The sequence below is a fragment of the Vulpes vulpes genome, chromosome 1, assembly GCF_048418805.1.
Source record: "Vulpes vulpes isolate BD-2025 chromosome 1, VulVul3, whole genome shotgun sequence".
Lineage (NCBI taxonomy): Eukaryota > Metazoa > Chordata > Mammalia > Carnivora > Canidae > Vulpes > Vulpes vulpes.
The window spans coordinates 10,411,767-10,478,548 of record NC_132780.1 but is presented as its reverse complement, the minus strand read 5'-3'; the positions used below and the strand labels follow the sequence as shown (position 1 = coordinate 10,478,548).

The window sequence follows — 66,782 nt, the reverse complement described above, 5'->3', positions numbered from 1 at the left end:
GGGCTGGGTTGGGAGGCCCCTGATTGATTTCTGTTTACCGGCTGTCCCCGCGGGCGGAAGAGCGAATCGCGCCCCATCCATCAACAGGCTCGCAGCCTCCCTAATAAAAACATTTTACTCCTAAATGATCTCGAACTAATTAACTCAAAGTGTTAATTAAAGTTTGCGCAGACAGCATTGTCATCGGGGAGGGCGGTGGATCCATCTTCCTGAGAGAGAGACAGGGTTTGGGGGGGCATCTGGGGAGGCAGGGAGAGCTCCCCATCCCCCTCCGGCACTGACTGCCGCCCACTGCCCTCACCACCTGTCCTGGGGCCTCCCCCGCTTCTCCCCAACGGCTCTGCCTCTGCTCCCTGAGTTTTGCTCTGTTGCTCTCTCGACCTGCGGGTGTCTCTTCCATCTCTGTCCCTGTGTCAGTCTCTGTCTCTGAGCTTTTGTGTCTCTCTGTCCCTGTCTCTTGCTCTCTTGCCAGGCGACTGTCCCCCACGTTGATCCGACTTCCCATTAATGTGTAACCTTTATCTTCGTGTCCGTGTGTGCCCTGGGGTTATGCGTGTGAACTTGCATATGTCAGAGGATGCATGTATGGATATGCATGTCTGAGTGTGTGTGTGCACATGTGTGAGTCCGCAGACGTGTGTGTGGACATGTGAATGGTAATGTTTGTGCATGCACAGGGATGCAGGAGCCCAGGGCTGTGTGGTACCTGGACGTGTGTGTGACTAATGCCCATAAGCAGGCTGTGGGACGCTACAGGGAGTCCCCGAGGCAGCGAGGAGCTCAGCAGGTCCCTTGGGACAGGGCCTGGGGCTCCTTCCTGTTTCCCTCCAACACAGGCAGGAAGGAGCAGGTCAGCAGGTATGCTAGGTGGGTGAGTGGCCAGGTGTGAACTCAGCTGTGAACTCCTGCTCACTCGCAAGCGCAGCCCCTCCCTCTGCCTCTGGGTCCATCCCCCCTTCCCCCTCTTCCATAGCCAGCTGCCAGCAGGGCAAGGGAGCTGGGGCCAGGACAGGCCACCAGGCCATGGGCATCCGTGGGGTGGCTGGCTGGGCGGCCCCGGTGTGAGCTCATACATCAGGGCTGACAGGCTCCGAAAGCCCCGGAATTAAAACCTAAATCGAATATTGATCACCCGCTCCGGCCGTGGCGCCCACTACGGCTCCCCCCCAACTCCCCCGCGCTTGCTCCCTGCTCCCCGGCTCTCAAGCGGCACCACTGTCCTGTCTTTCTCTCCGTCTCTTTTGCCTCCTCTCTCCCCTGCTGCTCACCCCAGCCCTACTTCTTCTGGTGACTTGTCTCTGTCCCTAGCAGGTGCCAGAGACAGAGAGAGAAATACCGAGAGACAGAGAGAGATAGTCAGAGACACAGGGATGCACAAAACAGACCCGGATGTGAAACAGTTAAACACAAGCCCCAAGTCAGACCCAGAGCAAGCAGCACATAGACACAAATCCAAGCAGACAGACAGACAGACCCAAGCATGCAGGCACCCACAGATAAGCACAGAGGAAGTCACACACAGTCACACCCTTGAAGTCACACAAACAGACACTCACACACAAATACTGCACGCATCATGCACACAGAGAAAGTTACACTCAGACACAGACGGGCACACAGACCTCCATAGGCCCATGGAGTTACAGCCACACACCCAGGATCACAAAGGTGTGACACGGAGAGACAGGCACAGTCACAAAGCAAGTTACAACAACACAGAGCAGAACAGAAAGCACAGCCGTTCATACAAGGTAGAGAGACACACAGCTCCAAGTGGCAGAAAACACACACACACACTCCCCATCCTCCTGTTCCCATTCATCCTGACACAACAGCCACCTCCCTCTGACTCACCCACCCCAGATGCCACCCCAGTTCTGGCTCTAGAACCTGCACAGAGAGGAGGCTCTCCGACCTCACTCCCCCTGCCCCAAACCAACACTGGGCGGCCCCCTCCATGCCTTAGGGTCCTGGGCTGGTCCCCTGAAGGGAGCTAGAGAGGTGGACTCCGGAGAGGACTGAAAGGGCTCCCCACCAGAGAGGGACAGGGACAGGGCCAAGGTCATGCTGCCTGCTGGAGCTGGTCCAGGGATCTGAGGCCACGGCTCAGACCACCTGTGGGATGGAGGCTGGACAGTGGGAAGAACTTGGCTGGGCCACGAGAGCTGGGGCCCCAGCGGTGGGCGGGGGCACTGCCCCGCCCCCGCCCCCACCCCCACCCCAGGCTTCCCGGCTGGGGCGGGCTGCGGTGGAGGCGGGCGGTGGCGGCTGCCGGGGAGAAGATGAATCTTTCATGAGTGATTTGCGGCCGCCTCTTCTCGTCCCGTGTTGTTTAATGTTTCAATTTGGGCGAAAGCAAAACATTCAATCAGGCGGATTAAGTGCGTAATGCGTCTCATCGCTCAATCTGTCGCCTCCGCCGGGCAGCCCGCCGGGTGGGGGGGGATTAGGAGGGGGTGGCGGGCAAAGACCCTGACCAGGGGAGCCGGGTCCCCAGCTTCACTCCTAAGCTGTGCCTTGGGAGGCCCCTCAGCCTGGAACCCCGCCAGGCCACAGTCTCCCCGAATCCTGGGCTCAGCCTCACCCCTACGTACCGCTTTCTGCTCCATCTCAGGGTGTCCACTTGGCTTTTGGGGCCCTGGCTCTTCTGTACCCCTCTGTCCACCTGCCAGGCTCTCTCTCCGGGTTGTGTCAGCCTGTCTTTCTCCATCCACGTCTAGTGTCCCTCTGTCTCCCCATGAGTGTCTGCCCATCTCTATCTCTGCCCTTTGCTCTGTGCCTGCACCTCCTTATCTCTCCGTCTCCCTGTCTTCCCACTGCCTGCTCCTCAGGGCTCCCTCTTCCTTACATCTCCCCTCTCTAGATCTATCGGCCATCCCCCGCCCCCCGTCACACTGTCCTTCTGTCCACACGGCCCCTGTCTGTCTCTCAAACTGGCTGTCCCCGAGCCTTTACATCAGCACAGCGTCCCTCTGTCTGACACCAGTCTGTCCCCACTCCGCCCGATCCCTAACCTGGCGGTCCCAATGCCCAGTCTCCTCTCTCAACCAGAGCTCAGTCCTCTGCCTGCCCGACCCTTGCCCCTCTGACCGCCTACGTCTCTGTCCCCTGTTCATCTCTGTCCCAGTCTGTGTTCACCTGTCTCTCTGTCTCGCTCCCCTGTGGGTCAGTCCCTCTGCCTTCCCTTGACCTTGTCAGCTCCCTGTCCCCGGCTGCCCAATCTCCACGTCCACTAGGGGGCAGCAGGCACAGGCTTTTCAGGTGGGGAGACTGGCAGGATGGCTGAGGGGCTTCCCAGCCCAGCCCCGTGCCTGGGTGCGGACCTGCCCCTTCAGGAGCACCCATGCCAACCAGCCCCTCCTCCTCAGACTCAGAAGTCGGGGTCCCCAGCCATCTTCTCTCTCAGTAGCAGGGGTCCCACCGTCCAGCTCCCTTCCCTCTCTTCAGGCAGCCTGTGAGCTGGGGTGAGGGGTTGGGGGGGCTGTGCTGGAGATTTTAGCTGGGGGCCTGGCAGGCAGTAACCAGAAGTGTCACCACTGCCTGCTGCGGAGACCCACGGGGCTGCGAGGCCAGGGTCTGACAACGTGTGCAGGCACAGGGACACACACAGGATTCCAGGAAACACGCGGGTAATCAGATTCAGTCCTAGCACGCAAGAGCACACCCCCCCACACCCGAACCACAACCCCAGTCAGACCCCAGGAGCCTGGATCAGACCCCTCGCCCCGGGGAGCTCATGGACACACGACACACACACTCACAGACACACACTCACACTCTGCCTCAACCAATCCCCGCAGTTGGGGACTGTGACTCACACACACACACACACACACACACACACACACACACACCTCATTCAGAGTGACTTGCACACACAGGGCAGGCCCCCACCCCTGCATGTGCCCTCAGCCTCCGGACCTCTCACAGGCCTCTGCCCACCCCTGCTCATCTGGTCCCGACCCCTGTCACTGTCGCCCCGCTGGCTCAGCGGCCCTCCCCCCAGCTCCCTAACTTCCCCTTCTCCGCCTCTCACTTTCTGGGTCTCTCCCCTGCTTCCCCTGCCTTTTTTTGCCATCTTTCCCTTGCTCTGAATTTGTCTTTGTCCACGTCTCTGCGCCTCTGTGGCAAGTCCTAGCATCTGGGCTTGTCTGGGAGACACTGTCTCTCTGTCGTGTAGTCTTGGGCTGCCCCCACCCCAGGCTCTCCCCGACCGTCTCTGCCGCCCCCCAACTCTGGGCTTCACAGCCTGTCAGTGGGTCTCGGCGTCTGTGCCCCGCTCCCGGGCGGCGCGGTCTGTCCTCTCCCCAGGTCTCTGTCTCTGTCTCTCTGTCCATCCGTCTCTCTCCTCCCGGCCCCTCCCGCCCTCCCCCCTCTCCCTCTGTCTCACTCTTCGCCTCTCTCTTTTCTCTCTCAAGTGTTTTCAATTTTATTCTGAGTGGAATTAACTACCCCTGATGTCAAATTGCCGCCGAAATCGATAATAATATCTTTACAAAAGAGGATATTCTTCTCTCGGAGAACGGCCTCTGAAAAATGGAAAATTTAGTCGAAATTGATTCATTACTTGACACTTTATAGAACGGCTGCGTATTGATCGCACCTGTCATGTCCCATCTCCCCTAATCGAAGCTGAAGGCCGGCTCCGATGCCTGCTATTTTTCATAATTCCACCGCAGCCGACAGCTCCACAAACACCGCCGCTCGCCGGCCTCCGCCTCCCCGCGCCGGCCGCCACCGCGCGCCCTCGGCCTGGCCCTGGCCTCGCGGGCTGCCCCGCCTGCCGCCCCGCAGCCGCCGGCCGCTCCCCTGCCGTCCTGCGTCTGTCCGCCGCCCCCCCCCCTCCGTGGCCGCTCCCTCCTGCTGTCTGTGTGTCCCGCTGTCCTCTCCTCCCTCGCCCTAAGTCGGCCAGCCCTTCCCCTGGGACCCCCCCTCCCCCATCTGTCCATCAGTCTTCTCAACACCCAGCTCTGTCCGTCTGTCTGACCACCCCCCCCAGGCCCGCCCTGGCTGGCCGCCTCCTCTGCTCTCCTGTCGGCCTTGTGTGGTGGTCTGTCTGTCCTGCTCCATCCCCTGCCTGCATCCCTCTAGCACCTTCCAGGGGCTGGGGGTGGGGAGGAGTGGGGGAGGGGTGGAGATGCTATCCCGCTGCTCCCGGCCCCCCCACCCCCAAGCAGACCTGCCTCCCCTAGGCTCTGGATTCCCTCCCACTCCCCAACACCTTCCCTAAGGCCTGGCGCAGTTTCAGCATCCTCCCGGGCCCTCCTCCCCGCACCCCTCTCCACTGCCTTTCCTCCCCCTCCCTCTGTCCCTCAGTCTCCCCAGGTCCCTGAGTGACAGGCTCTGCCCTCACTGGGGAACTGGGGGGGGGGGGGGGGAACTCCAGTGCAGGCCCTGCCCTCAGGGAGCCTCCAGCCAGGGGATGTCAGACGGTGCAGGGGAAGTGCTGGGAGCCGGGGTGGGGCGGTGTGGGCCAAAGCTGGAGACCAGAGTCTAATATGTCCAGTGTACACAGCAGGTGGTCTGGTCAGCCCCACCGGGTAGTTAGGAAAACAGATCCTGCCCCCTCCGGCCAGGGTCCGGTTCCACTTCCAACACTGACTAGCTGCACCACAGTGAGCAAGTGACTTCTGTGCCTCGGTTTCCTCGTCGGTGACATGGAGATAATGCTAAGCAGCACCTACCTCGTAGGGTTGTCCTTGACAGAATTAAATGAGTTCATCTCCATGAAGGGTTTGGGCCAGTGCCTGGCCCCAAGCAAAGTCCAGTTCATTGTCACGGCTCTTATAATGGTGACAGGCCCTGTTCAGTCCACCCCACTCCTGAGCTCCTGCAGCTCCAGGAGAGCCGTGCAGGGCGAGGGTTAGGGGGTGGCTTCTTGATGGGGGGGGAGTGGCCCCCTTATACCCAGCCGGGCTTCACCCTCTGTCACCATTAGTGGTATTTGCTGCACCCGGACACCTCTTACAAGGGTGTTATAAGCAATCTAAAGGGAGGCTTTTGCCCCAACAGAGGGGTCCTTACTCCTTGGGGGGGGGTTAAAAAGAGTCTTAATGGATGTTACTGTCCCCAGAGGTGTTCTCTCCTCCATGGGTAATAAATTCAGCCCACTGGGTGTCACAGGCTGGTGAGGGTGCCCTCTCTCTCTCTCTCTTTTCCAGGGGGCATTTAACACCCTAAGGGTGTTCTGTCTCAGTAGGGTGTTAACTACAGTGGCTGCTAGTGCAGCCTCCCTGGGTTGTTAACTACAGCTTAATGGTCCCCCTCCTGTGAGATGCTTCCTTCAGTCGGGTAGGTGTTGGCAATACTGCTAACGAGTGAAGACGCGGGCTTGGTGGGCAGCCCCCTCCCCGGGACGCTCCACGGAAGAACTCTCCCTGCTATGGAGTTCCTACGCGCTTACAGGATGCCACGCTCTGGCATCCTCCTCACGAAGCCTCCCAACCGCCTGGGGCTCAGAGAGGGAACAGATGGTCCAAAGATGCACAGCCCAAAAGGTGTTACAGGGATCAGGAAGGTGTCTCCTGGGCGGGCGTGGATTCTGAGCCATTAGATGGGGTGTGTTCACATGCCCGTGGGCATGGTTGCTCAGCCCATCCGGCCCTGGCCACCAAGGCCATCAGACTTCCCTTTGGGGGTCCTCCGTGACCTCTGATGGGCAATGTAAGCCCCCGACAGGTGTTACCTAAGGTCTGACACCCTGGGGTGCCTTCTTCTCTCCTAGACGCAGGGCTTAGAGATAAAGATGATGCTCTTTGCTGCCTTAGGGGTGTCACTGGCATCCCAGGGATGTTGTATTTTCCAGAAGAGGGTTGCACGCAGTGTAATAAGTGGTGCCTTCCCAGAGGGTGGACTCTTACTGGAGGGCGTAGCATACAAGCGAGTCCTCTGCTCTGTGCAGCTTCTCTCTTCCCAGGTGTTCTTTCCTGCACTTAACAGTCATTAAATACATTCCAGCTGATCTTCCGGGTGTCCTAACCGGGTTCTAGCCTTCTTGAAACACCCGGAGGGTCTCTCTCCCCAATGGCACCACGTGCTGACGAGGAGTCCTGCCTCCCAGCAGGTGTTCCAAAACCTCCAACTTGGCATCCAGAGCCGCACACCATGAAGGTGCTGGGTGGGTGTCACAGACACCCAAGAGGTACAAGTCTAGCTGGTGAGCTATCTTCAAGGATGCTATATACGGTCTAGGGTTGTTCTAGACACGCAGAGGATGGTGGCTGTCCTGAGGGGGTCTCAGTGTGGCCTAATGAAGGGACCGAGACACCCAGTGCAGGAGCTTCCTGGTGGCTCCCTGGAAGAGTGCTGTTCCACGTAGAAACCAGTGAGGGGATTCTCATTTTCTAGCAGAATCCAGTGTTTTTAATGTGATTATTCCGAAGTAGTGTTGCTCGTGGCAAGTGCTTTATTTGGTGCTTGACCCAATGCAGAGCGCTCTCCGCTCTCCGAGTGTCCTGGGGGTCACTTCCCTAGGAGGCAGCTGTCACTATTGCCCTGTTTCGCAGCTGAGCAAACTGAGGCTCCTGCTTACCAACTCATGCTTAGATGCTTAGTAACTTGCCCAAGTGCATCGTGGGCAGTGGCTGGCGGAGCTGGGGCCCAGCCGGAGGTCAGGGGGGTTGGTGCGATCTCGCAGAGCTGCCCTGGCCTGGCAAGCTCCTTTGGGGACTGTCTTTTCAACCCCAGACACTTTCCCTCTGGAGGCAGGTGGCTGCAGGGGCTGCTGTTCCCCCCCACACACACTCCTCCCCCCCAGAAAGTGGCACTGGTGCTTGGGGGGGCAAAGCCTGATCTGAGAATGGGAGAGAAAAGTGGGGGACAGAAGCAGGGAGGGGGAAGAGGTGAGGGGAAGGTACAAGGGAAAGAAGAGAGTGGAGAGTGAGGGTGAGGGTCGGGCTAGGAGGGGACTGAACCTGGGGCTGCTCCCAGAGCCCTGAGGCCAGTGGCCACTTCTTATTTCAGTCGGAGCCCACCTGGCCCTCCCTGTGGCCGCAGGTGTGGGTGAGCTCCTGCCACTCGTGTGCGTGTGAAGGGGAGTGTCCGTGTGCCTGCCCTGGGTTCTGTGATTGTCAGTGTGTCTGTCCGTATGCCCTGGGCTTGTGTGTCACTGAAGGTTTGTGTGTTAGGAGGTGGAGTGTAGCTGTAGGTCACCAGGGTTGTGTGTGTGTGTCCAGTTTGGGGGTCAGTGGATCAGGGTCCTTCTGTTTGTGCTGCTCTGTGTCTGCCTCTGCCTGTGGCTGTGTGTCCCAGGCCCCCTGGGCTATGTGCTCTGCGTGTGTGTTTGCACTGTCTGTGTCACTGTATCCGGGCGTCCCGACGTCCGTGTGTCCGTGTGTCTGCTCTGCGGGCCGGGTGTCGGGTCCAGGTTCGCGGGTCCAGCCGGGCCCTGGCGCGCAGCTGCTCCCTCCGCCTCCCGCCGGTAGGTCGGTGTGTCCGCGCGTCCTCCCGGGGCGGCGAGTGCAGGCGCCGGGAGGTGGGGGGTGGGGGGGTCCCTCCTCCCCGCGCGCCCCGCCCCCACCCCACTCCCTCAGTCCCGGGATCGAACCTTATTTAGAGTCGCGATTCGACATCTGTTTTCAAATTTGATCAGCTCTGAACTTTATTTTCCGAGTTTGAGGAAAATTATATTCCATCGATCGCGCGCCCGCCCCCTCCCCCGCAGCGCCCGCCGCCGCCTCCATATATCTGCGCGCCGAGCCGGCCGGGCGGCCGCGAGGGCGGAGGCGCGCGGCGCGCCGCGGAGGAGCGGAGGGAGGCGGCGGCGGCGGCGGCGGCGGCGGAGGGGGAGGGGGAGGAGGAGGAGGAGGAGGAGGAGGAGGAGGAGGAAGCGCCGAGGCCCCGCAGCCGGCCGCCCGCTCTCCCGCCGCCCCGCGCCCCGCCCCGCCCCGCGCCCGGCCCCGCGCCGCCCGCGCCGCCCGCGCGCCTCTCTCGGCCCCGCGCCCCTCCCGGGCCCGGCCGTCCCTCCGTCCCCAGCGCTCTCCGAGACTCTCGCCCGCGCTCCGGCCCCCGGGCCCCGGCCGCGCCCCCCCGCCCCGGTGCCCGCTCCCCAGGAAGCCGCGGGGGCCATGGCCGCGGGATCCCAACTTTAAACACTTCTCGCCGGCCCCGAGCGGAGGCGCAAACCCCGGAAAGTGAGTGAGCGCGCGGGCCGGTGCAGGGAGGGGGCGGGGCGGGCCGCGGAGCCGGGGGCTGGGGAGGGCGGCCGGGGTCACCCCCCCGCGGAGGCGCTGGGAGGGAGGAGGGGGGAGGTGGCGCTCGGGGCGGGGGGGGGGGCAGGACTCGGACTCGGGCCGAGGAGTGTCCGGGAGCGCCAGGGGTCGGGGGCTGGGAGAGACCCGGGCTGTATGGGAACCGAGGCTGGCGGCACACCTGAGGGTGAGTCTGGACCTCTGGGGCTAGACTCCTGGGGTGGGGGGTGGGGAAGGAGGGGACTTGAGGGCCGGGACCCGAGGGCTTGAAATTTGGGACCTAGGGGTTCAGAGCCAAGAGACTGCATATTTGGGGTTGAGAGCGGACTGGGGCTGGGGTCAGACTAGGGGTGTGAACATTTGGAGCTGTGGTCAGTATGGAGGTTTGGACGGGTTGGGGGGCGCTGGGAGGTCTGGATTTGGAGCCGGAGTTCAAGGCTGAGGGTCTGCATATTTGGGGTCTGGATATTGGGGTAAGGGGGTCCACAGGGCCTGTGGGAAGGACACTGGGCCAATAAATGGGTCTGCACACACTTCGGGGCTGGGAGCGCAGGTCTAGCCCTGACCTTCCAGGGGCTGTGTCCTTCTGGGGACAGGTGGCCCAGTCTGCTGCACACCTTCTCTGTCATTCCACAACCGTCCCAGGGCCGTGCTGGGCCACCTCTGCTGTCTCTTCCCTGGCTGGGTCTCTCCTTACTGTGTCTCTGTCTCTGGGCATCTCTGTGTCCAGAGATGCTGCGTCCAACTCCCAGAATCTCTGTCTCTCTCCGACTCTGTCTCTCGCAGCATCTCTCCCTTCCCCTTCGGGTCCAACTCTTGGACTGTCTCAGAATCTCTGTGCCTCCTTCTCTCCACATCTTTCTCAGCATCTCTCTCTGTCTCTCTGTCTCTGCCTTTCTCTGTCTCTTACTGTCTCGGTGTCTCTGTGTCTCCCAGCATCTCTGTCTCTGTCTCCCCCTCGCTGGTTTCCGCTCAGATTAAGCCGGGGACCTAATTCCAGGCCCAGGATCGAATTTTCTGGCAACAAAGGGAAATAGCGAATCGATCGGTCGCTCCGGAGATTAAGAGACAAGCGGCGCGCGGATCTATCACGGCTAAACGGCCCCCCCGCCCGCTCCCCCTGCCCGGCCGGCCCGCCGAGGCCCAGACGCGCTCCGCATCGCCAAGCAGCCTCAGGAGCCCGGCTGCCCGGCAGGCCTGGCCGGCCTCGCTGCGCCCAGAGCTGACGGCCGAGCTAACTGCGTGCCCTGCCCTGGGCAGGAGCCCCGGGACGGATCCCAGCACCAGAACTGGCCCCTGGGGAGGGGAGGGGAGGGGAGGGGAGGGAAGTGAAGGAAACCGAGGCAGCACCTCACCCTGAAGAGCCACGCTGCACACACCTGTGGCCTCAGGTAATACCTTTCACTCACACCTGCCTATCAGCACACCTGTCACATTAGTGTTTCCCCTTCAGGTTCCCACATCTGGACCTCCAGGCGACATTAGTCTCCTTGTACCTGTCCCCTGCAGGTAACCTGTCCTCTTCGTCTGTCCCTGTAGGTACCGAGTGTTTCCTCTCACCTGCTTTTCCAGGTAACACTTGTCCCTTGAAACCTGCCCCAGAGATGCCCGCGATCTCTCAGGTAACACATGTCCCCTTTTACCTGCACCCCCAGGTAACACCTGTTCTCTGAAATCTGCCCTTCCCACTTGAATCCTTGCATCTGTCTCATTTCCTGCCCTGTTGTCCCTTTCCTACCTGCACCTGCATCACCCCACCTGTCCCCTAAGGCTCTAAACACATTTATTTCTCACACATTCATACTTCTTCACCTCTGTCTCCCCTCCAGCAGTACCTGTTCATCGTATCTTCACATACACTGCACACCTTTCTTTGCACAGAAGCCCTAACACCTGTCACGTGCCTTCTCTTAATCTGTCCTCAGGTGAAGCCTGCTCCCTCCCGCCTCTCCTGTCCGGTACTTCCCCCATACGGTGCTCACCTCGTCCACCCTCATGCCTGTCCTTCCAGAGGAGCTTCCCATGCACGTGCCCACGTATATCCTTTTACACAGATATCTACTCCCACTTGTCTTTCCCACATCTGCCTTTCCCACTTGTCATCTCAGGTAACATCCCAGATGACACATGCACCTACCGCACCTGTCTCCTGACCTCAACACGGCTTGATTGCTCACACATGCAGTGGTCCCTGGGCATCATGGGTCTCCTCCTCCTCCTCTCATGTCCCTCCCTGCCATGAGGGTCCTCCAAACCCTTGTCCTCTGAAAGCCACCTGTCTCTCCTCGCTATCTCCGTCTCTGCTTCTCTCTGTCTCACACAACACACAACAGTACTTCACACACTTCACACCTGTCCTTGGCCACAGGTACCTGCTTTACGTGCATCCCTGTTTCCCCCCACCTGTCCCTCGGGCACTATCTACTTCTCTCCCTTACCCACATCACTAATTCCCCAGGTTTCTTCCTTCCTCCTCCCTTGCTATGCAAAGTGACACATCTCTACACCTCTCCCCTTCCTCACCTGTCTCCCACAGGCGTCACCTGCTCCAGTACCACGTCCACTCATTTCTTTGGCAAACAGGTCCTGAGGCTTCCACACCTGCCTTAATCTCTCTCTGCTTTACATCTTCAAGTGGGTCTCTGCCATACGCCTGGTGTCCCCAGCCTATCCCCAAGGGGAACGCTGCCTCCTGGCCACCCTCCTTCCCCACAGACATGCACCAACATCGGGACCCCTTCTCTCCCCACACCCACCGGCATCCATGTAACTTTTGTCCTTTCATAGCTTTTTAATTTTTCTTTCTTAAAGAGACAGAGAGAGAGAGAGAGAGAGAGAGAGAGAGAGAGAGTGTGTGTGTGTGTGTGTGTGTGTGTGTGTGTGTGTGTGTGTGCATGAGCAGGGGGAGGGGCAGAGGCAGAAGCAGGCTCCCCACTGAGCAGAGAGCCCTATTCAGGGCTTGATCCCAAGACCCTAAGCAGAGGCTTAACTGGCTGAGCCACCCAACTGCCCCTATAGCTTCTTCTTTAAAAAAGAATTTTTTTAAAGTAAGCTCCACTCCCAGTGTGAGGCTTGAACTCAGGACCCCGAGGCCAAGAGTCACAGGCTTTGCTAACTGAGCCCTCCAGGCGCCCCCCTCCATAGCTTGCTCAGATGTTGTATCCATACCCCACACCTCTCAGCCACCTTGTCTCCCCTGTGCTCACCTGTGCTACCTGTCCACCCCCACACCTTTAGAACCGACCCTTCAGATCCCTCACATGCGTCTCCAGCCTGCTCCCCTCTGGAAATACCTGTCCCCCTTTCATAGAGCATGTCACCACCCATCTAAGGGAACAACCTTCTTTTTTTTTAATTTTTATTTATTTATGATAGGAACACAGTGAGAGAGAGAGGCAGAGACACAGGCAGAGGGAGAAGCAGGCTCCATGCAGGGAGCCCAGCACGGGACTCGGGACTCCATCCTGGGTCTCCAGGATCACATCCTGGGCCGAAGGCAGGAGCCAAACTGCTGAGCCACCCAGGGATCCCCAAGGGAACACCTTTCTTGATGAGCATAAGTGCCACCTGTAGCATTTGTTAAACACACAGAACACCTGTTCCCAGCCTTCCCCACACCTGCCACTGCATCTTACTCCCTTAAGCCAGAGGTTCTCAGACTTCAGCGGGCATCAGAAACAGCTGGAGGGCCTACCGGAACACGGAGCTGGGGATGTTGGACACGCACTGGATGGGAACACCCCAGGGATTCTGGGGCAGCAGGTCTGGGGCGGAGCCTGAGACTGAACTTCTCACAAGCTCTAGTGGCTGCTGGTCCCGGATTGCTCCTTGGTAGCACCCGCCTACTCATGACATGTTCCCAGCTATTGTTATTTTTTTTTAATCTAGATTTTATTTTTAAGTAATCTCTACACCCAACATGGGCTCGAACTCACAACCTCGAGATCAAGAGTCACCCTCTCTACCGGCTGAGCAGCCAGGCGCCCCATCCGGGCACTGCCTATTAAGCCTGTCTCTGTGGCAGGCTGTGTTCTGGGTTCTCACTTCACCCCCGCCAGGCCCTTATGAGGCAGGTCCTTACTCTCATCCCCACTGCGCAGAGACAGAAACTGAGCCCGGAGAAATGGAGTAATTTCTTGGAGTTCTCAGAAACTGGTAGATCTTGGAGGCCATCTGTCCTCAGGCATCCAAGTGTCCTTAGCTCCCACACCTGCCTATCAGGTGACCTCCTTCCTCCACGGACACCTCTGTCTACCTTGTTGCTTTGGCAACACTTTTCTCTGCGTCCCCCCAGCTCTCTTGCGCCCCAGCCTCACGTTCACCCCCCAACCCCCACCCCACTCCTGCCCTCGACTCTCCCCAGGGCCCTGTACACCTGGCCTCTCTGACACCAACTCCCCTAACCAAGCTGGCCATCCGTGTCCTCACTCCCACCTGCCCTCCCAGCTGCCTGGAGCCAGCCCAGCGCCTGCCACGGCACGCCTGTCCCCCAGGCACCCCTTGCTCTCCAGAACTAGCCATCCCTATGGTGGTGCTTCCCGGCTCCATCTCTCTGCCCACCCTGCCTGTTTGCTTCCTCTATTCCATTTCTGCCCCTGGCTGCCCACCTCCCCCTGCCTGTCTTGAACCTGAGTCTCTGTCTCTCTGTCTCTCTTTCCCTCCCTCCCTGTCTCTGTGCTGTTTCTCCACCTCTGTCTCTCTCAGTGTCTCTGTGTCTTTATTTCTTTCTAGCGTCTGACTCTCTCTGTTCTGTCTCTGTCTCTCCTCTCAGGCTCTCTCGGTCTCCTCCCTCCTCTTTCCCTGTCCCTTGTTCTCTCCTCTGACAGGGCAAGTTTTTTCGGGGGGCTTGAAGTCATGCTGACCCACATCTGAGTCCAGGTCTCACACCTACCCCTGTGGCACTTTGGCCAAGTTACTTTCCCTGTCTGAGCCTCAGTTTCCACATCTGTGAAATGGGCATCCTGGCAGTTGCTTCCTCCCAGGTAGTGGTGAGGATGGGGTGCTGAGGGAAGCAAGAGGCCTCGGGACAGGCAGGGGCTGGTCTTCCTGCCCTGGCTCTCTTCCTATTCCTGTTGTCTCTTCCCTAGGGCTGCTGCCCCACCTGGCTGTCAGCGGGAGTGTGCGTGGTGAGGGAATGGAGAGAGAGATGGCAGAGGCGTCCGGGCCAGGGCTTGGGCATGGGCCCCGGTGTGGGGCTGGGGACAGGGATCGATCCGCCTCGGCGGCAGTGCGCGGGCCAGGATTGCATCTTGTCACAATAATTTATTGCTCTCATCCCGTCTGATCGATGGAGCTGAATTAGCACCGTGCGATGCCCCTGGAGCCCTGAGCCTCCCCCAGCCCCGCCGGACCCCAGCCGGACCCCGGCCCTTCTCTGGCCCTTGTGCGATCCCCTGCAGCCGAGGCACCCGGCTCCAGCGGCCTGCCTGGCCCCGCGCCTGGCCCCAGGCTCTCAGGCCCTGCCCTGTGTCTCCTGTTTCCCTGTGCCCCCCCACCCTCCATCCCCCCATGCTCAGTGTCTCCTGTTTGCCTTCCTGGGTCCTTGACCCCATTCATCTGCTCATTTTCTCTGACCACTCAGTCACTCCCTTCTCCCTCAGGTTGGTCCCCATTTCCCCATCTGTCTCTGCCCCCCTGTATTCCTGTGTCTCAGTCCTCTCATCTCTGTGTCCCTTGGCTTCTTCCCATCTCCATCCCTGGGTCCTTCCTCCCCCAGCTCTAGGCCCTTCCCTTCCACCTTCATCTCTGTTCCCTCACTCACTATCTCTCTGCCTTGCTCCTTTTCATCTGAATTTCATTTAAACAATATTTCCTGAGCACATACTTGCTGCCAGGTCCCAAGAACAGGACACACATGCCCCTGCCTCTTGGCCATTGCGGTCCAGAGAGGGTCTGTTGGGCTCCTGGGACAAGCTGGCCAGCAGCCCTTCAGCTTCCTGCCCCTCCCCCCACCCCCAATCACAGAAATCTCTGAGACGAGGATTTTGGGGCCAAGAGGTCCCACCCAGCAGTGGGGTGGGGTCCAGGTGCAGGGATGTGACAGGGAAGGGAGCTGGGACTGAGGACCCTTGGGAAGAGGTTGGGGCTCAGGATGAGGCAGGAGGTAGGAAGTGGCCAGGTGGAAGTGATGAGGAGGGGTGGGGTAGGTTTTGGAGTTGGGGTGGCAGCCAGGAGCTGGATCAGCCCCCGACCACAGACCCCACCCCCAGGACGGCAGCTGGGCATCAGGCTGGCCCTGAACCCACACCTGCGCTTCCCTCTCTCGCCTGCCCCGGCCCCACAGCCCCTGCCCTCCGGTCCACTCCTTCGCCTCTGCCCTAATCCCTCAATTTTCCGCATCTCTGCCCCTCCTCTCCTTCCTCCCAGACTGGGGTCTCTCCTTGGAGCAGCTGTCTTCTGACCTCCGGCTCCCTAATTCACTTTGTCCAAGCTGCTTTGACTCGCTCCCCTTTTCCGGGTCTCCCCAGCTCGGCTCCTCCTCCCCCCACCTTCCTCAGGGTCTAGTTCTTTCCCGTCTTGGCAGGACTCTCTGATCTCCCATCTTTTCTCGGTGTCTCTCCTCCGGTCTCTGTCCCCATCTATGTCCTGGTAGGTGTTGCCTCCTGCTTCTCTCTCTGCCCCCCATCTCTCCGTGTCTTCGTCTCCCTGTTCCCCTCCCACCCCCTGCTCTTCCTCCATCTCTGAGGGGTCTCTGAGGGGAGATGGGCAAGGGGATGCAGGCACGGGGTAGGGAGGCAGCCTGAGCTCTGGGTCCACGTCCTCGGTGGCGCCTCCCTCTCCCCTCCCCTCCCCTCCCCCAGTGCTGTTTGGTAGGCGGGGTGCGTGGCACTGCGGCTCCCACCTCCCTGGGGATGCTCCCCCCCCACCCCCCAACTGACACGGTTCCGCGTGCTGGCCACAGCCCCAGGGACGTTCGTGCAGAGACTGGGACTCAGGGAGGGGGGGGGGAGAGAGAGAGAGAGAAAGAGAGAGAGAGCTAGAGCGAGAGAGCACAGGAGGGAGAGACCAACCCAGAGACACATGACAGACAGAGACAGCAGCCAGAGGGAGAGACAGGGAGAGGGTGGGTGTGAGGTCTCCATCCCTGCCCTGGCTGGAAGCCTCCCCAGCACCCCAAACCGGGGTCACAGACACACCTTCTCCAAGCAGGGAAGCTGGTACCTTGTCTGTCTGCCAGTCTGTCCTTCTGTCTCTCTTGCACAGCGCAGCCTCAGCAGAGGTTCCAGGATGTGTGCCCGCATGTGTGCATGTGTGCGCACGTGTGCAAGCTACTGCAACTGTGTCTGTGTGTGTGTGACACTATGTGGGGTGGGGTGGGGGGCTCGGCTGTCTTTTCATGTGATGGGTTTGTGTGGCAGGATGTGTAGGTGTGACCTGTGGCGGTGCGTGCATTCCTGAGCACAGGTGACGACCTGCAGGAGCATGAGCCCACGGGGCTGGGAAATCCATCCAAGCCGTGTCTGTGAGCATGTGCGTGACTGGAGCGTGATGCTCAGCCGTGATCGTCCTGTGTGACTGCCCAAAACTCTGGAGTTGTGCTGTGTCTGGACTCTCCAAGGCGGCTGGCGTGTCTGAGTGACCAGGACAGCGCACACCTCTGAAGGCAAGGAGACGACAAAGCTTAGGCCAAGGGGGGCATGGTGGAATGAGCGAGTGGGTGCCAGACACCAAGGGCTGGGCTGGGGGTGCGGGTGTGAGAAACACAGTGAGGGAGCAGCTGTGGGCTATGGTCACAAAAATCCCCCCAAATCTGGGCATCACAACTGGCGGTGTGAGCCTGTGAGGCAGTGCATTCTGTGTTAAGGGGTTGCTGTGGTGTCTCAGAGCCTGTGGGCTTGTGTCTGTGTCTGGGATCAGACATGGAAGGTGCTCTGTGTGCCCTAAAACGGTGAAGGCTTTGTGTGCCTGTGGTTGTGTATTTATGGGTGACTGTTGGGTGGTACGTGTGTGCCCTCCTTGTGTGAACTGTTGCCCAATGACGCATGAGGTTGTGTGTCTGTGATGTGTGAGTACGGACATGTGTTCGGTGCTGCTGTGTGTGTGGTGTGTATTCTGTGGGCCTGTGTGTTATGGGTGCCCGTGTGGGGACAAGCTAGCTCTCAAATGAACGAGCCTGTTGGGATGACAGCGTGTGCCCTCGAGAGAAGACGTGTGTGTGTACATGTGTGTACACATACATACATACACATGCACTCATACACCCCTGGCACAGAGACACTTCCACCCAGGGTCATGCCGAAGCATCTGGTTGATGCGGGCAGGGGTGGGAGTAGAGGTGACCTTGGGGGTTTGGAGGGGCAAGTCCAGGCAGGAAAGCCTGTGTCACCTCCCTGAACCCAGTCCTCCCCGGGACAGCCACTGGGGTCTCTTGGTACCTCTAGTGGGGCCACCCTTGAGCCCGTGTACACATGGCCGTGGCCATAATCTGTATGGACAGGTGTGTGTGTGAGCATGCGCACTATAGTGTGTGCCAGCAGGCAGCCGGGCTCCATGCACCCAGATGGGACAGGGTGTGTGAATTGTGCCTACTGGGGGGTGTCTAGAGAGCGTGTGCAGGGGTCTGTTGTGTGCTGTGTGCACAGATGTGTCCTATGTGGGTGTGTGACATAGGGAGGGGTGTGTCCCCAGGGTGGGTGCAGACGGAGTGTCAGAGTGCATGTGTGTGTCCAGGCGTGATGTGTGTGCCTGTTGGTGTGCGCCTGTGTGCGGGGGGTGGCGGCAGGAGAAGGGTCTTGGGCCGCGTCTCTCTCCTCTTTAGACAGAGCCCCGGAGAAGATATGAAATTTAAAAAAAAAATCAATTTTCATTCCACTTGTGCAGATTGTGTTAAGGGGAGGGGGTACTGGGTGAGGGATGAAGGGGCTGGTGGGGGGGGTGAGGCCCGAGGCAGCTCCCGAGGCGGCCCGAGCAGCTTAGAGAAATGAAAGCAACTGGTTAAACCCCAGTCCAGGGGGGCCAGGGTGATGGGGGGTGAGGAGACAGAGGCCAGGAGAGACACAGAGAGCCAGAGATACCCAGAGACTGAGAGAGACAGAGATGCCCTAAGACAGAGACAAGAAACACAGATGCTCAGAAACCGAGGTATTTGGAGCTAGAGGCAGACAGAGCCTCAACAACAAAGACCTCAGTGAGAGAGACCCTGCCTCCCAGAGGGCCTGAAGGAGGCCGGAGCCCTGTCCTCGGAGAGCCAGCAGCAGAAGTAGGCCCGGGACCCTGCCCATTTCACGCGTGCAACACATGCTCATGCTCGAGAAGCACACAGATGGCGAGTGGGGAGGGGGACAATCAGACAGCTGGACAGATGGTGGCAGGGGCAGTGTGGGCTTTGGGGTGCTTTACTTTGAATGCCCACCGCACCCCACCATAGCCCCTCACCCAGTTGGCCTTTGGGTCTGAGTGAGCCTGTGCGGACTGGTCCGTGTGTGAGTGTGTGTGTGTGGGGGGGGGGCACGTGTGTTTGTGGTCTCCTGGTGATCTGTCTGTATTGTTGCCACGTGTGCATCTCCGCCTCCATGTGTGTTGGAGCACATGTGCCCCCGGGGTCTCTGGTGCTTGTCTGTGTGACACTGCTTTGGTGTCACTTGTGTGTAACTGGCTTGGCTGTGCTGGTGTGTGTGTCTGGGTGCCTGGGAGTGTTTCCGTTTCTGGGTGGCATTGAGTGAGTGCATGCTTGTATGTCTGTATGTCTGCATTTGATGGTGAGACTCAGTGTGTCATTATGTCATTATGTATCTGTGTTAGTGTGTTTCTGTGTGTGATTTGTGATTGTGTGTCTTTGTTTCTGTGTGGGATTGAATTGGTGAGTCTTAGATGCGTATCTATATAACTGCATATCTGTTTCTCTGTGAGTATCTGTGGCCATTGTGATGTGTGTGTGACAGTCATGGAGCATGTGACTATTTTGACCTGCATGCCCATGTGTTGTGTAGACTTGGTGGTATGTGTGTGGGGTTGCTCGCTGCATGGGTCTGTGTGACGTATGTTGGTTATAGCCTTGTTGCATAGGATTTTGTTGACGCGTGCATCACACAGTTGTGTGATATGTGTTGTGTATGACAGTGGTGTATGTGTCGCTCGGCTGACAGTGTGTGTGATGTCTGTGACAGTGTGGTATGTGGGACTTGACCTGTGCCTGTGTGATGTGTTGTGCATGACACATTTGTGTATTGCTTTGTTGACTTGTGTTGATGTATTGTGACAGTGTGGTGTGTGTGACTCTATGGACCTGGGTCTGTGTGGTGTGTTGTGTGACCGTATGCTGTGTGTGGCTCTGTTGACCCAGGTCTCCGTGGTATGTTGTGTGATGGTGTGGTGTGTGCGTGCCCAGGCTGTGTGTCTGCTTGGCAAGGAGAGGAGAGAGCCAGTGTCTTGCCTGCCCAGCCCCTCTGCACACTGCTGCATGCGCACACACACATGCACACACACATTCAGTGCCATGGCTGCAGGCGGTGGAGATGGGGGGCGGCGGGGGGGGGGGTGGAGGAAGCAAAATAAAATTAAAAATTAAAGCTTGCCCGGAGTCCCCATCCGCACGGCGCGGACCAGCGGGGCGGGGCGGGGGCTGCAGCAGCTCCCCCTCCACCGCTCCCAGGTCTGGGGCCCGCTGTCCGTCTGTCCAGCGTCCTACTGGGCCCCTGCCTGGCCCTGCAGCCCCGGCCCCCGCAGGCCCGCTCCTTCCATCGGTCGATCAGCGATCAATGGGGCCAGGGGGGCGCCAGGGGCAGGGTGAGATCAAAGGGGCCCCAAGAGACGGACACTGGGACGGAAACAGAGACGCAGAGACAGAGATGTGGAGACAGAGATGGAGACAAGAGACTGAGGGGTGCGGAGACAAGGATGTGGGGAGGAGAGACATGGAGACCCAGAGACATAAAAGAGCGGTGTGGAGACAGGGAGATGTGGGGACCCAGGGACGTGGCGCTGTGGACCCCGACAGTCGGGGCAGGGACCCAGTCCCCGTGGGCCCCGCCGGACAGAGGTGGGAACAGGGAAGCGGCAGGCAGAGATGGCGAGACGCAGAGACCGTGTGAGAGATGCGGGGGGAGCGTGGGAGCAGGGCCCGGAGCGCCGATCCCACGGCTCCTCGTTATAACGTGTCCGGAGGAGGCGGCGGGGAGTTGAAAGCGTCGGGAAGAGAAATCAAAACCAACACGGAAATGAGAGGGGCCAATGGGGGTGGGGGCGGGGGCGGAGGCAGGAGGGAGGGGGACCCGGAGAGGCAGAGCGAGCGGGAGGTGGGAGAGAGGTGGCCGGTGAGGTGCGGAGCCGGGAGGGAGAGAGGGAGACTGAGGCGGGACGGGCTGGGGCACAGAGCCCTGGCGGGGCACGGGGGGCAGAGGGGAGAGGGGAGAGGGGAGAGCCGGGGGAAGGGCCGGGGCCAGGGAGGAGAGGGGGCGCGGGGAAGCCAGAGATCGGGGAGACCAGAGGGAGGTGGGGGGCACGGGGGTTGGAGAGAGTGGGTGGAGAAGGGTGCAAGGAGGCGCTGGGTTGGGGGGAGACCAGGAAAGAGGGACAGAAAGATGGAAAAGGGTGGGGAGGCAGAGAAGGGAGAAAAGATGCATGCAGAGAGAGAAAGAGAGACAGGGAAGGAGATCAAGAGAAAGTTGGGGAGATGGACGGGAGGCAGAGGGGACTTGGGGCAGAGGGGCCAGGCGGGGGGCCCCACAAAGGGGCAGAGGAGGTGGCAGGGGGCCTGAGTGCCGGAGGGGACCGTGTGGGAGAGATGCGATGGGCACTGGGTGGGGGGGCCGCCTGGGTGTCCGTGGGGATCGGACGGGTCTGGAGGGAACGGGCCATCTGCCAAGTCTTGTCTGGCATCCGAGGGGTGAGGTGGGGTTTATGGGGAACAGAGCGGCTGTTGGGGATCTTTGGGCAGAGCGGTGTCTGAGATGAATGCTGTGTGCGAAAGCCCGTAATGGGGGTAGGGTGTGCGGGGCGGGGCGGGGGGGGGGGGGGCGTCTGAGCCAGGGGTCTGAGGAGAGCGCTCCCTCTAGGAGGTGGGTCTCGAGGGGTGGGAGTGGTGGCGGGCTGAAGTATCTAAGGGGAAGATGTGTCTGAGGGGTGAGTGTCGAGAAGCAGATGTCTACGGGTATGGGTGGGGGGGTGTCTGAGATAGGGGGGTGCTTGACGGGGAGGGGCTGGCAGAAGGGTAAAGGGTGTGAGAGGCATAGGGATGGGGCATCTGAGGAGAGGGGTATTTGAAGGAGCAGGGGTCTGAGAGGGGAAGCAGATCCAAGGGCAAAGGGGTGTCTGAGGGGTACTGTTTGGGGGAGGTAGATCTTAAGGGAGGGAGTGTCTGAGGGAGGCTGTCTCCAGGGGAGGCATATTCAAGGAAGAAGGGTGTCTGAGGGGGGCTGTCTGTGGGGGTGGCAGATGTAGGGGAAGGAAGGGATGTTTGGGGAGATCTCTCTGAGGGGAAGGAAGACCTAAGAGGAAGTGGTGTCTGAGAGGGCCATGGAGGGGGGCAGACCAAGGGGAAGGGTATCTAGGGGGGCTCTCAGGGAAAGGCAGATCTAGGGGGATGGGGTGTCTGGGGGTGCTGTTTGATGAAGGGAGACAGATCTTGGGTGATGGGTTTGGGGGGTTTAGGGGAGGCAGATCTAGGGGAAAAGGCATCTGGGGGGGCTGTCTCAGGGAGAGGCAGATCTAAGGGGAAGGGGTTTCTGGGGTGCTGTTTGGTGGGGGGAGGCAGATCTAGGAGAAAGTGTCTGAAGAGTGGGGGGGTGGCAGGTGCAAGTGGCAGGGGTCTGAGGGCTGGGCAGCAGGTTGGGGGGGCATCTGTGGGAGCCCTCCTGCAGGGTGCAGCCCCGTAGCCGCTTCTGGCCCACTGCGGGCAGCAGATGAAAGCTGGGGGCTGCCTGGAAGCCGGACAAGCGAGCCCCAGGGTCCGCTGGGCGGGCCGGGGCTGGGGGGGGGGCAAGGTTCAGAGCGAGACAAATGGGGACAGCCAGAGAGAGGGACAGAGCCCCAGAGACGGATGAGAGGTCAGGTGCGAGAGCCGGAGAGGCAGCGGCGGCAGCGGCGGGGCTGGTGCGGGGCGGGCGGGTGGTGAGCCAGCGAGTGGGAGCGAGTGGGAGCAGCGGGAGGGAGGCCGGCCCGTGGGTAGTGATCGAGGCACAGAGCGAGGAGGAGGAGGAGGAGGAGGAGGAGGAGGAGGAGGAGGAGGAGGAGGGAGGAGAGGCTGGGAGGAAGGTGGGCCAGACGTGGATGGAGAGGGAGGCGGGTGGCGGGCCGGGTGGGCCTGGGAGGAGCGCCCACCCCACTGACCCCTGTCTGTCTCTCCTGCCTGTCCCCGCCTGTCCCCGCGTCTGTCCCGGCCTCTCCGCAGGGCTGGCTCCACCATGGACTGTAGCTGCGTCTCCGACCTTCTCTTCGCCCCGCCCGCCCTGCCGGCTCTCTGGACCCCTGGTAACTGGCCCGGACCTCCCGCCCCTTCCCAGCCAGCCGGCTCCTCCTTTCTGCCCCTCTTCCGCCCCGTCTTTCTCTCAGTCCCCTGAATGCAAACCCCCACTGGAAAACTTGACTAAAAACTTTACAGCCAGATGTCCCTGCCACCTGCCTGCTGGGATGGGAGGGTCTTCTGGAGGGTGGAGGTACTGGAGTCTGAAAAGGACTGGATCCAGGGGTCTGAGGTCGTGGGGTCTCATCTGCTCCCTTCCTCCCCCAAATCCTTGGGCAAAAAAGAGGGAAGGAGACTGGAGATGGATAGGAACTGATGGAGCAGGGGCGGGACCAGAGTGGGCACCAGGCCAGGTGCAGGTGGACAAATGGACAGGGACTGCCTGGGCAGGGGACGTGGAGACACGGCCCAGCCAGCCGGAGCCCTGGGAGAGGACGGCCTGCTCAGAAGTGGACACTCAGAGCTGGGGATGTGGACAGTAAGACTGGTTGGATGTGCATTTGAGTCCAAGTCACATGCCCCACAGATGGTGTGTGTGTGTGTGTGTGTGTGTGTGTGTGGTGAGCGTTCACACGTGTCTACATATGCACATGCGTGCGTGCAGACTGGGACTCTGTGCTTGCTTATGTGTGGGGTCTCGATGCGTCCCTGTGTCACACTTGTGTTTCTGGAAGAAGGGGTCACACTGGGAGAGTGTATGTCCGTGCAGCATCTGGCTTTGTGTGAGCTGCCGTGCCTGCTTGCACAGATGCGGGAAGCTACCGGAGTGTCTCTGGGCTGGGCGGGTCGAGTTTCTTTAGAATATTGAGCCTGTTTACATTCTAGGATTGGGAGGAGGTGGTAGTGCCGGGTCACTAAGTCTGTGCCTGCCCAGTGGGGTGGGGAGCCCGCTACTGTTACTTCTGGGTCGGTGTCTGGTCCAGAATGGAGGTCGCGGTGTGCTTTAGGCCTCTGTGTTGGGTGTGTGTGTATGTGTTTGTGTCGGGGTTTCTTGCATCCGTGTGTCACCGAGTGTGACTGAATGTGGGAGGCTTTCACTATGTGTGTCCTCTCTAGTGTCTCAGCAGGTACAATATATTTGAGGACAGGTGGTGGTTTAGGTTGGGTCGTGTATCTGCACGTATATGGCCAGTTGTGTGCTTTTGTGTTTGGGGTCGTCTGAGTGTGTCCGTGATACACTAACTTCCCCACTAGGGTGTGGTCTGGGTGTGGAATGGGCCAGAGCTCGCGAGTTAATGGAGTCCTGTCACCTGGAATATGAAAGACCCAAGACGGGGTTGAGAGAAAAGTTCTCCTTTCGGGGAGGAAGCTTGGAGCTTCCTTGGAGCTTTCGGCAGGGAGGCGTTAGCACCCCCCTTGATACTCCAGGCACCCCAGATGGGACCCTGCTGCTTCTCAGCTCCCACCCAGAGATTCTAAGAATCCAGGGAGGGCAAGGAGCTGCCCTGGGACCACACAGCAAGTAGACACGTGGCTGGTCTCCCAGCTCGGGGTTGTCTTTCTCCCCAGCCTTGGTTCCTTACAGGCTCACCCCGCCTGCTGTTCTCATGCATAGGGCCGGGGTGTCTGAGGGAGAGGGGACAGAGGACGTAGCCCAGAAGTGGGACCCAGGACCTGGGGCCTCCCAGATGGGAGGTAAGATTTAGGGGTGGGCGAGACCCTCCCACTTCCATCCAGCTCTCCTGGTGTGTTTGGCCAATGGGGCACAGGACACCCTCTGAGGGCTCAAAATCCAGAACGAGCTGAGGGTCCTGCAGCGTGGGCGCCTGTGTGTTGTGGGATTGGGAGGCTGTTTCACAGGAATGGTGTTACCCTGTGTGTGCCCGTCAGGCTGACACACATCCTGATGCCACACTCACCGGCTCCATCGCGCCTTATCTGGGCCTTTGCGGTCCTGTGTGTCTCCTGTCATGGCTGTGTTGCTAGGGGGTCCCAGTTTTGAGGGGCCTGGGATGTGTGACGGGGTTTTGGGACAGATGTGTGATGCCGGGTATCTGGCGTGTCTGCCGTGGAGGCACATTGTGCGTGAGGTGTTACGCTCCAGCAGGAGCGCAGCACTCTGGTGCGTCCGTGGTCTGTGGTGTGGCTGGGCGTCCCTTGTACGTGAGTGGACATCTGTGTGACACGTATGCTGGGGATATCTGCTTATGCACAGTGTGCTCAGACTGATGTAGCTTAGACGTGGGGGGGGACACAGGACGTGAAAGGTGTATGGATGTGGACAGGGGCAGAGACATGTGGGCATGGGCCTGGCCTGGTCCATGGAGGGCTTCTGGGCCCATGGAGGGCTTCGGGGAGAGAGTGAGCAGGGGGCAAAGGCCACAGAGGGGAGACAGCAAGTGTCAGGGGTGTCCCAGAGAGGAGAGACCAGCAGCCTCCCAGAAGGGCTATCGATGCAGAGGGGGTGCCCTTCCCCATAAGCTGTCCCCTCCCATTTCCTCCCCACAGTCAAGGCTGCAGGAAACTGGTTCCTCCCACGCTCTATCCGGGGACGCCAAACCCGGGAGAGTTGTGCCAAGGTAGAGGATGAGGCTGGAGGTGCCACCCCAGGGTCCCTGGACGACTGAGTTCTCTGCCACTATTTGGACAGTTTGGGGACTGACACCAGCTAGGGTACAGAGAATAGGAATTGGGTCTCTAAAGATGCTTGGGGTTGGGTAGCTGCTCATCAGAGTCCAGGATTCAGGGGAGGACTGGATGTCTCCTGGTTCCCAAGTCCACGTGGGTCCTGGTGCCCCTGACTTGGCATCCTGACCCGGGGCCACTCCCCTGTCCCCTGTCCCCAGGCTTTGCCTTCCCGGATTGGGCCTACAAGCCGGAGTCGTCCCCTGGCTCGAGGCAGATCCAGCTGTGGCACTTTATCCTGGAGCTGCTGCAGAAGGAGGAGTACCAGGGTGTCATCGCCTGGCAGGGGGACTACGGGGAATTCGTCATCAAAGACCCCGACGAAGTGGCTCGGCTCTGGGGCATCCGCAAGTGCAAGCCCCACATGAATTATGACAAGCTGAGCCGGGCCCTGCGGTGAGGAGGGGCAGGGAGAGGCCGGCCCCCACCTTGCTCCTTCTCCCCTCACCGTCCCTCTGGACCCCGCACCCCGCGGTGCTTGCCCTCAGTCTGCTGGGGCAGAGTCCCTTGGGTCCCAACGCGCAGGGATCTGCGTGGGGCGGCTACTGTGTGATTCCTTGAGTGGAAGGGAAGCAAGGAGGTGGCCAGAAGTCAGGATCCCGGCCCCTGCCGCGCCCCTGCCGCGCCTTGTGACCTTGGTTCAGGGACTCCTGTGTGCCTCGGTTTCCCCAAACTGTTGCATTCTGTGCACTAACAGGAGTCAGGGGCTCCCTCTCCCTCCCTCGGTGCCCCTCCCCAGCATCCCCTCCTGCTCCCTCTCCCCACAGCTACTACTACAACAAGCGGATTCTCCATAAGACCAAAGGGAAGAGGTTCACCTACAAGTTCAACTTCAGCAAAGTCGTACTTGTCAATTACCCGCTGCTGGATGTGGCAGCAGCCACCACGGGCTCCCCACTCTTGCTGACCCCTGGTCCCTTTGCGGGCACGCCTGGGCCAGATGCTCCTCCCCTTACCCCCGAGGTGAGTTAGGACTCTGGGGTCCCAGAACCAGGTGTTTGGTGGTCCCCTCCCCAGCCATCAACCCCCTGGGGACAGGGCAGCCAGTCTGAGTGGTGCTGCCTCCCTCTCCAGACCCTGCAGACCCTGTTCTCTGCCCCTCGCCTGGGAGAGCCAGGGGCCCGGGCACCCCTGTTCACCCCTGAGCCAGACAAGCTGCGTCTGGACAGCCCTTTCCCGTTCCTGGGCTCCGGTAAGGACCTGCAGGTGGGGATGATGGGGCTGGTTGGGGGGGGGTGCACACTGCTGTGTCGGAGGGAAGAGGATGGGAAAAGATGGGGAGAGGCAGGATGCAGGAAGGAGGCCCGGGGCAAGGCTGTGTGTGTGTTTGTGTGCGCGCGCACACGCCTGTGTGTGTTTAAAAGCCACAGGAGGGTTTAGGGAGAGGCAGGGAGGAGGGCTTTCAGGGTGCCAGAGGACTGGGGACACCAGGGCAGAAGTGGGGGAAACCACATAGCGTGGGTGGTGGGCGGATGCTGCGTGGGAGAGATAAGGGGCAGACCTGGGTGGAAGGTGCCGGGACAAGGTACAGGCTGTGCGAATCCATGGGAGGCAGCCCCAGGGTGGAGGTGTGCTGTGCCCAGCCTGACGCACCCCATGCTCCCCAGGTGCCACTGGCTATTCCAAGCCCCCTGGCCTGCTGGGTCCCTACGGCCGCGCCTTCCCGGAGTACCCCTGGAATTTTAATCCGTACCTCACCGGCCCCTTCCCCAAGCTGCCCCCCTCTCTGTACCCCCCACACTTCTACCCCAACCCTCTGGCCAGTTCCCTGGGTCACCTGCCCTCGGCAGGGGCGGGGGCTGGGGGAGGCCCTACAGCCTCGCCCCTATTGGCCGCAGCAGAGGAGGGCCTGGGCCCCGAGCGCCCCTCGGGCCTGGCAGCAGCCCCTCGCCTGGCACTGCCCGGAGCTGGGGGACCAGAGGCTGCGCTGGGCGGGAAGGATGACAGCGACTCGGAGCTGGAGATCACTGACGTCAGCGGCTGCAGCTCTGACAGCGAGGGCGACGAAGGCCTCCCCGTGCCCCCCAAGGCCAAGGCGAGCAAAGGGGGGCTCGGCAGCTGAACCAGTGTGGGGCACCGGGGCGGCCGCCCGCGCAGCCTCTGCCGAGGCCTCTGGCCTGGTCTGCCCTCACCGTCGAGGCCAGGACCAGCCCTCGGCCCCTCCCAGGACCAGGCACGTGGCTGCCCACCTCCTTCCCTAACCCCAGGTTGGGGGGGCTCACCTCCCTCTCCAGAGGGGGAGGGAACGTGATGGCCTCCAGCCTCCTTCCCAGGCTCCAGTTTGAGGGGGGTCCCCGCCTGGCCCCACTCCCAAAGTGCAATACGGCGCCCAGCCTCTCCTGCCCGCCCCCCGTGCTGTGACCTGCGTGTTTGTGCGGCTGTGTCTCCCCTTGTGCCGGCCCCAGTCCTGACACCCTCCCCACACAGGCCCCCTGGGGACAGGGAGCTCAGAGCAATAACCCCGCCCCCAGCCCCCGCCCAGGAGGGCCCCCTCCCCACCAGCTCTCCACCACCCCCAGAGAGTTTACTACAAAAATAAAAGAGTGGAAAGGAGTGTGAGCCATGGGGGAGCCCGGCGTCACGGGTGACAGTGGGGGCTTGGGATGCAGGGGAGGGAGGGAGGGAGGTCACCTGGGGTGTCACTGTCAAAGCACAGGAAGGAAGGAAGGGAGAACCGGAGAAAGGCAGGGGGGATAGACCCAGAAAGGTGATGCCAGAGAGTCACCGAGGATTCCAGAAGCCACTCCAGGGCCCTTACCCCAACCTCACAAACACAGACCTCTCCTTAGATAATATATATTAAAAAATAAACCTCCAATTCAGGGTATAAAAACAGAGCAAAGGCACTTGGGGGTGGGGAATGGAGGGGTGCCCCCCCCAGGCAATACTGAGATGGCCTGGGGAATGGGAGAGGGTCACTGTGGTTCCCCCCTGCCAGAATGAAGCCCTGAGTCCCCCAAGCAGAAGGCAGGAGAGAGAGAAGGCCAAGGCCAATGGGAAGTTGGGGGAGGCAGTGATCCCAGCTGGGCCCCCCCAGGCATGGCCCCCCTGGCAGCCCGGTTCCCTCTCCTCGGACCCTTGGGGTTGGAGATGCTGCGGCAGCTGTGCTGTGCGGTGGCGGCGGGTGGCCCTCAGTCTTGCAAAAGGCCTGGGGGATGTAGGAGAAAGGAGATGGGGAGAGATGAAGAGAAACAGGGAAGGGGGGGGAGGGAGGAGGAGGAGAGGGGGAGGACCAGACAGAGAGGGCACAGAAGAGCCAAAGGAGGAGAGTGACTGGGAGGTGGAACCCTGAGATGCAGAGAGGCTAAGAGGGAGGGAGGGAGCACTCTGGGGCTGTGAAGGGAGCCCCTGAGATGCCCACTCCAGTCCCTCCCCTCCGGGCAGAGCTTAGGGCCTTCTGGTTCTTACCTGCCTGGCCCAAGGAGCCTCATGTACACCCAGGCTGGGGGGTGCTGTTCTCCCCAAGCTGAGACAGGAGGAGTCGCAGGTGACAAAATTCCTCCTCCACCTCCTGGTGGGGGAGTCCTCCATGAAAGGGGTCCGTCTTCCAAATCAGCCCCATCCTCCCCTCTGCCCTGCCCCTCTCTCCCAGGCCACCACCTCCAGCTGTTTCATGGTCTCCTCCAGGCTGAGCAGCTTTTCCCGAATTTCCTGGGTGTGGGTCTGTGTCGGGCTCAGGGGGCCACCCCCAGGGACCCCATCCCCTTCCTGGGGAGGCCCTGCCCCACTGTCTTCCTCCGAGGGAAACAGGAGCTGCTTCAGGGACAGCACTGGCAGGGACAAGGGGACAGAGTGAGAAGCAGGGCTGGAAGGGGGGGTGCTGCAGGGGACCGGGAGAGGAAGGTGGGAGCCAGGTTGAAGGGCTGGGGGATGTGAAGGGGGTACAGAGGAGAGGTGGGGGGGGCATGGAGGATGGAGGGCATCAAGGGAGGGCCAAAGGCTGCAGGAGAAGAGGGGTCAGGGCCACGAGGGTGCAGGCGGGTGCAGACCTGGTTCGCGCAGGGCCGGGGCAGGAGGGGAGTAGCAGCCCCTCGTGGGCAGTGCCAACCTACCTTTCTCAAGGGCCTTGGCAGCAAGCTGGCCCTCAGGGCGGGGCCTGCAGTAGGGCAGGAGGGTGCTGAGGATTCTCTCCGTCTGGCCTGGCAGGTAGGGGAGCGGACAGAGTGCTCAGTTCCTGCCTGGCCTCCTGGGGACACCCTGCCCCCACTCTGCACCCCCTCAAAGGCTCTCACCGTCAGCTGGGGGCATCTCTCGGCCACCACCATTGCCATTCTCTGAGCTGCTGAGCAGGGGTTCTCGGGTGCTGTGGGTAGGAAATACTGGGTGACCCCCCCCAGCCCCAAGAGGCAGCAGCAGGACAGCAGAAGGAGATGGGGTGGGAGGGGGGGATTGTCCAGAGACAGAAACAGAAGTTGAAGCTGGGAGATGGGAGACACGGGGAGCCTGGACAGGGGCCAGATGAGCTGTGGTGGAGTGGCACACACCTGCACACACACCCGTACACAGACACAGGGCCAGAACTCAGGTTCTGGAAACACACACTCCCCTGGCCCCTCAGCCCTCCGATGTCCTCCCTCACCTGCTTGGGCTGGGCCGGGGTTTGGGGCGAGAGGCGGGGGCAGGGACCTTCAAGGATCCAGCAGTTTCAGTGATGAGGGAACACCAGCTGGGGAGACAGGTCAGCCCCCAGGGCAGGCAGTCAGAGTCCCCAGATCCTGTGCCAGGGCCTCCCACCCCTGGCCTGCCCCCAGAGCTCCAGGAGCCTGGGCTTCCTCTTCCACCCGAGTTTAGAACCCAGACCCCCCTCACTTCTTCCGTTCCGACACCGTCTGGGCCACCAGCTCATATATCTGGGCCTCCTGATCCCAGGTAAAAAGGACATAGAAAGCTTTGTGATCTGCAAGGGGAGGGAGAGGGGGCTCAGAGCCAGGGTCACCCCGGTGTGCACTTCCCCTGAGCTGAGGCAGCCCCATGGTGGTGGCCTTAGGCTCCCCCAGCTCACCCCATCCCTCTCATGCATCCTCCAGAGGCTTCCCTCTCACCCTCTCACCCCCTAATCCATCAGTCAGCAGGTTCCCAGTCTGGCTCTCCCTAAAAAAAACCCCAGAGCCACTGGTGTGGCCTCCTGGCAGCATGTCTGCAAGCCCCTCCTCACTGGGCTCCAGCCTCCATCCCTGCTTCCCTAAGGTCAGGGTTGGCTGCTCCTCTGGGCAAACCCCTGGGGGGTTGCCCATCTCCTATCCTAAGATCCACAACCCTCCCGGCCGGGGGGCCGTGCCCAGCTCCAGGGCCCCTCTCACATTTTCCCACTCCTCCGCCTCTGCAGCCGCCTCCCGGTGCCAGTGTGCGTTTGGAAGGGTCATGGGCAGGGGAAGCCCCTGGGGCCACTGGGCAGGGCCTTACCGGTAGCCACCTCGCGGGTTATGGCGGAGGTGAGCCGCAGCACTGGCCGCAGCATGGTCTTGCCGTCGGGTGTGGGTGTCAGCGTCCGGCTGTGGGACTTGAGCAGCAGCCGATCGTCCTGGCGCTGGAGCAGCAGCAGCAGGTCATCCAGCAGCAGCACGTGTACCTCTGCAGATCAAGGCCTGTGCTCAGCAGCCACCCCACCCCCAGCATCCCACCCCCAGGCTCCACTCACTGCCCAGCGCTCACCTACAGCCTTGTCCTTCGTCAGCCGCCACGTCAGCGGACCCTCGTAGATCAGCTTCTTTTTGGTGATGTCCAGGTTCTGGAGGCAGGAAGGAGTCATGGTCGGCACAGGCGAGGGTGGGGCCGGGTGGGGCTGACCGTGGGGGCAGGACTGTAGGCAGGGGTCAGGATGGGCAAGCCGCAGAGAATGAGGGGGTTCAGGGCGAAGGAGTGGCTCTCACTCCCTGGGTGCATTATCAGAGATTCCCTGGGCAGGAGGGTCAGGGCTGGCCGAGGGCAGGAGGAGGCCAGGGAGAGGAGGGGAGGTCAGGGCAGGCAGGGGTCACCTTGAACTCGCTTAGCATGGGGTCGCTGCTCTGCCGCAGGAGGGACAAGTCCAGGCGCTTCTGATAATCCTTGAGCCGCTGGGGCAGGGAAGGGAGAGTCAGGGGACACGCCGAGGGCCGGGCCTGACCCACAGTGACCCTGAGGGGGACACGCCGAGGACCGGGCCTGACCTCCAGAGAAGTGGCCCCAAGGTAGACAAGGGCCCGCCAATCTCCGCATGTGGACGCCCATCAGCCTGGGCCCAGGATTTCGGCAGCACTTACCAGCAGGTCCTCCATGTCACGCACGGCTTGGTTAACATGGTGCAGAATTTCCCGGCAGCACTCAGCTGCCAGTTCCACTTTCTCCCGTTCTGCTGGCTCTTCTGTGGCAAAGGAGAAACCAGCCCTGGTGAAACCCCAACGAGGAAGCTCCTGCTCCCACAGCCACGGTTAGAGATGGGAGAGCCGGGGCCCAGCAGCTCTGGGGGCTGGCACCTGTGTTCTGCCCAATGCTCTGCAGGAGCAGGGGGTACTTGGTCAGACGCTGCATCTCCGTGGGGATCATATCCTTCAGCTGCAGGCGGCGGCACCGTGGGCGGCTCTCGGCCTCCTGGGGGCAGAGCGGTGCTGAGGTGGCCCATACCGGCCCGCCTCTGGGACTGTGACACCAGCCCCTTCCTCCCCTGGGACCCCAGGGCCCAGACCTCCCCCTTACCTGCACAAAGGCACAGAACCGAGGATCCTTGCGCTGCTTGGCTTTGAGCTGCTCTAAGGCAAATGACTGGCGGCTGCAGAAGCGGGAGGAGATTTTCTGGAACCATTTGCCTTCGGCATCATCAAACTACAGCGAGATTCAGGCCAGGGAGGGTGTCTCAGGTGGGATTGGGAAGAGCATGGTCTCACATGGGAATAGCAGCCTAGACAGGAGGACAGGGTGAGGGGCCCAGACCCCTGGGTCTTGATCGGGGAGAGGCTTGACACCTGGCCTTCGGGGGCCTGGATTCCAGGTCCCTGGCTGGGAGGAGGGGACCTGAGGGGGGACAGGGGCTGGGCGTCCTCACCCGGGCCAGCAGTACATCTCCGATCTCCTCAATGAGGCAGCCACTATCCTGCCTCCGCTTCATCAGACGATCGAGGAACAGGGCTGTGGAGAGCGTGAGGGAAGGGGGTGTTCCATCAGGGCCCACGAGGTTGTCTGTAGAACTAACCAGCAGGTGGCAGAGGCTGGGCTGCAAGTGTGCCTGTCAGATCCTTGGGGCCAATGGGCTGTCCCCGCGACCCCCACCCCAGTGCCATGAGCTTGTTGATGTGCCCCCTGGAATGTGAGCTCTGGGGGGTCTGGGGCTGCCCCAGGGCTAAAAAAGAAGCTGCCCATAGCAGGCACTCAAGGAGAAGGTGCTAGGCTCCAGGTTGAGCCGCCAAAAGCCTGGAGGAGGGAGCCCGTGGTGGGGTACATGGTGGGCCATGGCCCTGCACTCACAATGCACCTCGATGAGCTCGTCCAGGCTGGGGAAGATGTTCTGTAGATCCTCCATGGAGAAGAAGTTCCCTTCCAACATGGGCTGGTAGAAGAGGTCATGCAGCACCCGGAGCATGCGCACATGGGCAGCCTCTGTCACCAGTAGCTCTGTGAGGCCACCGAGCAGAAAGCATGGTTGCGGAGGGTGCAAACGATGGGGTGCAGTCTCAGAGGCAGGCTGGGGATGGGGGACAGGGATGGCTCTCTCTGGATGGAATCGTTCAGCCCTGAGATAGCCACTAAGGATTCCTTAACCTATTGCCGGTTTTCCTTGGCTGCAGCCGTCGGCTGGGGTGACCAACAGTCCCTGTGTGCCTGGCACCGAGGTCTTTCTCGGAACATGGGATTTTCAGTGCTCAACTGGGAGAGTCCCAGGCAAAGTGGGATGAGTTGGCTGCACCACCACCAGCAAGCCTGCAAGTGTGTTTAGCGTCCAGCAAGTCTCCCGGCCTTGGTTTCTGGAATAATGATACCCTTTACACACATGTTGATAGCCTTGGATCCAGGGATTTCCCCCCACACACCCAGAGGGAACATGCCTGGGTTTCAGGGGCCCCAGGAGTGCTTGGAGACAAACGCACAATTCTGTGTTACAAATATTTTTCTGATCAGAGAAATGGCTGTGCTGTCTGCTACGGTAGCCCCTAACCACATACAGGCCTTCAGATTTTAATCGAAACGAAATACAAAATTCAGTTGTCAGTCGTAATTGTCACATTTCAAGTGCTCAATGGCCGTTACGCGGCTGGTGGTACCCACGCTGGACAGCGCAGATATTGCATGTTTTCATCATTCCAGAAAATTCTACCAGATAGCACTGTTTTGTTTTGCTCGCATCCTTAGAAGGATCCGACACAAAAAGTATTCACCCACTGCCCTGACAATTCCGAATGAGGGCCCTTCTTACTATTAAACAACTTATAAATAAACTCCCAAACCACAGCTTCCAAAAAAAGTGTCCTACTTTGGCCAAACGGCCTCCACACACACAATTCGAAATCACAGACGAGAATCAAGGCAGAAACAATACTTCCATCATCTACCCGCCCAGAGGCAAGCACTGATAATATATTGATTATCTTCCAAAACTTGTTCCCGTGGGACTCTTTTTGCCCCTGAATGGTTAAGATCACAGTAAGAACAGTTTCACTGGAATGTTCTTACCCGGCCCTACAGCGAGCGTGCTAAACGCCTTGCATGAATCACCTCAGCTTCATGACAGTTTTTTGAGGCAGGGACTATTACTACCCAAATAAGGTAACAAAGATTTACGCTAGAAATACAACTTTATATACCCTTTCCAGCTCTTACCAGCATTGCCCTACACTATGAAAAATTCGCGGGGAATGTCACTTTGACACTGACAGCCACATTCCAGTTCTGTGAGTTGCTGTTCTACAGTTTACATAACAAATGGCCCTCGGTGGAAACTGGCTGCCTTCAAGTTCTGCCCGGGATGGACAGCTCCCTGTCTCTGCCAGCACTGGCTGGTGTCCCTGGCCACAGTGGGCTGCAGTGGGTGGTACTCACCGCTGATGACCTCCTGCCGCTTCACCTGGCTCTTAGGCAGGCTGTGCAGGGTGCCTGGGGGGATGAGCTCCCGCCAGCCAGGGGGCTCTTCTGGTTCCAGCTCTAGTCCTGACCGCCCAGGGTCCCCTTCGTCTCCAGGCTCAGGGCTGTGAGACAGAGGCCTTGTTAGGGCCCCAGCTTGGGGCATCCCAGGAAGGAGACTTCCATTCCTAGTGTCGACCCCATCCCCCTAATCCCATGGCCTTGGCATTGGACACCTCCAAAGTAGCCCATGCTGGAGAGCAGTCCCCAAATCTCTAGAAAGAAGAGTCCCATCCCTCTCCTGTGGCCTCAGTGACCTTAGCATCCAATACCTAGTTCCCTGTAATCTGGCAACAACCCCTCCCCGACCATCCTCCTGACTCTCCAGGCTGCCTCAGTAGGTGGGGGAGGAATGACCTACGTGGCTCGTCGGGCAGGGCCAAGCACGGCCGTGGCAGAGCTGGGGTCCATGTCCACGTCACTCCGGGAGCGGCCCCCACCCCGGCCCTTAGCCCCGAGGCTGCCCCGGGAAGGCCGGCGGCGGTCACTCACCCGCAGGCTCTCCGAGCGCCCCAGACGCCCCGACAGCCTGGACCCCGAGGCCAAGGACAGAGTCAGGCAGAGGCCAGGACAGAGACAGGGACAGAGACCAAGACAAGGACAGAGACAGGGAGAGACCAAGACAGAGACCAAGACAGAAGACAGGGACAGAGACGGGGAGAGACCAAGACAGGGACAGTTGAGGAGAGACCAGGAGAGGGACAGAGACCGGGAGATACCAGGTTGGGGACACAGGTGGGGAGATACCAGGTCAAGGACAGACAGGGAGAGACCAGGACGGGGGACAGACAGGGGACCAGGGTAGGGGAGACCAGGACAGAGATCAAACATGCAACAGAAGAGAGGAGAGAGTCAGAAGGAGCTGTGGGATTTCGGGGTGCTGGGGCAGTGGGGGTGGTCAGGAGGGACAGGGAGTCTTGTTGGGGGTGGGGAGGGAAACCCAGTATGGAGCACAGGACTGACCCCTCCCTTCCCTGAGGCAACGGGGTTGGGGGCTTGGGGGCGCAGAGCAGGGAGGTAAGGAGATTTCAATACTTAGCTCTTCTGCTGGGAGGGTGATGTCCCCACCCACCCCTTGCAGGGTGAAGGGGAGGGGGTGGCCCATGGGGAGAGGGGAGGGGCTGGGAGAAATGGGGGGAGGGGCTAGCCCTCCCCCCACCCAGGGCCCAGGCACCCACCTCTTCCACCTTCTGGGGAGAGAGGGGCACAGGGTCAGAGAAGGACCCAAATGGAACCCAACTCACCTCCCCCGCCCCCCAAAGGGCCCCCAAAGCTGCGGCACAAGGACAGGCAGGGGGCAGAGCCTGCCCCCCAACTGTGAGGAGGACAGGGCCCCCGGGCTTGGAGCACAGAGGGTGGGGGATGGAGGATAGGGCACCAGGAGGCAGGAGCAAGGCGCAGGGCAGGGCAGGGCAGTGGCTCAGAAGAGGAAGGGAGGGGATGGAAACCTGGAGGGGTGAAGAAGGGCGGCAAGAGTGCAGGAGGAGGAAGAGGGAAGAGAAAATGAGAAAAGGAAAAGTGGAGGATGGAAAGAGGCAGAAAATGGACAGAGGGAGGAGCAAGGCAGAGTGGAGATGGCTCAGGGACAGCAGGAGCAAATGGCAGCGCGACCCCCGGCACGCGCCTCCCCAGCCTGACAAGCCCATTTCTGCACCCAGTACCCGCACCCCACTGCCCACACCCAGCCCTGAGCACCTCTCTGTGTCAGGACCCTCCTCGGTGCTCTCCGAGGGCCCCGGGGGCTCCAGGCTGGCCGGGCCCTGGGGGGGTGGGTCCCCCAGCTCTGGCGGGGTGTCAACACCTGTGGGGATGAGGGGGAGGGAGAGCAGGGCTGGCTGCCGGGGCCCAGGGGCAAGACCCACACTCTGGGGCCTCCATTTCCTCCCAGGGAATGGGGGACGGGGGCTAAAGCCATCCAGTGCCTGGCTGACACCAGCAGCTGCCTGGCACTTGGGTGGGGGATGAACTGATGGAAAGGCCTCAGAGCACATGGCCGTGGGCAGCTGGGGCCAGGGGGTGAAGAAGCCACGGAACCAGGGCAAACTGGGTGCTCTGGGTGATGCCTCCACGTCCCTTCCTTCTCCCAACCTAAGCCAGGACTTGCAGGAAGAGGGTAGACCCCATTTAGGAATGAGAAGACTAAGGCTCAGGCAGGGCTTCCAAGATATAACCCAAGTAAGCCGCAGAGCTGGGACTTGAACCAAGGCCAGGGTTGGCCAAGCTGCTGTCTCAGATCCATGGGGTGACTGACAATGTACTCAGAGAGGGTTCTGGCAAATGACGCCGTGGGGGCGGATGGGAAATGTAGTCCAAGGAGGTGCACTATGCATCACCAGGATAGAGACTCAAGCTTGAGGAAAGCCATGGAATGGATGAACTGAGGGAAGGGGGGTGGTTATTAATAATACTGGTGACCGCAGGACAGCTGGGTGGCTCAGTGGTTGAGCATCTGCCTTCAGCTCAGGGCGTGATCCTGGGGTCCTGGGATCGAGTCCTGCATCAGGGTCCCCACAGGGAGCCTGCTTCTCCCTCTGCCTATGTCTATACCTCTCTCTCTGTGTCTCTCATGATAAAGAAATAAAATCTTTGAAAAAATAAAATAATAATACTGGTGACCAGGAACAGGGAGGGACAAGTGGAGAACTGAGGGGTAGTCTCTCTGGGGTGGGGATGGGGGGCAAGAAACTCACCTGGTTCCCGGTCAGGGCTGTCCCCGGGCAGAGGGTGCAGAGAAACTCCAGGGACATCCTGCCCAGGAGCCCCAACATTCCGGTCCCGGGAGGGCACCCCCAGGCCTCCCTTCCTTTCCGTAAGGCCTGGTTTCTCAGCTAGGGAGACATCCAGGGAACAGGGGGAAATGAGAGCCCAGCTACTCTAATCCACAGCAGCCTGTGCCCAGCCCCATCCTCCCCTCCACCCAGGAGCACACCCTGTCCCCTCCCCCCCACCCCTAGCCCCCCCAATCTCCAGCTCCCCACCCCCCACTGCCACCCCGGGCTTCAGGTAGGACCATTACCATCAGTCTCGACTTTGAGGTGTCGGAAATCCGAGGCTGAAACAAGAGATGGGACCATGAGGCGGGGGTTGTGTGGGGAAGTCATGGGGCAGGGGTCCTGAGGTGGGGCACCTCACCCTGAGGCTCTCCCCGGTTCCAGCGAGCAGGGTCTAGGAAGATGCTCAGGCCTTTTTTGGTCTTGGTTGGCTCATCTGACCGCCGATTCCCCATCACCTGAGGGAAGTAGGGAGAGCAGAGAGGGAGCTAAGCATCTCTGAGACCCAACAAAGCAGAATCAGACCCCAGGGGCAAGTCACGGGACTCCCTGAGGGTCTCTCGGGGAGAAAGGGGCCAGATTTGGGGGATCAGGGAGGCACCTTTTTGCGGAAGAAATTCATCCCTGACTTCTTGTCTCCGCTCTTGGTCCGCACCCCAAGGTGGCGCATGTACAGGCTGATGGCGTTGACCACAGCGGCACTGTGGGGAGGGGACGGTGAGGGCCCCAACACATGCGTGGACGCACACACGCCTATGGCTGCAGGGACACTGCTGTTCCTGAGCCTTCCCCTCCTCATTTGCTCCCCCACAACCCCACAACCGCTTCCAGCTGAGTGTCTGAGGAAGGGGGAGAAGGCTCCAGAGGACAGGACCAGGATGTTGTTCCGTGCCCAGGACCCTGATCCCCAATCCTCCTCCCCAGGGCCCAGGGGACTAAATGCCTCTCCTGCTGTCCTCTCTGCTTCCATCATCACCTCTTTTCCTCATCGTTAGAGATGGTGTGTCTGCAAAAATAAGAAAGAAGTTTATGACAAACTTGCTAAGCCTGGGTCCCTGTCCTTTAAGCACAAATGTCCGGGTTGCTGTCCCCTTAGAAGCATGGACAGGAGCAAGGAGAGGCAGAGAGGAAGAGTACCAAGGCTACAGAGGAGGATCACAGTAGGGAGGAGTGTCTCTTGTGAGGCAGCTCGGAGCTGCAGCGACAGGACCCAAGCACCAGGCCCAAACACAAGACCGCGGAAAGACCTAGAAACTGGGAGCGTTCCCCAAAACCAAGAACAGACAACACAAAACCAGGCAAATTAAAATGCCAGGGCTGGGGAAACCCAGAAGTCAGAGGCAGAGCCCAAATGTTAAGGAATGAACCCTGACGCTGCAGGGAACGGGCTGGGGAGGGGCAGGCCCCACTCACTGCATCTCCTCCAGGTGGGCCAGCAGCCGTTCAGCCAGGTGCCGCTCCCGGGCCTCAAAGTTGGCACGGTCCCGCCCAACCCAGGCCTCCAGCTGGGTCAGGTCCTGCTCCCAGGGTGTCATGCCCATGAGCCGCTTGGAGCGGAAGTCCTCCAGCAGCCGGCTAACAGCTGCCTGCTGGCTCTGCACTACCTCCTGTACAAACTGCCGCTGCAAGTCCTCGGAGATGACCTCGGGCCGCGTGCGGTCTGCGGGGACACAGGCAGGGGGCTGGGGGCCAGTTCCACCTACCCTTGGATTGCGACAGCCACACTTCCTTGGGCCATACTTCCTTGGGCCGCTATGGCCAGGGGGGAAGGAATCTGTGCTGTCTGCATGAGCAGGAGAGTGTGACCGCATGAGCAGAAGAGTGTGACCTCCCGCCCTGGGGCCCTCGGGGACAGCTGACCCCTGCCAGAGACCTCTCCCTCACCAGTCTCCCTCACCCACAGTCCTCTTCCCTCTCCTTACCAAGTTCAAAGGCGACGGCGGGAGGGACTAGCACCCGCAAAACCTGCTTGGGACAGAGAATGGAGTGAAGGGGAGGACTGGGCAGTGATGGGCTCTTGGGGCCGCAGCTGGGAATGGTTGGTCTGAGGGGAGGGAGCAGTGGAGGGAGGGCCAGGTGGGCAGAGTCTCCCCAGGACCAAGGAGTGGGGCGACTGGGGCCCCTTGAAGGTGTCTCTCACCGCCGTCTTGTCCAGGAAGCAATGGCAGAAGTCGAGGAAGGCCTTCTTGGCCTCCTTGGGGCCCAGGGAACTCAGCATGTCCGCGTGCAGGCAGCAGAGCTGAGGGGACAGAGCGTCACCTGTCCTCTCCACCCCCTTCCCACACCACGCTTTCCCTTGAAAAGCCTGAGGCTCACATCCTCTGGGAAGCGTTCCCTAATCTCCACCCCACACCCCGGCCCTTGCCTCTCCTGGCCTCCTTGGGACCACTGGGAGCATTTGCTCATTTTCTATCCTGTGAAATGGCTGTGGTTCCGTCTCCTGCTGTCACCTGCTACACTAAGAGGGCTACCACCACCACTGCTACCACCGCCACCGCCAGCTACTGTTAAAAAAGCTAGGCCTGCACCAGATGCTGTTCTACACGCTTTACCCACATTAACCTGGTCAATCACAGGCACTATCATCATCCCATGTTACAGATGAGAAAACTGAGCTCAAGAAGCTTGCCCAAGGTCACACAGCTAGTTAGTGGCAAAGCAGGGATTAGAATCTAGGCAGCCAAGGGGTGGTGGAAAGCGGGGGCAGTTGGGATGATGGGTGACAGGCACTGAGGGGGGCAACTTGACGGGATGAGCATTGGGTGTTATGCTCTATGTTGGCAAATTGAACTCCAATAAAAAAGTATACAAAAAAAAAAAAAAAAAAAGCAAAGAAGCTTCTACCAGCAGAAAATAAAAATAAAAAAAGAGAATCTAGACAGCCTAGAAATACCGTGAGCAATGTGAAGGTTTTTTTGTGTGTGTGAGCACACACATGTGAGGTTCCGACTCATCTGTGCCCCAGATAGGGCCTGGGTGCAGTGGGGGCTGGGTAAATAAACAGGTGGACGAGTGGGGCTCACTCACTCACCACTCACTCCCTGAGCTTGCCTCCGTGTCAGCCCCATGCTGGGTGATGCCGGCAATGCACTGCAAACTCCAACCTGCCTTGGCTCCTGGCCTCTTTCGACAGGTAAGTGACATGGTCTGTGTGCTAAGGACTCAGCCCGGTGGGGGCAGGACTCTAATTCTCTGCTGTAAACACTTAGAACAAACCTCGGCACAGCCCCAGACTCCACGACAAAAGTCCACGAGAGGCGAACGGTTTCCTAGCTGATGAGGTGAGGGGGCCACAGGAGAGATTCCAAAGCTGGGGGCCATCGGGGTCACCTCGGCCAAGCCCCTGACCCTTGTCAGGCCTGTTGCCACATCTGGCAGAGGACACAGCAGGAAGCGCCATCCCTGGGCTACGTGCCAGGCCAGTGCTCTGGGCTATGCACCAGTTGTAGGGTGTTCTTGGGTTCTTCTTCGGATGAGCTCCTTGTCCACAGAGCACCCCACTCCAGCCCGCGCAGCGGCCTCTTCCTTCCTAAGTCACCTGCTGGGCTCCCTAGACTCTGCAGGTGCTTCTGGACAGCACGGTCCTGCACCCGCCGTGGCCCAGGTAATTTCTGCCTGCTGTCTGTGGGTCAGGAGTTATGTTCGCTCCACCTTGTGGGCTGCTTGCAGGCGTTCCTCGTTTCTGGGCCAGGGCCTGGCGTGCTACCTAGACCTGGGAAGGCTAGTGGCTTCCTCCCACGCACTGGCCCTGAATTAATGACTGGTGGCGGCTGCTGAGGCCACAGAGGAGGTTCCACTTCCGGGACCAGTGGGAGAAGGCGCTGTCATTGACAGGTGACCCAGTCACAGGCAGGGAAGGGCGGTGGGGGGCATGTTCTCTGCCAGCTTCTGGATTCTCCGTTGCTCTCTGCGTGACCCTGCCGTGTGGACTCTCCCATCTGCACTCCCTGCTCACTGAGATTTACGCGGGGAACCTGCAATCTTGTCAGAGGCCACATGGCTAGCATTCTGGCTCTCTATTTCTAGATCTTGCGCTGTGTGTTCTGGATCTGATTCTGGACCCTCCTTTGTCTTCAATTGTCTATGTCGCTGAGTACTGAGGCCTGACCCAACCCAACCGAACCCCTCCCTCTGCCCACCCAGCCCTGCCCTCACCAGAGGTCCTGGTTCAAACTGCAGGGCGACGTGCTGCAAGAGGGCCATGAGGTGGGCAGGCCGCCGCTTCACCTGCTCCAGGCTCTGGAACTGGCTGTTTTGCTCCTCTGTGTTCTGAGGGTGGAGATGGGGGTGAGAGAGCGGGGAGCAGAGGAGGGACATGGGGGTCGACCCTTCCCCTTTCTGGCAGAGGTGTCTATGCGGTCATGGTGGTGGCCAGGGCTGGTGTTAGGGAAGGTGGATGAGATTTAATGTGGTAATGGTGGGCGATGAGGACAGGCATTAGGAGACAGAGGAGGGATCTGTGCTGTAATTAAGGAGGGTGGTGATAAAAACCAAGGTTAGAGTACCCAAGGGTGGGAGTCTGTGTCATAATGGGGCATCGAGGATGAAGTAGTAGGGGATGAGGATGGTGGTACCCAGATAACAGAAAGAGGAATGGGGAAGTAAGAGGAGGCAGGAAGCAGCATCCAACATGGACCTAAGGAGGGAGGGGACACTGAGGGTGGGACTTGAGGGCTGGGACGAGGGAGACTGGGACAGAAGCTTTTCCACCCCATCTCCCCCTCACCGTCTCCAGCTCATTCTCAAAATCCTCGTCCTCAGCCCCAATGATGCTGACTGGCACCAGGCCAGGCCGCGGTGGTCCTGGTGCCTGTGGAAGAGGTGATATGGCTTCAGCTCAGGGTGCAAACCCACCTCGCAGCCCCCCAGTCCCCTCCCCCTCCCAGGCTCTCTCCACTCACCAGCCCTCGGGCAACGTTGTCTGCCTCCATGGGCTCCACAGGGCTGGGGAAGAGGAGGGGCGATGGTTAGGGGGGGCAGGAGGCAGCGGCACAGGGAGGTTACTCACAGATTCCTGGCCCAGGTGTGAAGGTGAGTAAACAGCCTCCCCGCCAATCCCAGCCTCTGCAGCTCAATGGGGCCTCTGTGTGGCGACAAAGAGCCCTTCAGAGGCCAGTCAGGGCGGGGGAGCCCAAGGACAGGGAGCCCTAGTGGGGGGGGGGGGGGGCGGAGGCCCAGGAGCCTGGGTCCATAAGAGAGCTCTGGCCAGGAGAGCCTATAATTTGAGGTCCCTAATAGAGGAAGGACTGGGGGCCTGGACCCCTGGTTCTGAGGAAGGTGGAGGGAGGGGGCCTGGACTGGGGGTCTGAGGGAGGAGGGGGCTGGGGGCCTAGACCCCTGGGTCTGAAGGAGGAGGGGGCTGAGGGCCTGATCCCTGGGTCTAAGGGAGGAGGGGGCTGGGGGGCCTGGACCCCTGGGTCTGAGGGAGGAGGGGGCTGAAGGCCTGGATCCCTGGGTCTAAGGGAGGAGGGGGCTGGGGGGCCTGGACCCCTGGGTCTGAGGGAGGAGGGGGCTGAAGGCCTGGATCCCTGGGTCTAAGGGAGGAGAAGGCTGGGGGGAACCTAGACCCCTGGGTCTGAGGGAGGACGGGGCTGGGGGCCTGGATCCCTGGGTCTAAGGGAGGAGGGGGCTGAGGGCCTGGATCCCTGGGTCTGAGGGAGGAGGGGCTGGGGCCTAGACCCCTGGGTCTGAGGGAGGAGGGGGCTGAGGGCCTGGATCCCTGGGTCTGAGGGAGGAGGGGCTGGGGCCTAGACCCCTGGGTCTGAGGGAGGAGGGGGCTGGGGGCCTGGATCCCTGGGTCTGAGGGAGGAGGGGGCTGGGAGCCTGGATCCCTGGGTCTGAGGGAGGAGGGGCTGGGGCCTGAACTCCTGGGCCTGAGGGAGGAGGGGGCTGGAGGTCTGAGGGAGGGGGGGCTGGAGGCAGGACCCCTGGGTCTGCGGGAGGAGGGGCTGGGGGCCTGGACCCCTCCGTCTGAGGGAGGAGGCACTGTAGGATTGATCCTAAGGAGGCAGGGCCTGGAGGCTAATAGAGATGGGAAGGTTAAAGGAAAGGTAGAAAGGAGATAAGTGGGGTGTGGGGGGGCTCTCCTTAACCTGACAGGCCTGGGGCCGGATGTTGCCTCTGAACCCACCAGCCCCACTTCCTGTGACAGGAAATCTAATGGCAAATCCCCCAACCCCCAACCCTCTCCACATAAGAAAACAAAAATCTGAACCTCCTTTCCCCAGACCCTAAGTTTCTTTCCCTCGGGGACCTGGTATCTTCCCCAGCTTCCAATCCCAGAAAGCAAGGGACAGTCCTCAGCTAGCTCAGCCCCAGGTGTGTCTGCCTCCCTCACCCTGTATCCATCTGTCCCGCCAGCTCTCTGGCTGGCCGTCCCTTGAACATGCCTCAGGTCTTTGCCTCTCTTCTCCGTCTCCCCCCCTCCTCCCTTCAGACCAGTCTCACTTTCCCACCATCTCTGCTTCCCCTCCCCCTTAGCCACCTCGCCCTAACCCTGCTTCTGTAAGTATCTTTCCCCTCAGCCGGTGTCTCTGCCGGTCTTCTTCCCACATCTGGTTCTGCGGCCACCTCTCTGAGTCCTTGTGAGTCACTGTGTCACGTGCTGTCTCTCATCTCTCTCGCTCTCCCATCTCTTGCTGGTTTTCCCATTTTGTCTCCCGTAGAGTCTCTGCTTCCCCCTGCATCTTCCCACCACCATCTTCTGTATCCTTAATTAGTCTGACTAATGCCACTCGAGCCCGTGTCAGGCGGGAAGGAGCTGTGGAGTCGGGGTGGGGTGGACGAGTGGGGTGGGGGAGCTCCCCCACAGTCCAAAGCTATTTATAACCCTGGTCACTGGAGACTCACCCTCCTGCCTCCTCCAGAGGCCTCCTCCCTAACACTCAATAAATGGTGGCTACAATTTTGATTACGATCATGAAACAATGATGCTTTCTGGAGTGTCCAAGTGTCATCCCACGGGTTCCCCAGAGCACACCACATTTTTATTCTCTTCCATACGGTGTATCTGTCCAACTTTGAGTGTGGGTAATTTAAGATTTGAGCACTGTTAAATCTTCACGTGAATAAACTTGCAAACCAACACAAAAAAAATAGCAAAGTGATTATTTATTATAAAAGCTAAACTTAACTAGCACATTGTGCTAGGCATTGCCCCCAGTGCTTCTCACATATGAACTCACTTAAAGCTCACAACCACAAGCACCCATGCAATTAGTATTCTCGTAATCCCTTTTGAGGTGGAAAACCTTTACCAAGCTACCAGCTGCAACTTCTTGGCTGGAAAACATGACCACACACATGGAAGGACCATGCTCAAACCCATAGGGGTGGAGGGTGGGTGGGCAGGAAGGTTCAAAAGAGGCAGGGAGATTCCACAAAGGGCAAAGGAGAGGACACACGTTATGTGCGCAAATGCTCAGTGCCAGACGGGTCCCATGTCATGCACTTGACACAGATTATCTCCTTCGTTTCTCATCATGGAAACACAAAATAATAGCTCATTTAACCTAAGTGCCATTAAGCATACACCAGGCATAACATTACTGCTTTACATGTATTAGCTCATTTAATCCTCTAAATGACCCCTGGAGGTCAGTTCTATAACTATCTTCATTTTACGGAAGAGGAAATCGAGGCACAGCTGACAAGGGACAGAGCCAGGATTCAGACCTGGTTCTGAATCCTGGCAGTCTGGTCCCAGCGTTTATGCACTTTAACGACCAGAATGTGCTGCTTCAGAGCATGGGGACCCCCCCGCCCCAACCTTTAGGAAACTAAAATCTGAACCAAAGCTGAAACACATCTGGTCTCTTTATAGTGTTGGAAAAGTCAGGAGTATGTGGGCACTGTGACTTGGGCAGGAGTGCAGGTTGCTGCTCAGGCTGCTCCACAGAGGCTTAGGGCTCAGAGAGCATTCTGGCAAGGAAGGGGGGCAGGGGCTGGCTGCTTAGGAGATAGAGGGTGAGGGGGCGCCACAAAGGGTAATCATAGGTTGAAGCTGTCAGATGCATCTATAAGCAACTGAAAAGGCCTAGGGTCCAGCAGAGGGGACTCTGGGGTGGTGGTGGTTAGGGAAGGTTTAGAAGGTTCTTAAGAGGTGAGGATCCTAGAGCAAAGCAGGCACCAATTGGGGACTACGTGTGCGCCTGGATTCTATGCAAGGTTTCTGATCTATGACACTTGAGTGGATGACCCTGGTTCCCAAGAACCTCCGGAAGCCCTGAAGAACTTAAAATACAGAGTAGTCCAGGTAAGCCCATGAGGTGCCCTTGGAATGTATAAGGCTCCAGATTCTGACACATGGTGGGTCTACACGGAGCTAAGGATCACACAGCATCAAGATTCCATGTGTAAAGCAGCCAGTCTGTAGGAGCTCTGGACACTTAAAGGGGGGCCAGAATTCTATAGGAGCAAGCGATGGTCCCAGGGCCCAGGATTCTAGGGAGTGCTACTGACCGATGGGGACCCCGCATCTATAAGAAGCCGAGTTTCCACGGGGGGCTAGCAGGAAGCTGGGGGGTCTTACAGACCTTGCAATTTCTATGGAACGTGGCGCATCTACACCAGCCCCTAAATCCGACGTGGGACGTGGCGGGTCTACACGGGCCCCAAATTCTACAGGGGACGTGGCGGTGCGCACGGCCAGGGATGATGCGGCCGACCTGCGGAGTCAGGGTCTGACGCCCGCCGGGGGCCGCGTCCCTCACCTGCTCCCGGTCGTAGGAAAATCCACAGCAGCCTCCACAACCGAAGCCTCTGCGCGCCGGCTCCGGGGTCCCCCCACCCCCGCCGCCGAGTCGCTCTAGCTGCCCCAGCGTCTACCTTTGCCTCCAGCTCCACTCCTCCCGCCGGCCGCTCTAGCCCAGCTCCTGCCAGGCTCCGGCCCCGGCGACTCTACTCCTCCCGCCGGCCGCTCTAGCTCTCCGCTGCGCCACGCTGGCCAGATAGGGCCGCTCTGGCCTGCCTTGGAGGGCTGGCGTTTCCGTATCTCGACTGCCTCTGTCACTCTACCGCGCCCCGCCCCCTGCCCCCGCCCCCCAGCCGGACTGGAGAGTGGTTCCAGCTCCCGGGTCCAGGCTCAATCCGCGGTCTCCTGGTCGCCCCTGGCCCTCAGTCTTCGGACTGGGTTCCCCCCTCCACCTGGGTTGCCTTCCTGACTCCTAACTCCCTAACTTCCTCACCAGCCGAATTCCCAAGGCGTACGCTAATTTCCCCGGCACCCCCACCGCCCCGGCAGCACGCTTTCCGCTCGGGCTGAGAAGCAAAACTGGGTTCCGGCGTTACCTTTCTCGCTGACTTGCAGCGAGCCTAAGTAACCTGGAAAGAGTAATTCTTTCCGAGCCTCAGTCTTCCCACCTGTACAATGGGGGAAGATCTCCAGCTCCCTTCCCTACAGCCCATCTCTCAGGGTGTAATTAATGGCCCAGCCAAAGAGCTTTCCAGAAATGCTTTCAAACGCGCTCTGCAACTTTCAGCTTCATTCCCGGCGGCCTACGGCGTGGTTATTGACGTTTTTCTTTTCTCGGCGGCCCTGAAGCATGTGGGGTGGGAGGACGGTGCTTGAAAAGCACCTGCAAGTTCAAATCCCAACACCACTCGGCCCCACGGTGTGTGTGTGCGTAGCCTGGGACAAGCCGGTTCCCCTCCCCGAGCCTCAGTTTCCCCACCCGTACAGTGGGAGTGATCATCCGTCCTCTGCTGGACAGTTGGGAGGCCTCGACTCCGGCCTCGCACCCTTCATCCCCACTTATGGGCACTCGGCAGGTATTAGTTCCCTTCCCTTTGCCCCCCTTTGACAGATGGGGAAACTGAGGCCCAGGGAGGGGCGGCCGCAGGCTGTGAGCGGCGCTAGGAGGCCCCTGCGCTGCCGGCAGCGCCCCGGCCCCCTCCCTCCTCCTCCCCACTTCCCCCGGCGGCCAAGGGGCGGGAGGCCGGGCGGGGCCAGGGACCGTGTACCTGGAGTCCTCGCGGGGAGGTGGCCGGCGGGGCGCCCGAGGTCGGGCTCAGCGATCCCGGGCCCTGCGTCCCGGCTCCCGCTTCCTGGCTCTGGCGGGGCAGGAAGTCGGGGCGTTTTTCCGGAGGCCCCCGCCCCGCCGCCCCTCCCCGCTTCCTGCCCGCGCCCCGCGCCCGCCCGGCACCTCCGCTTCCTTCCCCTTCTCTCGCCGCCCGCGCGGCCCCTCCTTTGCCGGCTCGGCCCGGGGACCCGCCGGCCCCGCCCCGCCCCGCCCCGCCCCGCCCCGCCCGGCCCCTCCCGGCCCGCCCGGGCTTTGTCCGTGGGTCGGTCGGTCGGTCGGTCCGCGGAGCTGGGGTCGGGCTCTCGCCCCCGCGGCTGTCCTCGTCGCCTGGGGGGGGGGGGGCGGGGCAGCCCGGTCCGCTCCCCGCCCGGCGCCTCGGGCCTCTCCGGCTCCGCCGCGCCGTGCGGCGCTTCTGTCCGCGGCGCTTTCTGCCTCCCGCTCCCGGGCCCTGCTTCTCCGCGCGGCCCCTCCCCACCGTCGCTTCCTCTGTCTTCCCATCCCCGGGGGAAGACATGGCCACCTCGGTCGTCCCCCCAACGATTGCTTCCTCTGGAGTCCCAGGGCTCAGCCTCTCCAGGACCACTCTTCTATGGACCCTTTTTTCTTTCTCTGTCTCCTGCTTTCTCTCTTCCCCAGATCTCTGTCTCTCCCTGATTCCCTGTCCCCTCATTGTCCCTCTCTTCACTTGGCTCTGGGTGCCCCTCACTGTCTCTCTTGTCTCAGCCTCTCTCGCCTGTCCCAGGAACCCTGCACCCCTGTGCCTATGGCACCTCCCCCGCCCCGGGGCGCCCCACCATCCGCAGGTGAAAGCCACAGACTGTCCAGACGCCCCTGCCACAAGCCCATTCCCCGAGAACTGCTGTGCCTGGCTGTAGCCAGAACCTGTTACAGGCCCTGTGTTCTTCGTGGGACTGAAATGCACATAAATGTGGCCACCTGGCTCCTTTCTGTGTCCCCTCCCTGCCCAGGGGCGTAGCCTGGGGTGAGAGCCTCCCCCAAATACTTCCTATTTCTCTCAGAGAGCAGCTAAGACTGGCTACCTGGCCCTCCGTTGTGGGGAGTGGGCAGGGGCTGCGGGCCCAGAATCCTGGGTCTGAGAGAGAAGGGGGCTGGGGGCCTGGACTCCTGGGTCCCACCAGAGGGGAGCATCCCCATGAGATCCATGACTCCTGCCAAGGTCTGCAGTTGGGAAGGATTTATTATCACTAAGTGGCCATGACAGAGCAGGGAGGGGGAGGTGACACTAACGAGGCTCTACAATCAGCTCCCCTAGAGGCAGCGATTAAGGGCTCATTACCCGCTGGGTGTTGGGGGGGCGGTGGCTGGGAAAAGCAGCAGGAGGAGTGCTGAATTGGGGCATGGGGAGGGGATGAGGACAGTCTAAAGGGAAGAAGAGCAGACACCCTCAAGGGAGAAGTTGAGTCAGGACACTTCCAGGAAAGATTATGAAAAGAGAACAGGAAGGGGTGGGGGGACACCAGAGCTGGCAACACAGCAGGAGAGGGCAGCCCACAGGGTCACCCTGCAGGGTCACGGCTTCTCCAGCTGGACATCCCCGTCTCCAATGTGGAGGCTTCCCACGTCCTGGTAGGTGCCCTGGAGGCCCCGGGAGATGTCCTCGTACATGGAGCAGTCATCCAGATTCAGGCCCTGGGCGTGGACACACGGTGGTGGGGCTCAGCACCCTGACGCCCAGACCCATGGCCCCACATGACCCCGGGAAGGACCCCCATGAGAGCCCCAACGCACCCGCCCCTAACCTGTCCGCACTCGCCCACTCACCTCATAAAGGTTTTCGTCTTCATAGTCATCCTGGGCATCCACCCCAAACTTCATATTTTGCCATCGTTTCTGGGAGGGAGGGATTGGGAGCCACAGTGAGGGGAGGTGGGAGGAGAAGATGTTTTCCGAACCTCCTGGATGCTGAGAGGTGCTTGACCAGAGGAGGTAAGGTATGGCCAAAGCCACATAGCGGGTGAGTGGCAGGTGTCTCTGGATCCAAGCCCGTGTCCCCCTGGCTGTCTCTACTGCCTCACTGCTCTTGCACGAGCCACAACTATCATAGAAATGGCAGTGGCTGTCCTGTGGCCTAAGGCGGGGCTGGTGCAGGTCAGAGACTCCAGGAGGACAGCCAGCCCCCCTCTTCCCTGGCTACCTCTGGAGGGCTCCTGTGCTCCTGGTTGGGAGGGGGGGTAGAGTGAGACACCATGGCTGGGTGAGGGGGGCTTGGGGGGGTATGAGGACAACCTTGAGGGGAGACTGGGTGAGGAGGCCCCTCTGGGCCCTGCCCCCTTTATTTATTTATTTTTTAAACATTTTATTTATTTATTCATGAAAGACAGAGAGAGAGAGAGAGAGAGGCAGAGACACAGGCAGAGGGAGAAGCAGGCTCCTTGCAGGGAGCCTGACGTGGGACTCAATCCCAGGACGCTGGGATCACGCCCTGAGCCAAAGGCAGACGCTAAACCGCTGAGCCACCCGCTGAGTCCCCCCTGCCCCCTTTAAAATCCTGTCATGATGCTAATTCATTTGCCCCTCAGCCTTGGGATGGGGCTGTCACCCTCCCATGCTAGGAGGGGACCTCAGCGTCAGAGGGTTCCGGTCCACCGGGGGGCTCACCCTGAACAGCAGCAGGGTCCCAGGCACCACGGCACAGAACAGCAGGATGATGCCCTCGGCTGTGATGATGTTGTTCTTGGTACCCTCTCCCATGTCCAGGAAGGGTCTGGGGAGCCGCTCTGGGAGGAGGGGGTGCCGCTCAGAGCACTGGTACCTCCCCGCCCCAACCCTCCTGGCCTCCCAGTCCTGTCCCCACCCTCTGATGTCCGCGGCCCCATCGTGGTGGCGCAGATGGGGCAGCATGGCCGGGTGGCCTGGGAGCCACACCGGGGCTGGCACTCACCGCGCACGCGGAGGTAGGTGCCGCAGGACTGCTGGGAGCTGAGGACTTTTTGGTTGAGATCTTTCTCCTCCACCTGGCATCTGTACATGCCCATGTGGCTCTTGTTCACAGTTTTGATGGTCAGCTCGCCGTTGGGGCCTTTGCCGTAGCTCAGGAAGATGTCGGGCCAGGTGGCGTTGCCTTGGAGGACGCGCCACCACGTGATGTTGAGCTTGCTGGACAGCCTGCTGCGGTTATGCAGGCACTGGAGGCGGGCTGTTTCCCCCAGGCTCACTGTCATCGATGGCGGGCCCCCGTCCACCCACAGGGCCTGGCTCCCGGGGCCTGTGGAGAGGAGGAGACAGGGACTGTGGATGGGCCCCAGCTCTGGCCCCTGCAGCAGCAGCACCCCTGGGCGCTTGTGTGTGTGTATGTGTGGAGGGTGTTGAAGACACTCCTGAGGAGGAGTGTGAGACACCTTGGGGTGGTGACACACCCCTGTGGGTCCCCACTCACCTCACCAGCGCCATCTCTTGCCACCCTCCCTGCCTGCGCTCTGTCCTTTGCCCCCAGAGAACTCAGTGGCCTTTGGATGTTTGATTTCCTTGCAGTAGGAGTGTCCTGGACCAGGTAGCAACCTCCAGGATCAGTCTGGGCATCACCTCCTCTTCCTGAAGGCCTTCCAGGCTCGCTTTCCCAGCCCCGAGCCCCTCCTGGCACCTGGCACTTTATCTGGTGTAATCTTCACTAACCCCTTCGAGGTAGGTTCTCTCATTATCCCATTTTGTAGGTGGGACAGCTAAGGCCCAAGGAGGACGCGTTGATTGCCTGGCATCACCAGGGCAGCAAGAGAGGCCTTTGGGCCTACCTTGCCCTGTGACCTCAAACCCGTCTTGTTCTTTGTAACTTGTGTGTGTAGACCTGGGGGTCAGGAGTGAGTTAGGTTGGCAACTGGGTGCACGGAGGGTGGGGGTGGGGGTTAGGGGAGGGCCTCAGCGAGGTGGTTGGCTGCTGGGGAACCAACCCAGCTCCCAGTCCCCCAGGCCGGCCCACCCACCTGGCTGGCTCTGCTTCTTTTGGAGGGAGGAGGTGGGAGGTGAGGAAGAGAGGAGGAGGAAGAGGTGGAGAAAGAAGCAGCAACCTTAGGGGCGTGGGAGCCAATCCCCGGCCCCACTCCCACTGTGTAACCCGGACAGTCACAGCCCCACCAGCTGGCATTGTATGGGGTGGAAGTGGGGAGGAAGCCCCAGGAGGGCAGTGTCTTGATGAGGAGCCCCCTTCCCCAGCACTGAGAAGGGGTTCCCTACACAGTGGGGTGACGGAGATTCAAGGCAAAGAAGGAGAAAGCTGTTTCTTCTCTCTGAAGCTGAGTGCTACCCCCAAGTCCCCTTCCTGCCCCCAGCTCTGGAGCTCAGTCAAGGGCAACCTTAGTTCCTTATTTTGACCTGTGGGGATGAGGGGGTGGGGAAGTCGTCTGTCGCCCTGTTCTCCGTCCATGTGGCTGTGGACACCCCTTCAACTTTGCCGAGTCCCCTGCAGCCTCCCCTCGGACCTGCGGCCTGCTCAGGATGGTCAAGCAGGTGGATGCAGTTTCTTTAGGGGCTTTCCCGGCACCCCCCTACACCTGCTGGCTCTTCACTTCCACTCCCAGTGCCTTCGTCTCTGCCTCTGCCCTCTCTCCAGCCTCCTCAGTCCTCCCCGCCCCACCAGCCCCCACCTCCCAGCACCAGCCTGTTAGCCACGTACCCAGGCCACCAGCAGAGATTAGGAAGAGGAGAAAGGTGGTGGCACACAGCGCTTGGAGGAGTCCGGGACCCCCAGGCATCTTTCCCAGTGGGGTGGTTGGTCTGGGGAGCAGCAGTCCTGGGGTACCAGATTCCACCTCGGCTGCCCCGAAACCCCGCCCCACTTCCTGCCCAGCCCTGCCGGAGATGGGCTCCAATGGCCCCACGGCTGGGCCCCTTCAGCTGTGGCTGGAGGAGGGGGGGCAGCCCCTGTCACTGTGCTTCAGGCCCGGAGTGGAGAGAAACCGCTCCCTGCACCTGTGGCCACAATTCCCCTGAGGGGAGGTTGCTGGGTGGGGGAAAGACACCAGTCGAGGCCTGGCTCCTCGCAGGCCAGCCCTGGGAAGGAAGCCTGAAGGAGCCAAAGTCTGAGGTGTCTCTTGCCTGCTGGTGATCTGCCGGCCCGGAGCTTCTGAGCCTGGTCTCCGCTCCTCACTGGCTGTAGGCAAAGCTTATCTCCTCTCTTGAGCCTCCATGTCCTCACTTCTTGGTGCTGGAACCCAGGATTCAAAGGGGTTGTGCAAGCAAAGCTCTGAACACAGGGCCCAGCCCATAGTAGCTGCTCAGTAAAATGTGGTTACTATTAATGCTCATGAGGAAAAAAATGAGGCAGGTCGACCAGCTCTATGACTAGGGGTGGCTTCCTGTTCTGAGCCTTGGCATTAAAATTTTTTAAAATAAATTTTAAAGTGGGACGCCTGGGTGGCTCGGCGGTTTGGTGCCTGCCCTTGACCCATGGCCTGATCCTGGAGTCCCCGGATTGAGTCCCATGTCGGGCTCCCTGCATGAGCCTGCTTCTCCCTCTGCCTGTGTCTCTCTCTCTCTGTCTCTCATGAATAAATGAAGTCTTAAAAAAATTTTTTTAAGTAATCTCTACACTCAACGGGGGGCTCAAACTCACAACCCCAAGGTCAAGAGTCACCAGCTCTACTGACTGAGCCAGCTGGGCACCCCAGCCCAGCCTTAGCATTTAGAGACGAGGATGAGAATAACTCCGGTGTTGTAACATGAGATGATGTTCCCAGCACCTGGGAAGTTAGAGCCACGGAGGGTTCTTGAGGCAAGTCAGCCTCCCCGCAAGTGGGCAAGGTAGGCCCCGCCCCATTGTACAGAGAAAACGGGCCCAGAGAGATGCCGTTGCTTGCCTGGTGTCATACAGCCTGGGAGTGGTGGAGCAGAGATTCAAAGTCACTTACGTGTGCCCACATACCTGGGGGCATCATTTTAGGTCATGTGGAAGGAAACTGAGTCCGAGGAGTGGGGGTGGGGAATTACAAGAGATTGTTGAGATGTTTGTGAGCAGTGGGGGGACCATCACGCTCACATATAAGGAGACACTTAGGAAAAAACTTTACTGCAGGGACATTTTTAGTAGCAAAAGTGGAAACAAAGAGTCCATGTATGGGAGATGGGATGCACACGTTGTGATGTAGGCAGCCCATGGACTAGCACTCCGCAGAGGAAGAAGCTGAGCTCTACTTGTCAACATGGCTGCATCTCAGAAACAGCATGAAAATGACAAAAAACATGTAGTATGCAACAGTTGACTTGTTTCCAAAAGGCGAAACGACATCGGGTGCTGTTAGGGACACGTGCACCTGTACTTGAGGTGTGAACTGTGCGGGGGAGTGACATCCAATTCCTGAGAGGGGCTCCTTCTGGGGGGGCAGGGAGGGCTGGGACTGGGAGGGATAGAGGGCTTTGCCCATCTTGGTTTTAGGTGTTTTATTTTTTTTTAATTTTTATTTATTTTTTAAAGATGTTATTTATTTATTCATGATAGACACAGAGAGAGGCAGAGACACAGGCAGAGGGAGAAGCAGGCTCCAGGCCGGGAGCCCGATGCGGGACTCGATCCGGGGGCTCCAGGATCACGCCCTGGGCCAAAGGCAGGCACCAAACCGCTGAGCCACCCAGGGATCCCCTTAGGTCTTGTTTTACTTCTTTAAGCTGGGTAGTGTCCATGGGTTTTTCTCACAGGAATAGGAACGGTTCTGCATACTTGAAGCATTTCATAAGTTTTTTAAAAAGTGCAACTGTCACCCATGTGGAGGAGCATGGGCCAAGAGTTTGTGATTCCTGTATTTGGATCTCAGCTCTGCCAACTGACTGGTTGTCTGGGCCTAGGTTTCTCCTGTAATCTGGGCACAATCTCCCTGGAACCCCCTTGTCCTTCTTGTGAGGTTGCAAGAGTAGGACAGTGAGTTGTTTTTTTTTTTTTTTATTGAAAGAGACAGGCAGAGAAGCATGCTCCATGCATGGAACCTGATGTGGGACTCAACCCCGGGACTCCAGGATCACATACTGGGCCGAAGGCAGGTGCTAAACTTCTGAGCCACCCAGGTGTCCTGGACAGTGAGGTCGTTGCAGCTCCTAGGACATCGTCACCCTTCTCTGGCCTGGCGGCCCTGCTCCCTTCCCTCCAGGGACTCAGGTGCTCAGTTGCAATCCTTGCTCTGTGGCAGGCCAACAGCCCCTCTGGGCTTCAGCTTCTCCTTGTGACCCCCTACCTAGTTAGAAACTCAGCACACAACTGCAGCCCTAGGAATTCACCTCCTTCTTCTGAACTGGTTTCCAGGCCCTCGACCGCCCCCCCGTGGCTGCAGGGGCGCAGCTGCTGGATAGCAGGTCCTCAGGCCCCGTGGGCCTGCTTGGGGGGAGTCCACCTGCCACTTACCCAGCACCGCTGCCATCTGGTGCCAAGCAGGCACTTGGACTCGCTGCATTGTGTCATGTCCACTCTTATGTCTTCATCTTCAGTTGACAAAGGAAACAGGGAATGACCAGCTGAGGCCATGCCTGGGAGTGTAACCTTCTGAGCTTTTTTCCCCATTTCCCTTCCTATGGAGGGAAGAACCCCAGTGGCTTGGCCCAGTGCTGGAGACAGTGCCCAAGCTCAAATACCTGCTTTGCCATCCCCTAGTTGTAGTGTCTAGGCAATTCACCGAATCTGTGACTGACTTGCCCTATAAACAAACTACAGGTGCTTTTTGGCATCTTCACAGGGTTGCCTAGTGTATCAAGTGAGGTTTATTCAGTGCCTTGCACCTGATAGGCTGCTTATTCAGTGCACCTCTTCCAGCATGGACTCCTGAGCTGGGAGGGATTATAGCTTCACCCCCCACCGAATACGGGACTCTTGATTTTTCCATGCTCAACACAAAGGAGCTGGTCAGGCCCTGTCTATATAGGGCCTCTGTAAGATCCCTCAGGAGTGATAAAGACAAGGAATGGAAAGCTGAGGGCGATTAAGTTGCTCAAGACTGTAGAGCATTAGGGTCAGAGCTGAAAGTTAACTTGAGTCATTGGAGTTCAAAGCTCAGGGAGGCTTTACACGGGAAGTAAATGGGTCCAATCACCTAGGCTATGGGGATATCTGGAGATCTTGGCCAAACCAGCTCAGGCTCAGCTTTCTGGGGTCTGGCACATGCCCACTTGGTGTCCTTCAGATCTCCAACCCCTACACCAAAGGTCCAATCACAGGTAGAACTCCACCCCTTTGGCACCAAGAGGCAATCACCATGCAGGACTGTAGAAGCAGTGGTGCCCAGCTCAACCTCAGTGCAGGAACCTCGCACACCCCTCCATCCGGGTGGTGGTGGCTGTGGGTGCAAATGTCACCCCATCTTGGCTCTGGGGCAGGACCACTTGTGTTGTCCAATGAAAGGTGCACACAGGTCATCTTGGTCAGGAGGCACTCAAGGAGATGCCAGGAGTGAAGGCTGGCAGGGAAGAAGCCATCTGCCCCTCCTGCTTTGTTCCAGCAGGGGGCAGAGTGCCACTTCTGCAGCCCAGGCCCCAGTTGGGGCCGTGGTTCACAGCCACTCCTTTCAGTTTCTCATTTGAAAACTGCAAAGGCAGGACGTGGGAGGAGGGGCAAGAGCCTCCAGGTCTGGAGCCACCCCGGTTGCGGGAGAAGTGCTTGAACCGGCAAGGCTGGGCCTTGGGTTTTACTGGCTATTGGTGCTGCAGCCACCCAGGGGCCCCCTAGTCCCCCTTTCACGAGGGAAGGAAGGGCGGCGCAGTGCTGCAGTGCTGCAGTGCTCCCTCCTTGGGCCTCCAAACTGAAGAGGACCAGCCAATCAAGAGACTGGGACCAGCACTACGAATGAGGCAATTTATTAACCCAGCATTTGTTCTAATGCTTCTTGTTGGCAGCTGCCACCTGCGGGAAAAGATGGGAGAGTAATTAAGATCAGCTGTGGGCTGGAGTTCGGCACTTCGGAGCACCTCCTCACTATCCAAGGGACACCAGCCAACTGGATTCGTGGCCTGACAGGTGTTCAGCCGATCGGATCCCTGGATCCCTACCACCTCAGGTACTCCCTCATTTTACAGAAGTGCCAACTGGGACTTGAGCATATTAGGGGGATTCCAACACCCATTGCCCTGTCACCCCAGGGGTGTCTGTGTAAGGCCCGGCCCTGCCCTGGCACAGTTCACTGGTTCCTTCTAGGCCACCCTTGGGACTCCCAGGGGGCTGACACCTTCTATTCTCTCTTGCTACTTGACTAAGTGACTGAGCCCCCTCCAGAGCTCCTAGGAGGTCTGAGTTAACATGAAGAAGAAAACCTGGGGGCTCCTGCTGCTGTAGCTCACTGAGCCCTCACTACCACCCTCTGATGCGGGCAAGGACAGACCGCTCTACAGACGGGGGTGGCTCCAGGCAAATGGACTCTGCCCCAAGGTGTCCAGCCAGTCAGTCATGTGGATGGAGACCCGAGTTCTGAGCTGGCTTGACTCCCCCTCTCCACAGCCGTCCCATCTGGTGCTCAGTAAGCATGAAAAATAGGAGGAAACACTGCAGCCAGAATCCTAAGAAGGCTGACCTGGGAAGAGGGAGTTGTGTGTGCAGAAACATGCCCTGCATGAGAAACCAACCCGGCTGCACCTCAGGCTTGGGGTCCCCTCACTCCGGCACCCACATTTTCAACCAGCGCTGGCAGGAATTCAGAAATGTCTTCTCCTGCCCCCCACTCCCCACCCCAGACAGCCCTCTCTGACCCCCACCAGCCCAGGCCATGCCCTCCAGGGGAGGAAACTCTAACAAAGCCTGGGCTCTGAAAATGCCCAGGCAGTGACTAAGGCACCAGTCCTCACCTGTCCGGCAATTCTGTCCAGATCCCGCTGTCCCTGAGGTGTCAGTTTGCGGCCCCTGTGGGAGAAGGGTCATGTGCCCCCATCAGTGCTGGCTCTCAGCCCTGTCACTGCCAGACCCCTCCTGGATGTGAGCCAGGCTTCCCAAGAAGGCACCTGGCCATGGGAGCACATGACACCAGCCAAGTCCCACTGAGGGCCCTAGTTGGCTGCATTCTTTTTTTTTTTTTTTTAAATTTATTTATAATAGTCACACAGAGAGAGAGAGAGAGAGGCAGAGACACAGGCAGAGGGAGAAGCAGGCTCCATGCACCGGGAGCCGGACGTGGGATTCAATCCCGGGTCTCCAGGATCATGCCCTGGGCCAAAGGCAGGCGCCAAACCGCTGCGCCACCCAGGGATCCCAGTCGGCTGCATTCTAACAAGCTGGGGGCAGGAGTGGGAGCCCCCCTGAGAGCTGCTGGGGTGTCGTTTGTGCAAGCATTAGATCAAAAGCCCCGAAAAATCAATTGGGAAAAGTTAACGAGCAGGCTAATGAAAGCGGACAGTCGCTAAATTACCTTCCTAGAGCTCGGGGTAGTCAGCCAGAGAGGTCGGGGTGAGGCCCCTGACTGTTGGCTTCTCTGCTGAATCCCCTGCCTGCCTGAGGGGCAGCTGCAGACCGTGCAGGACAGACTGGACACCTCTCCACAGGGGGAAGGATGGCTCTAGATCACTTCCTTACAGATGATCTGGCCCCAGGTCTCTTCCATCACCCGCCATTCCCACTTACCCATCTTGGTCCTTTTCCACCATTTTCAGCCCCTCTAGGGCTTGGAGGACCCTGCGGGCCACGCTCTTGGAGCCTCTGCTGAAGTGGCTGGGCATGACCCCGTTTCTCTGACGTCCCCCGTAGATCTTAGTCATGGAGCCGACCCCAGCGCCGCCCCGGAGGTACAGGTGCCGTGCTGTGGAAGCTGTGGGGTGCGTGGAAGATGTGAGGACCCTTCCTTTCCATAGCCGAGACAGGCTGAGGGAAGGGCTTTGCTCGAGGTCACACCTATCAATTCTGTGCACGTGTGGAAGCTAATATTTCCCTTCATATGGCCTGGGGAGCTGCGAAGATGCACCAAGGCCCAGTTCCAGGCCCCTACCACCAAGCTGCCCCACCACAGCTATGCTGCCATGAAGGAGGACTCTAACCTGTAGCTAGAGCCTAGAAAATGCCTAAGCCACAACTGTCCATCTCCATGTGCCCAGGCCCAAGGGGCAGGAAGGTAGGGGAGGGGACATGTCGCTTACCGGAGTGCAGCTCCCCAAGCCCCTCAGCCCTGGAGAACTCAGGGTCAGGGTGGATGCCCCGTGCAACCTGGAACGGGTGTCACCCACTCTGTGGACACAAGGTTCTTATCCCTAGCCTTGCTTGGGCAAGTCCCCACTCCCTCACGGTTCTGTCCTACAGAATCGCTTCTCCACCAGGCACTGGACGATCTGCTTTTCACTCTCTTCCATGAGGCAGTAAGATACCCTCAGCACCTGGCCTGATGGCATGGCCTTGGCAAGTCCTCACCCTCATCTGAGAACCAGGAGTTAACAGTCCCTCAGAGGAGCGTGGCTGTGAGCACTGCACAGGTGCCTAAGGCTAGTCTCCTTCACAGAAAAGCAAACAGGCTCCAGAAAGTACTCACTGGCCTGGAGTCACACAGCCCTGAGAGACTGCCCCTCCAGATTGTTCTGGCTTTCTACCTCAGGGGGCCACTGCACATTAAGGAATTGGGGCCCGAGATACAAGGACTCCAGGTCATTCCAGGGCCCCCGGAGACCAGCAAGTCAGGTTTAGTCCCGCAGATCAAAGGGGCAATCAGGACTCACTTCCTCAGTAACTACTTACTTGGAAGAGCTGGGTGCTGGGCCATGTCCACGACCCCCTGGGGGTGGGGGACTTGACCAGTTGAAGAGGGCTATGCCACCCCTCTGCTTGTCCCTCCCAGAGTAGCTCTTCCACACCACTTGCTCCCCAGGCCCCTGCACCCCTGTAACATGATCTCCAGCTACAGCTGTGGGCTTCTGGGAGCCATAGCACAGATGAACCCTTCACCACCTATTAGAACAACTGCTTCTGGCTGCTGCTCACCTTAAAAACCATTCTCCTTGGTTCTTCCCGTCCCCACTTTACCCCTTACCCTCCCAACACCACCTCTAGGACCAAAACTCCCTTTCCAGGGACACATCTCTGAAGAACTCCAGACTTTACCAGCTCACATGCCCAACAGCCACCATCCTTCCTTCCACAGCTTGGCCTGGGTGAGAGTAGGACAGCCTCAGGAAGGGGGTGAGATGCATATTCCTAAGCACACAGCTGCCCAGGAGAGGCCTGGCCAAGATAGGATTAACACTCTGCCCAAACCCGATCTGGGCTCTGTATAAAAAGGGGTACCTAAACCCGAACTGTCTAATACCAAAGAGTCTGAATCCCAACACTACTCCTCATCAGCTGTGAGAGTCCATTTCCGTTTCAGGTGGTCTGGGTCATGGTACCTAAAGGGGAAGACTTACTCAAATCCTGAGAAATGAGTGGCAGAGAATAAGCTCCAGTAAAGTCCAACCATTAGTTTCTTTGAAATGGTGGGGTGGCGGGTTGCTTTAAAGTTCTTTAAAAAAATATTTTATTTGACAGAGCAAATGAGCGTAAGTAGGCAGAGTGGCAGAGAGAGGGAGAAGTAGGGTCCCCACTGAGCAGAGACCAATGCCAGATTCTATCTCAGGACCCTGGGATCGTGACTGGAGGCGAAGGCAGACATTTCACCAACCAAGCCAGTCAGGTGCCCCTAATTTGTTTTTTAAAGCTGCATGAAACTATCTGGTATGGTGTCAGACATCACAAGCCGAGGTGCCCCCCTCACCTTGTTAATTATTCTCCTGAAGAGTACTAACTCCACAAAATGAAAGTTGTTAGTCAAAATAAACAAATTCTACGAAATATTGACCAATTTTTCGCACCCCTCCACCCCTGAAGAAGACCCAGCCCCCAACCTCTTTTGAAGTGGAGTTGTAACATCACAAATCCAGGCCATCCTAGATGCTGTTTATGAGGGCCACAGGGAGTCAAATGCTGTCATATGGCTTCTCAAGTCCCTCTAAAGGCTTTCTGCTCCACTCCTCTGGGGGAAATCCTATTCCAAGTATCCAGGAGTCACTTGGTGCCTCCAACTCTGAAGGAAGGACCAGCAGCATGGGGCCACCAGAGAGAAGAGGGTCAGAATGCACTGGAGCACCTGGCGGACCAAGGAAATTACACAAGTGTCTTTGCAAGCCAGCATCTCAACAGCTTGTTTAAATTCAGATCTGTGACCCCATCCTCATCTACCGAGTCACAAAGTGGGAAAAGGAAGCCTCTCATGTACATCTTGCCCCCAACCCTCCTCTGCTAAGCTTTTATTTTATTTTTTAAAAATTTTTATTATTTTTATTTATTTATTTATGATAGTCACAGAGAGATGAGAGAGAGGCAGAGACACAGGCAGAGGGAGAAGCAGGCTCCATGCACCGGGAGCCCGACATGGGATTCGATCCCGGGTCTCCAGGATCGCGCCCTGGGCCAAAGGCAGGCGCTAAACTGCTGCGCCACCCAGGGATCCCTGCTAAGCTTTTAAAGACAAAAATGACTTTCTGACATTGTCACCCCTGATCTTCTTCCTCCAAGGTCTTGATTCTGCCAGTAACACAACATGAGTGACTGCCCAGCCCCGAGCAGGGGTCAGAGACAACCAGGTTCCATCCTACAATGAAATGCACTCCAATGTCCCAATTCAGCAGTCACTCACTGACTTGGGATCTCTTAAACTCCTCTAGCTCTGTCCCTCTTCAGAGTCCTCAGGAAGGCTCTGCCAAATACCTTTTTATTGCCTCCACCAGAGATCAAAACCTGTTCACTCCACAATGGCTCTATCAACATGCCTCCAGAAGTCAAGTCCCACACCACCCACCCACTGCCAGAGCTCAGCCTACCAGAACAGGCCACTGTCCTACTGTGCTTTGGCTCCAAATCTCCAAGGAGAGAAGAGGCCAAGGCCTCATGATCCAAATAAAGAAAAAAGCAAATACAGCAGACTGTTTTGGAGTTAGCTTGCCATGCCCTCCCAGGGTCACTTCACCCCATGGGCACCTTAGTTTCCTCTTTGATAGCAGAGTATCTCCTATGACTTGTCTGAAGTATGGGAGAACTCTAACTAGGCTGGCAAACTTTTCCTGTAAAGGGTCAGAGTAAATATTTTTGGCCTTGTAGGCCATGTGGTCTGGACAACTACAACTCTACCTCTGGTGTGGATGTAAACAAACAGGCGTAGCAGTATCCCAACAAAAATGTACCCAACAGACCTGTCTAGAATCACCAGGCTATATACCATTGAGGCAGCTGGAAAATAGAGGTAAAAAACAAATGGGGGCGGGAGGGGGGAGCTAGGTGGCTCAGTGGTTGAGTATATGCCTTTGGCTCAGGTAGTGATCCTGGGGTCCTGGGATCGAGTCCCGCATCAGACTCCCCACAGGGAGGCTACCTTCTCCCTTTGCCTAGGTCTCTGCTTCTTCCATGAATAAATAAATCTTACCCCCCCACCCCGCGCCAAAATAAAAGGAATCTGGGAACCTTGAGTAAGGGAGACCAGAAGAGCACACACACTTAGTTGTCAGAGGGATGAGGTAGGCAGAAAGGGGGCACACCTACAGCAAGGCTCATCTGTGTGTACTGCCCAGAGTCTTGTTCTCATTTCCTATTAATCTCTCCCCACCTCCAAAAATAAAAGTATGAAGTGTAGTTAAGGGAAGAGAGCTGGAGACCCCCTCCTTGAAGTGATGGCACAGGTGGGGTGGACTGTGGCATCACTAGCTGGCAAGTTACTTAAGGTTCCTGACAACAACCATGAAACAGAAACCACCAATTCTACCTGGGAGGTTTTTGATAAGGCAAATTAAGCAAAATATGCATGTGTACCTAACCGTATAGGAAAAGCTACCTCAAATTCTCATCTTAGATCCAAAGTTGCCATGACCAATGGATTCTTGGGGCATTGCCAAAAAACTCAGGATCGGGCAGGCTTGCTTTCTTCCCTAGATGGGTGGATGGGGTGGTGGTCTCACCCAGACCTCTTCATTCATGTGCCCAGGCAAGTCACATCAGCTTTCCTTCACCAACCCCATTTTCCTCCTGAAAGCACAGCAGTGATTCCCACCATAATGCCACCCACCCTTCCCACCTGAGTTGACCTTTTCAACCTCAGAGACCTAAGGCTGCTGCCCCTGTGCCCAGTGTAGGCCTCAATGAAGAGTGGACCTCACAGATAATTCAATCCACCAATCTATGAAATGGTCCATATTCCAAAGCACTAAGGCAATCTGTACCAAAGTCAACTCTCCTCAAGGTCATCTGGAGGTTTTCTCAATTTCAAACCTTGCTTCCCACCTACTTCCTATCAGGAGACAAGCTTTGGCCAGGATAGAGCCCCTAGGTCATGGAGGAAGATCGAAGGTTGTAGAGGCTGAGGGCCCTCAGTGAAGGCCTGTGCAGAGGCTGCCACCTAGAACAATTGAGCACTGACCACCACCACTCCCATCCCCAAATTAGGCCTTCATGAGGAGACAGCTTGGGGAAACTTAAAATGTCAAGGACAGGTGAAAATGAGCACTGTGCTATCAGGTACTACATTTGTCATTCCTTCCAATTGTCATCACTGGAAAACCAATAGTTGGGACTGGCAATGGTTACAGGGAGACCATAAGGCTTTCTTTCAGGCACTTGGAACTTACCAAGATTTAGAGAAAGGAATCATCTGGCCAGACCCCAACCTCTTAGGAATAACTTACTAAAGAGGCAATGAGAAAGTGAGTCTGATAATCTAAACATTAAAAAACACAATAGAGGGGATCCCTGGGTGGCTCAGCGGTTTGGTGCCTGCCTTTGGCCCAGGGCATGATCCTGGAGACCCGGGATCGAGTCCCACATCGGGCTCCCTGCGTGGAGCCTGCTTCTCCCTCTGCCTGTGTCTCTGCCTCTCTCTCTCTGTGTCTATCATAAATAAATAAACCTTAAAACACACACACACACACAAAAGACTTTTCTTGAAGGATTACTGCCACAAGTAAACTTCAGAGCATTTTAACAGTTGTAAACTCATTTGATTCCCACTACAACCCTGCAATGGTACATTCATTAGCCCCATTTTATTTTTTTTTCTTTAAAGATTCTACATAATCATTCCTGAGAGACAAAGGCAGAGACACAGGCAGTAGAAGCAGGCTCCGAGGAGAGCCTGATGTGATATGGAGTCTCGTGGAGGATCCAGGACCCCAGGATCACAACCTGAGAAGAAGGCAGATGCTCAACCAGTAAGCCACCCAGGCATCTCCATCAGCCTCATTTTAGAGAAGAGAACAAGAGGCACAGGCAGATGGGGAGGCCACAGTTAAGCAGTAAAGAATTTGAACCCAGAAAGTGCAGACCCCATGAACATAAATACCTCCCTCCAAAACACACCACCTCTAAGTAAAATATGAACACTCACTTGACCCTGGGTTTCCCTGGAGGCTCAGAGGAAGCCACAGGTCCTCACTTAACCCTCTTACAAACGAAGAAAACAAATTCAGAATGTGAAGATATCAAGTGTCACACAAGCACGCAAGGGCCGTCAGAGGTTTCTCCTCTCACACCGTAGGTCAACTATAATTTAAAAAAGTTTCACCTCTCTTGCCGATCTTGGGCTCAGAGAATGGGGAGGTATGGTTTGTGCCAGGGGTCACCCAGGCCCCCACTACCCAGGCAGAGGCCCCAGTTCCTCACCAGCTCGTGTGTAGAACCAGTTCTCATCGTAAGGAGCAAGCTCTTTATGCTTGGCCAGCTTGACAGTGTCCACCCATTCAGGGACTTTCAGCTTCCCAGACCTGGGATCAACAGCGAGAGAGGCACGATTCAGGAGTCTCCACAAACTCCTTCCCCCAAATCCCCTCTGCTCAGCATAACTGTAGGTTAAGGGGAGCCCCACGTGTCCCAGAATACAAAGCATCTGAAACCCAATTACAAGCCAGAGCCAGGCCTCAGGCAGACAAGCAGACTCCAGAGACCTCACACAAGCCTCCCTCCACCAGGGGAGAGAAACGCCCGCCCAGGAGCCCGGAAAGACCACAGCCCCTACAGGCCGCGAGCCCCGATCCCCACACTCACTTTTTGAGGAAGGCTGCCAGAGCTCTGACGAACTCCTGCTGGTTCACGTCTTTTACAGTAACTCCAGGCATCTGGAAGAAAAAAAGAGCAAGCATGTGAGCTCAGGACCCGGGCAGACGACTGACAGGGGACGGGGTGCGGCCCCCACGACACCGAAACCGCCGCACTCCCATTACTTCCCAAGGCCCCACTTCGGAACTGGGCCCTAAAGGCCCCGGCGCCTGCGGGCGCTCCACTTCACCGCGCCTCACGGTCTCTGCGGGTCGCACCAGCACGGTCTGGCGCCGCTATGGAGACGGAGACGACCCTGGCCCGATTCGGGGGCGCCTCCCGCATCTCCGCCGCCCACTCGGTCCAGCCTCGGTTCCCGGACCGCGCGGTCCAAGGCATGTCCGGGCCTGCCGCTCGCACGTGGCTGCGGCTCCAGGGGGCGGGGCGGCCCCACGCGGTCGCCTCGGAGCCCTTCCCGGTACGCGATCCCGGCTGGAGGGCCGGGCCCTGACGCCCAGCGCCCAGCATGAACCGGAGCGCCCGCCTTACCGTGCGGCCTCCGCGCTGCCAGCCAGGGGAAAGGGAGCAACGGGGTTTCCCGGGCGCACAAGTCGGGCGTCGAGTCTCGCGAGAGGTGCGAGAGCTCGCGAGAGCGGGACCAGACGAGCCGCTCCGCCTCTCTCAGGGCGAAAGCGGCTTCGCCTGGGTGGAGATGGGAGGGTGTGTGGCGAGGGGGCGGGCTGGCAGAGGAAAAGCCAAGGGCACGCGGGGGTGGAGGTGTGCTTCCTCCCCACCCTTTCCTCTCCCGGAGCGAAACAGAGCTCCGGTCCTGAGCTGGGGGTGGCGAAGTGGCTTCGTTTGCGTTGATCGGGGCGGAAGGAACAGCGGCGGCGGAGACGGTGGTGGCGGAAGCTGAGGGGCACTTGGGGGGGCAGAGAAGCGGGACGGGACCACTGCCCGCGCCCCCAGCGGGGCGACCCCCCCGCCCCCGGGAGGAAGCGGCTTTTCGTGCCGGAAGTGGGGGCAGTAAGGGCGGAACTGTGATGGGGGACCCAGCGGTGGAGCAAGGAAGGAAAGCGTTCGGCCACCGGTTCTCGCGAGAGCAGGAGGAGGCGGACCACCCTTGTTAGGGCGGAAACTGCTTCATCACGGTCCAGGCGACCGCAGCGGGAATGAGGCAGTGCTGGCGGGGAGGAGATCGGGGCAGGGACAAAGAGGCGGAGGCGGGACCTTCGGGGAAGTTAGTGCCGCTCTGCCTCCTAGTGCCTGAATCTTGTTCGCTCAGCGCTTTGGGCTTACTTTGCCCGCTTAAAATCTATCCACCTCCCAGACCTGTGCGAGTCCAAGCTGTCCACTGCCCTATCAACACTCCAGGCTTTCCCCATTAAAGAAAAGAATACAATTTAAATGGATACACTGAAATCCTGTTTTATTTGCCCCCTTTAAGTGACTGCTCCTGTACTTGGTGTGTCTAATTAATTCTATCAACATATTTTTTTGTGTCTGTTCCTACCCTGTGCGAGGCACAGATAAACGTTATGTAGTGTTACATGCCTGATAGTTAAATCCTTGTAAAGGCCAACAACCGAGAATAGAAAGGACACACTTCTTGTCTGATAAAATTGTTAACTCGCTGCAAAAGGAGACATTTAAATGCATGTGGCTGGGACGCCTGGTTGGCTCAGCCGATAGCACCTGCCTTCGGCCCGGGGCGTGATCCTGGAGTCTTGGGATCGGGTCCCACATCAGGCTCCCTGCATGGAGGCTGCTTCTCCCTCTGCCTGTGTCTCTGCCCCTCTCCCTCTGTGTCTCTCATGAATAAGTAAAATATTACAAAAATAATAAATGCATGTGGCTATTATGTTGAAAGGACAGAGTTTAAAACATAAAAGCGAATAATATTTTTTTCCAGAGATACTGTGTATGCAAAATGCCTTAGCTATTAATAAGCCAATATGTTATACCAATAACTGTTAAAAAAATTAAAACCAACTATCTTAGTTTGTTCAGGCTGCTATAACAAGATACCACAGGTAATGGCTTATGAACAACAAATTTGTTTCTCATAGTTCTGAAGGCTGGGAAAGTCCAAAATCAAGGTGCCAGCAGACCTGGTGTCTGGTGAGGATGTGCTTCCTGGCTCATAACCATCTTTTTGCCATGTCCTCACCTTGCAGAAAGGTGAGGGAGGGAGGTCTTTGGGGAATTTTTTATTAGGGCACTAATCCCTACCAAAGGCACCATTTCCAAATACCATCACAAGTAGAAATTAGTTTTCAACATAGGGATTTTGGGAGGTAACACAAATGTTCAGTCTAGAACATAAACCATGTTTCTAGCATCATGTATTTAGATTAGAGCACCTCACATTCATGCAGAATGTTGTTGAAACCTATTTCACACTGTCTTGAAAATTTAAGTTTTAGTATCTCAGATTCCACCCCTCCCCCTGAATCAATATATGTGTTTTTGAATACCTAAGTTGCATGCATGTGTAACTATAAATATCCTATACTTAGGTAATTTATATTCACTTTTATTTTTTTATTTTTTTGATAATGAATTTTTTAAAAAGATTTTACTTATTTATTCATGACACACACACACACACACACACACACACACACACACACACACACAGAGGCAGAGACACAGGCAGAGGGAGAAGCAGGCTCCATGTAGGGAGCCCGATGTGGGACTGGATCCTGGGACTCCAGGATCACGCCCTGACCCGAAGGGAGACGCTCA

General features: G+C 58.7%; 4 protein-coding genes across 28 annotated transcripts; 1 reads left to right on the top strand and 3 right to left on the bottom strand.

Moving 5' to 3' along the window:
* Positions 1–8,962: 8,962 nt before the first annotated feature.
* On the top strand, positions 8,963–27,371 carry ERFL (ETS repressor factor like). The gene is made up of 6 exons (XM_072753697.1): positions 8,963–9,131; positions 22,516–22,595; positions 25,374–25,608; positions 25,980–26,175; positions 26,287–26,404; positions 26,820–27,371. The coding sequence occupies exons 2-6, from the start codon at positions 22,529–22,531 to the stop codon at positions 27,272–27,274; spliced, it is 1,071 nt and encodes a 356-aa protein (XP_072609798.1). The 5' UTR covers positions 8,963–9,131; positions 22,516–22,528; the 3' UTR covers positions 27,275–27,371.
* Positions 27,372–27,994: 623 nt separating this feature from the next.
* ARHGEF1 (Rho guanine nucleotide exchange factor 1) lies at positions 27,995–47,253 on the bottom strand. Of its 24 annotated transcripts, XM_072753620.1 has the most exons (31): positions 47,213–47,241; positions 47,031–47,120; positions 41,972–42,014; positions 41,797–41,880; positions 41,226–41,339; positions 39,211–39,309; positions 38,993–39,035; positions 38,484–38,730; positions 38,047–38,076; positions 37,672–37,771; positions 37,432–37,528; positions 37,316–37,351; positions 36,990–37,127; positions 35,995–36,100; positions 34,661–34,828; positions 34,219–34,364; positions 32,650–32,796; positions 32,231–32,313; positions 31,885–32,010; positions 31,665–31,779; positions 31,452–31,552; positions 31,188–31,265; positions 30,865–30,940; positions 30,616–30,783; positions 30,022–30,109; positions 29,792–29,878; positions 29,445–29,515; positions 29,265–29,351; positions 28,813–28,982; positions 28,621–28,723; positions 27,995–28,360 (listed from the first exon to the last, which is right to left on the bottom strand). In XM_072753620.1, exons 3-30 carry the CDS (start codon positions 41,999–42,001, stop codon positions 28,640–28,642), a joined length of 2,919 nt encoding a protein of 972 aa, XP_072609721.1. In that variant the 5' UTR covers positions 42,002–42,014; positions 47,031–47,120; positions 47,213–47,241; the 3' UTR covers positions 27,995–28,360; positions 28,621–28,639. The 24 variants fall into 24 exon arrangements, with proteins under 24 accessions (XP_072609721.1, XP_072609630.1, XP_072609770.1 ...); XM_072753529.1 differs by lacking the exon at positions 28,813–28,982 and having other exon boundaries at positions 41,972–42,153; positions 47,213–47,253; XM_072753669.1 differs by lacking the exon at positions 34,661–34,828 and having other exon boundaries at positions 41,972–42,153; positions 47,213–47,253.
* Positions 47,254–48,269: 1,016 nt separating this feature from the next.
* On the bottom strand, positions 48,270–51,897 carry CD79A (CD79a molecule). 2 transcript variants are annotated; one of them, XM_026014049.2, is made up of 5 exons: positions 51,717–51,897; positions 49,992–50,315; positions 49,709–49,827; positions 48,872–48,940; positions 48,270–48,739 (listed from the first exon to the last, which is right to left on the bottom strand). In XM_026014049.2, the coding sequence occupies exons 1-5, from the start codon at positions 51,793–51,795 to the stop codon at positions 48,620–48,622; spliced, it is 711 nt and encodes a 236-aa protein (XP_025869834.1). In that variant the 5' UTR covers positions 51,796–51,897; the 3' UTR covers positions 48,270–48,619. The 2 variants fall into 2 exon arrangements, with proteins under 2 accessions (XP_025869834.1, XP_072588290.1); XM_072732189.1 differs by lacking the exon at positions 51,717–51,897 and adding an exon at positions 50,487–50,576 and having other exon boundaries at positions 48,450–48,739.
* Positions 51,898–55,857: 3,960 nt separating this feature from the next.
* On the bottom strand, positions 55,858–64,704 carry RPS19 (ribosomal protein S19). Its single transcript, XM_026013974.2, has 6 exons — positions 64,584–64,704; positions 64,044–64,114; positions 63,663–63,763; positions 57,624–57,807; positions 56,855–56,909; positions 55,858–55,919 (listed from the first exon to the last, which is right to left on the bottom strand). Exons 2-6 carry the CDS (start codon positions 64,112–64,114, stop codon positions 55,893–55,895), a joined length of 438 nt encoding a protein of 145 aa, XP_025869759.1. The 5' UTR covers positions 64,584–64,704; the 3' UTR covers positions 55,858–55,892.
* Between the last annotated feature and the right edge of the window lie 2,078 nt (positions 64,705–66,782).

Bases quoted from the DNA above. Each gene is read 5' to 3' on its own strand.
- RPS19 (XM_026013974.2), bottom strand. From the start codon at position 64,114: ATGCCTGGAGTTACTGTAAAAGACGTGAACCAGCAGGAGTTCGTCAGA. The intron at 63,764-64,043 runs GTGAGTGTGGGG...TGTTGATCCCAG, and splicing joins CTGGCAGCCTTCCTCAAAAA to GTCTGGGAAGCTGAAAGTCC. The intron at 56,910-57,623 runs GTAAGTGGGAAT...CTTCTCCCACAG, and splicing joins GTGGAAAAGGACCAAGATGG to GGGCCGCAAACTGACACCTC.
- ARHGEF1 (XM_072753529.1), bottom strand. From the start codon at position 42,001: ATGGAGGCAGACAACGTTGCCCGAGGGCTG. The intron at 34,365-34,660 runs GTAGGTCATTCC...TCTGTCTCACAG, and splicing joins GGCCCTGCCCGACGAGCCAC to CCCTGAGCCTGGAGACGAAG. The intron at 30,941-31,187 runs GTGACCCCTGCC...TCCTGCCTCCAG, and splicing joins CCATGCTAAGCGAGTTCAAG to AACCTGGACATCACCAAAAA.
- CD79A (XM_026014049.2), bottom strand. From the start codon at position 51,795: ATGCCTGGGGGTCCCGGACTCCTCCAAGCGCTGTGTGCCACCACCTTT. The intron at 48,941-49,708 runs GTGAGCCCCCCG...CCTCCCTCCCAG, and splicing joins GGACCCTGCTGCTGTTCAGG to AAACGATGGCAAAATATGAA. The intron at 48,740-48,871 runs GTGAGTGGGCGA...GTCCACGCCCAG, and splicing joins AAGACGAAAACCTTTATGAG to GGCCTGAATCTGGATGACTG.
- ERFL (XM_072753697.1), top strand. From the start codon at position 22,529: ATGGACTGTAGCTGCGTCTCCGACCTTCTCTTCGCCCCGCCCGCCCTG. The intron at 25,609-25,979 runs GTGAGGAGGGGC...CTCTCCCCACAG, and splicing joins AAGCTGAGCCGGGCCCTGCG to CTACTACTACAACAAGCGGA. The intron at 26,405-26,819 runs GTAAGGACCTGC...CATGCTCCCCAG, and splicing joins TTTCCCGTTCCTGGGCTCCG to GTGCCACTGGCTATTCCAAG.